General features: G+C 38.8%; 1 protein-coding gene across 2 annotated transcripts; it reads left to right on the forward strand.

Moving 5' to 3' along the window:
* Positions 1 to 18,532: 18,532 nt before the first annotated feature.
* On the forward strand, positions 18,533 to 55,459 carry LOC137298945 (guanine nucleotide-binding protein G(s) subunit alpha-like). Of its 2 annotated transcripts, none has more exons than XM_067831339.1 (12): positions 18,533 to 18,831; positions 45,642 to 46,029; positions 47,151 to 47,223; positions 47,894 to 47,948; positions 48,637 to 48,750; positions 48,927 to 49,024; positions 49,180 to 49,234; positions 49,484 to 49,569; positions 49,949 to 50,128; positions 50,519 to 50,661; positions 51,029 to 51,165; positions 52,758 to 55,459. In XM_067831339.1, the coding sequence occupies exons 2-12, from the start codon at positions 45,861 to 45,863 to the stop codon at positions 52,941 to 52,943; spliced, it is 1,296 nt and encodes a 431-aa protein (XP_067687440.1). In that variant the 5' UTR covers positions 18,533 to 18,831; positions 45,642 to 45,860; the 3' UTR covers positions 52,944 to 55,459. The 2 variants fall into 2 exon arrangements, with proteins under 2 accessions (XP_067687440.1, XP_067687439.1); XM_067831338.1 differs by lacking the exon at positions 18,533 to 18,831 and adding an exon at positions 42,554 to 42,691.
* Positions 55,460 to 72,089: the final 16,630 nt, after the last annotated feature.

The raw sequence follows: 72,089 nt of genomic DNA on the forward strand, positions 1-72,089 counted from the left end.
GTCTTTGTTTTATGTGTTGTGAAAGTGTACCTATACTTTCTTTTGCCCGCCAGTTTAGTTGTTTGAGTCCATTTAAATCATACATTGTAAATATATTAAACTGCAGAAGCGTTTACCATTTATCATACGACAACCAAATTACGTTACTGATATCTCCCACTGAAGTCAGTTAATTGCTCGTTTTACAATGTAGGGAATATCAATGTTCACAAGATTCCTTGTTTCAGTGTAATCTTATATTCTTCAAATGTAAAACAGCATTATTTCCTTCTTTAATTAATCATTTGATACAGACACAGGTCCGATATTTAAATCTACTTGCGTCATACAAAGTTCGGGGCTGCATGGAGGGTTATTTGCTCTCACAGAAATGTCATCCCATGATACAGTGTTTGGTATCTGTCATCATGTTACTTACGTTTGAGGTTTTTCTGCGAGCGTTGCTTCCATTTCAATGATTGCTATTCCGAATAATTACATATCTGCAAATAATCAGTTCCGTACTGAATTATGTCCCCTTTACCACTTTCAAGCGCTGAGTACCTTTCGATTTCATGTGACCTTTCGGATCAAGGATACATCAAGTAGACTATACTATACTGGCATAAATAATTTAAGGATATTGGTATTTTTATGATTGATATTTCATCAGACTGTCAGTGAATAAATAGACCATTATTCATTATTTCGAAAATTGCATATATCCTTAACTATTTTTACCCAGTATATAACAACAAAATATTATTAATACCCTTTTCAGGGGAGGTCAGGTAGCCTAATGGTTAGTGAGTTAGTAAGTGAGTTGGGTTTTACGCCGCTTTTAACAATATTCCCGTATGATCATGACGGGGAACACCAGAAATGGACTTCACACATTGTGCCAATGTGGAGAATTGAACCCAGGTCTTTGGCGTGACAAACAAACGCTTTAACTGCTATCGCATGAACTAAGGACGTCATGCTAGATCTTGAATGTTGTTTTATGTGTCAAATTAACTAAGGGAGATTTACGAATATCAACAAGGTATAACATCATATACATCACATCGCCACAAAGTTAGATCTTCACAATGTGACAAAGGCAGAACTTGCATACTCTGCCCGAGATTTGTGTTCCAGAATGAGACAAATGTGGCTTATGGTTGATGATGGTACCTCTTCTACAGGGCCTCCATTTAACAACAACATTAAGATTGCGATCTCGTGAACGAGTCAGCAATAATACTCTAAAACGATTTCTTTCCGCTCGCAATCTTTTATCATGGAAGCTCATCCATGACGTTCGAGGGTGAAGGAATGAAGATGTATACTTTAGCATTTTCTAACAATTTTCGGGAATGGGGAGATCACTTGTTTTTAGGTTGGTCTTCATCATCGATAGTCGTTTTTTAACCATTCCATGTACAGGATGAAGGGGTATACAAATCAAACGTCTTTGTTTTGGCTCTAGGGTAGGCTGGTGGCCAAGCTCATTGCCTGTCCCCCCAGTCGTCTTATAAAGGGAATATTGGTGAAAGAGCGTCCTAAAGATAATCAACTTCAAAGGGAGTCGGTTTGTGAAAACTGCACCACAAAAACAGAAAAAAAAAACCAGACACACATTGGTAGGACCACAGCTGATAAAACGTCCGTTGTATTAAACAAGTCAAACATGTTTGACTTTTTAACCTCTTTCAGGCACACACATCTCAGTTACATTGGTTGAATTGCAGCGGTTGCAACATCGGTATTGAAACTTTTAATGCGGAAAAGGGAGAGACCTTTTACATTTTTAAGAATTCTATATATTTTCTCGTTTGGGGAGGTTAAATTGTTTAAAAAACCTCAGCGAGCATACTTTGCAAATCCTTGAATGGAAACTTAAAAGCACACAAAGCGACTTTGTAAGCTCATTAAACGTCAGTAAATCGCTTATTTAACAGAGAAGAAGAGCATTCTTCCCAACCATTTTCCTTCCTTGAACATTCTTTGTAAATTCTGCGCTGATGTTTTTAGACTTCTTTTTTTCTTTTACTGAAATGGATAATGTACACGCTAGCTGGAGAGTGTTGATGGAGAGTTTTGTGTGAAATCCATAAGTACTGAAACAGTGAGAGGGTGAGGGAATGAGTGAGTGAGTTAGGCTTTAGGCCATGGTTGCAATATTTCAGCGATATCACACCAGAAATGAGCTGCACGCATTGTACCCATGTGGGGAATCGAACTCGGGTCATCGGCGTGACGAGCGAACGCGTTAACCACTCGGCTACCCCCACCACAACACGGGCAAAGTGCAAACAAACCTATACACATATAGACGCATCGATAGGGTGAAACATTTGGTGGGATTCGAACTCAGACATTTCTGGTATGCTTGAAGAAATTATACTCTATCGTTTTAAGACGATTGGCTGCAAAATTTTACATACGAAAGGTTTTATTCTCCTAGTTCGAGAGTTTACTTGAAATCTGTAGATGATCCTCTACTATAACCCAAGCCTCCCCAATCCCCAATCCCAACAGTATTACCATAGCAACTGATATTAAATCGTAGCTGAAGTTAAACCTATAAATACGTCGAGTTGAATTTTGACCTACGGTATTGGATCGTGTCTTGCATTTCATGCTTGCTGTGGTTGATACTGATATCCCGCCTATCTTATACATTATGCTTGGTGTAAGTGGCACCGGAGAAGGCTCCCATACATAGATGGACAATTTCAAAGAGCTGCGTAAATATAGGTCGCGTGAAGTAGTTTCCACATCCATAAGGAGAAGTAGTTTCCACATCCATAAGGAGAAGTAGTTTCCACATCCATAAGGAGAAGTAGTTTCCACATCCATAAGAAGTCTTTGTTAAAGATTGTACAATTCAGACTATGGTATGACCATGTGTGTATTTCTTTCTGTGTTTGTAAGCAAGAAGGTTGGGGGTGGGGGTCGGGGTGAGAGTGGGGTGGAGGGGTGTAAGAGAAGTGTTTGATACCTCCTGGCCCCTTTTGAAAATGACTGAAGCCCACACTGAATATTTAGTTTTGACGTTGGTTCCAAATTTCCAGGATCCGTATATGACTGTGGTTTGTAAATAATCACGTTTGGACCGGACACTCCAGTGTTCGTGAGCCATTGTCGACATAGTGATAATAACAAGTGTTTGCGGAAATATAAGCCTATCCTGCTCCACCGGTGGCACTGTCAAAAACATACGAAACGGCTAGTCTAGTCAAGTGTTCAAGTGAATAGCGAATGAGTATACGTTTATGCCGCTTTTAGCTATAGTCCCGTAATATCAAGGCGGGGGACACCAGAAGTACTCTTCACGTAATGTACCCATCAAGTAAACAGATTCGGGAACCTATGGTGTAAGTGGTAATAGGGAATTGCATCGGTTATCATATTCATCACAGGCCCAAATTTGCTCTGCGCATGTCTACAATACAAAGTTTAGAAAACCTCGAGAGGCCTTGAAAGATTTAACCTTGGCCTCACAACCTGACTTTCAAGATACGCACATCTTTTGAGCGAGAAACTTGACTCATCGCTGGTTGATAGTGATTCATAAGCATGCTCATGATATAGTCAGAATCATACCATCGACTTTTAATGGACGTTTCTTATGGAGTTGAAAAGGGCTTAATCGCTTCTATGTATTAGTTGTGTTGAAGAAATGCGACAGTGTATTTTCACGTCTCCCACTAAAGTTATCTGCATTAACTGTAATACTGACACTGTAATACTGACACTGTAATACTGACACTGTAACATTGACACTGTAATGCTGACGCTGTAATACTGACACTGTAATGTTGACACTGTAATACTGACACTGTAATATTGACACTGTAATACTGACACTGTAACATTGACACTGTAATGCTGACACTGTAATACTGACACCGTAATACTGACACCGTAGTACTGACACTGTAATACTGACACTGTAATACTGACACTGTAATGTTGACACTGTAATATTGACACTGTAATATTGACACTGTAATACTGACACTGTAATATTGACACTGTAATGCTGACACTGTAATACTGACACCGTAATACTGACACCGTAGTACTGACACTGTAATACTGACACTGTAATACTGACACTGTAATGCTGACACTGTAATACTGACACTGTAATGCTGACACTGTAATGCTGACACTGTAATACTGACACTGTAACATTGATACTATAATGCTGACACTGTAATAGTTTTCAAGCCACTTTTTGTGAAATCACGACTGGAGCATGGTGCATGTAAGTAGGAGGGGCGTGGGCATGTGATATATGCTTTAGGAGAATCACGTTACATTGACGCAGTGCTGACACGCCAAAGTCTGTGTCGTATATTAAAATACTCAAGGTCAGATGTCTTGAGTTCTTTTCTCAACTGACCTCTATTTTATTATTTTCTGAACTGAGAAGATATGGAATGTCAGCCATACCGCATGGCATTCCGAAATGGCGGGGGAGTAGGGGAAATTATGTAGTTTGGGGACTGTGAGATAGTTCTTGTGTGTAAGCTATAACAGACAACAAGATTTAGTTTACCAAGGTTTTATTGTGGATTGGTCTGTTTACAGCTAAACTTTTACAGCTAAAAAACAACAACAAATTACAGGATTTGGTGATATATATTCAACTAGACGCAACAGGCAATATATCATCTTTATGAATCATTGAGTCGTGCGACGTCATGAACGTCGACTTACATAACTGGATACGACGGTATTCGTCAACCAGTCAGCGAGCCCGACCAAGTGTTTATGTAGGCCAACTACAAGCATGTGTTAAAGTAGACCAGACACAAAAAGCATGTTTCTGTGTAGGCCAAATGCAACAAGTCTGTTTTGGTGTAGGATAGAAACAATAGGCACGAGTTTATGTAGGTCAAATGCAAGCATGTGTTAAAGTAGACCAGACACAAAAAGCATGTTTCTGTGTAGGCCAAATGCAACAAGTCTGTTTTGGTGTAGGATAGAAACAATAAGCACGAGTTTATGTAGGTCAAATGCAAGCATGTGTTTTAAGTAGACCAGACACAAAAAGCATGTTTCTGTGTAGGCCAAATGCAACAAGTCTGTTTTGGTGTAGGATAAAACAATAAGCACGAGTTTATGTAGGTCAAATACAAGTACGTTTTTAAGTAGGCCAGATACAACAAGCATGTTGTGGTGTTGGTTAAATACAACAATATTATTTGGGTGTAGGCCAGATACAACAAGTATGGGCTAACACTTCCTTATATATTTATTTTCATGGGTTCAATCTAACTTGACCAAATACAATTACTTGAGCAATTCGTTCATTCACTGATATTCATTCTATCATTCGGTATTGGAAAAATGCTCCAAATATTTGTTTCCCCGGTGGATGCTATTTATGATCACGGAAATGTCCTCATTGTCTCGTTTTACACTAAACATGTTTTGCGTTCATAAATAAATTGTTAAAACATTTATGAGGTTGCTAAATGTGTCTATGTGCCTTGTTACGATCAAGTTCAAAGGAATTATCCAGGTACACCATTCTAATGTACTTCCATGCCACAAATTAATTAAATACCTTACTGACAAAAATGTTTGTCTGTTATTTCATTGTAAAATATCAACATCAAAGAAGAGGTACATCCCCATGTAGACCCTCCCTGTCACTCACTTACAGGGGACAGTGCTCTTTCATCATTTCAAGTATCGCCCTGTTTATGTCAAACTAGTTTGTTTACACAATCTCCCATTTCAGCCGGGCCGGTGGTGGATATTACTTGCACTGACGATCACAAAAGAAGCAAGCCAAGATAACATTCAAGGTTAGATTTAATTGTAATTTCGACCGTTGATAATCTTACTTTTAGGCGTATCAGTGCACGCACGCACACACGCACGCATACATATATACATGCTTAACTGAAACGGAATGTGCAAATTATTTATTATTGATGAAAACAAATGTTTGTCAGCATAGGAATATGCAGAAAGACCTCCTGGTCTTAAGGTCTATCAAATAATACTATACTAAACACAGGTACAGACATCACCAGTGAGTTGCACTAACAGGTATCTTCTGTAAGGTGATGTATCTACTTCATCCAAAAGAGAGACGCTGGGGTAGCCTAGCTGTTAAGGCGTTCGCCCGACACGCCAAGGACACGGTTCGACTCTCCATATGGGTACAATATGTGAAAACCGCCGTGATATTGCTGGAATATTGCTAAAACTAAACTCAATCACTCACTCACTCCATCTAACAGAAGAAAAAGGTACTGATGTGGAGACTCTGAGCTATGATAAAGAATCAACTCTATTTTACCTCTTTCACCTGAGGTGTCTGTGCATGTAAACATGATCTGTAGGTATACATCGATGTTCGGGTAAGGCTAGGCCCCACAAAAGAGTTAATCAATGCGGCTTCGCGTGTTTGCCAAGTTAAGTGGGGACGGTTACTGTCTCACTGGACCGTGGCTGTTATAGCGTGACATTATCACTCAAGACGCATGTAATGAGTATGCCATATATCTTACATTGAGCAAGAGGCGGTGGGGATACTCTAGGTGTTAAAGCGCTCGATCATCGGTGTAAGGCCCGGGCTTGTTCCTCAGATTGGTCCAACTTGTGAAGCCCATTTCTGGTGTCCCCATCTATATTGCTGTTAAATGGCTAAAACGGAATTACTGGATATAAGTGGGAGTTTTTAAGAATTGATACGGTTTAGTCCCAGATGTAGTACAGACACATTGTAAAAGTCTGATCCTTGTGAGCGAGTGAGTGAGTGAGTGAGTGAATTTAGTTTTACGCTGCTTTTAGCAATATTCCGGCAATATCACGGCGGGGGACACCAGAAAATGGATTTCACACACTGTATCCATGTGGGGGATCGAGATCCTTTAGTGTAGTGTATATGGTTGGTAAAGGCTTGTAAGACATACCATTAACATATGTTTCAAATTTGAACGAAATCGATGAAGGAATAAAGATTTTAGAACATTTTACAGCTACAAGCATTACATAAAATACTGTCAAGATTTCTATTTTTTTTCAATTATCTTCCTAAAAGAGATTCGAACCGCTATGGCTACACCAACCGCGAAACAAAATCTTTCACATATTCCCTGTACGTGCATATGAGAGCGGATACAACATTGCTTATCATTTATGGAGCCCTATTCGTTTCGTTTGCATGTTTTGCATTTACACAGGTGCATGTAGGTAATGTATTTTAGAGAACGTACTTTGGTCAACATATGCAACCGTTGGTATCACACAGAATATCTCAGATTGTAGCGTACCGTAGCATGTGATGTTTAACTGATCAGTATGAACAATCGCCTCGCCTGATGTAGTCCCTCTGTTAATATTTGTTGTGATAATGTTAGAATGTTATTCACCAGGAGTTTCACCAGATCTCTTGGCAGTGCATTCGTAGTTGTGACTCATTCGTACTCGCAGATATATCCTTCACACGTTGTACTTGTGTTTGGAATCGAACCAGTCCCTTCGATGTGAGACGCGAATGCTTCAAAAACCGAATGTAATGTCACAATTTATGCATAGAAGACAAGGGGCCGGATTTGAGGACTGTAATGCAAATCGTCTTACCTTCCCGTCCTTGTTTCAGGTGGACATTGTCTAGCCTTTGCATTTGTCTGTGTCGTGTGTGGAAGGGGTTTGTCTGTTATTTACAAACTAGTGAGGCGTTGACAGCTGGGAAAAGTTCCTCATAAGGGACGATTTCGGTAATAATGAAATAGTGAGTGAGTGAGTGAGCTTGGTTGGGTTTTACGCCGCTTTCAGCAACATTCCAGCAATATCACGAACTCAATACAAGGCATCCTAATGTCGGTAACATGATAACGATATAATGTCCTATTAACGTCAAGTGAGACACGTGGCTCGGCGTGTCTGGAATACGATGGCGTGTCATGCAGTATTTGATTGAGGAGGCGCCAGACATGGCTACTTGATGAGGATGACAACACGCTACTACTCATCGCTTTACAGACGTTGTATTGTTTGTTTGACTGACTGGTTGTCTGTCTTTTTCTCTTGCACGTAAATGTAAAACGTCAGCAGAATAAGAGAATAAACTTGTAAACTTCTGGGTCATTGAACGACCATACTCGATTATCCGCCCAAACACAGAAGCCAGTGCAGCGGTGACAAGTATATGACGGATCATTGAAAATCAGCGTGTGCAAATACTGAAAAAGTAGCTGTGAGTACATACCGATCTGAGACGTCACGGTACGTCGTGGTATTTAGGAGTAGTTATTCGTCACGACTGCTGTATCAGTTTTAAAGCACACCACTATAATCGTATACAGACCAAAGACGCTGTCCTATCTATCCGCGAAGAATTCACGGCTAGAATTGATCTTCAGTTACCCACGCATGTCGTAAGAGGCGACTAACGGTATCGGGTGGTCAGGCTCGCTGACTAGGTTGTCATCGTAACCTAATTGCGTAGATCGATAGTCATGTTGTTGATATTTGGATCGTCTAGTCCAGACTAGGTCATTTACAGACCGCCGCCATATATTTGGAATACATCTGAGTGCGGCGTAAAACAAAACTCACACAGTCGCTTTTGTCCTATCTACAGCGCGATCACTCATACAATTAACGTAAACGAAGATACCCGTTTGTTCATTTACGTAGACAAACAACTGCTACACAAGGTGTGTTTCACTTGGGGCAATGGGGTAGCCTAGTGGATCAAGCGTTTGCTACTCACGTTAAAGACCTGGGTTCGATTCCCGCATGGATAGGATGTGTGAAGCCTACCTCTAGAGTAACCAGCTGGAATACAGTGGAAGCTGTGAAAACCGGCATCTGTCTAATCTGGCAAGTCGTCAACACTGGCATAAAATCTCAGTCCCACCCGTGACTTGTACATTTACCACCAGTTCATCAATCCGGCACATTGTCTAAACCGGATAATTTATTCAGTCCCGGTGAGTGCAGGTTTAGACAGCTTCCATCGTGTTGATAAAAGAAGCATAAAAATCATTCACTCTAACTAGGATCTGGTTACCCTTGTGTGTGGTCACGTGTTAAGTAATAATTAAACGACATATTGAACGACTGACTCATTCACTCTTTCAATGTTACAGGTACCTTCTGTTATGATAAATACCCTGAATTCATTCACTATCATATCTTTAATGGAACTCGCATTACACTGAGAGCGGTCGTCCAGTCAATGGCCACCTGCAGGTTCATGTATGTTCTTGATGAGACGTTGTGCGAGTTCTCCGTGTGTGTGACTGTAACGCGATACCAAGGACATGTAGCACTTGATAAGTGAGGATGAGGCACAACGACGAGCAGTAACTGACGACGAAGTGAAGATGGTTAATCACACGGATCACACTAGCTTTGATCAAAATAGATGTGATCAAGGAGGGTTTTAAGCCTACACACAAGAACACGCACATGTTGGGCGTACACACGAGTAACCGAAGCTGTCAGACTGTATTTTTAGATCGCAGTAACTTTGATGTTGTCTATTTATTGCGCAGCTAACCGCTGTGGGTCTTTCTCTAGTTTGTGGTCTGTTTGACAGCCACATGTTTGATTGTTTATGAAAAAATCAGAATCATCCAATCGAATCTGTTTGTAGTAGAGATGTCGTAGAGGCTTTAATTTTGATATGGACTTTGGCCATCGTCGAAGGAGAATGAGACAAGTTTGTTTAGAATTTGACATGCAAGAGGACGCATTACACAAGAAAAGAGTGATATATCGCATAATGAGTGGATGCATTTGCTGTAAGGGAGCGAGGTTTAACTAATATTCCAGCAGAAGCGAGGATCACCAGAAATAGCCAATGCCCTCGGTACCCTTTGAAATATGGGAGAGTCAGAGACGGGTACTAAAACGATGGGCATACAGCCTGTGTTAAGATTGTTAGTCACAAACACACGCGCGTGAGCACACACTCAGGCGCATGAGCTGCGTTAGGACTGGTGGATAATGTTCAGAGTCTCATTATAACGACACCTTTCATATATCATTAAATCTTATGCATTACTGATACATTCTATCCCATCACCGTAAAGGTCTAGTTGAAGAGTATTGTGTAAATACTTTGCGAGTCCATGTGGCAATCTTTGTTTCGTTTAGTCGTTATGACGTGAAAGGCTTCCTTCGTAGTGATTGTTGTTTGAAATTGGACTTTGTGAATCAGGATTTCAACTATGGTCCCAAATAACTGCAAGAACCCTCCTCGAGAGCTTCAAACAGAAGTAGATACTAACGAAACATGTGCTTGGTGACCTGACCTCATTGTTAAGTTCCAATAATTAGGACATGGACTTCGATTAAAAGTATGATAGAGTTAAACTGACTTTGAATTGGTAGGATTTACGTACCCCCTCAAGGGGACAATAATTTTACAATACTTCAACCCCCGTTGAGGGTACGGCGACTAACAATCTAGGCAACTAATCTAAACTAATATATCCATCTACTGAACATATTCTTAAATATTCATCCATGAAATCAATTTCTTTTGAAAAATCAAAAATCAAATGAGAGCTAACAGTGGTATAAAGATCCTTAACAGTTTTGACCTTGAAATATTTATCCCTTCTGATGGAGAACTGAAAATGGTCAAGCAGGATATGCTTGACCGTGACTCTCTCATCAAAAGGGATACAAAACGGAGGATACTAACTTGGATGTCCCACTTTTGCTGCATCAGATCACGGATCTAAGTTCCCGTGGTAGCTTTGTAATCAGAAATGAAATAAGAGGTGGTGTCACAGATTTGTTGAGCTCTGTCTTTGCTATTGTAGTCAGAAATGAACACCTGGCTGGGTTACCAACAAAAGATGATGTCGTATTGGCCAGTAGCAAGATCATTATACAATTCAATAAGTTTTAATAAAAGTGGATGTCAATGTTTACACGATAAGTTCTAATCGCCTGAATTCGCGAAAGAGAGTCTGAATAGATTATATACTGTTTATGCTTGGGGTGTCTTTGAATATATTTAAGAGGTGTTAATATGGCGTTTGCTTCAGCTGTGAAAATATAACTGCTATTCGGTAATCTAGAATATATTGTTCTGGATTCAGTGACAGTGACATAAGCCACAGCGCCACTGTCCTTGGACCAATCTGTAAGCAAGGATTTGTAACTGCTATATACATAATATAATTATATATTTTTAATTGATTATATTATTGTTTTTGCTATTTTAAATGTAGTTAATGTTAGGTCGACCTGTCGCCTAACCAGTTGCCAAGGAAAGAAGAGAAGAAAGAAGTCGGGAAGGAGCTATTTTTTCCACCTCAATGCCGGAGGCGGCAACAAATACAGAAGAGGGAACAAGGGAAGACGTTTTTATTCAAACCCCTATAAAGGGGGTTAAAGACAATAAAATGCAGGATTAGATTCCTTAGAATATAATTTTGCAATGTACTGTGAAGAAGTTTTATTCGGCGTTGGTTAAGATAAGGCTCATGGGCCTCGACGTAAAGACTGTCAACAGGACAAGTTCTGAAGGAACCAAGGCCCTGATTGTGAACCAAATCTAATAGATTTAGATTGCTTTTACAGGCTCCATCACATACAATGGGGCCATAATCAAGCTTCGAGCGGACAAGTGATCTGTATAGGTGTAGGGGAGCAGCTTGATCCCCTCCTCACTTTGAATTAGATACAACTTTCAACAAGCCATGTGCCTTCATACATTTAGTTTTAAGGGATTTAATATGCGCCAGAAACGTTAGATGGGAGTCGAAAATTAGTCCCAAGAACTTGGCCTCCTTGACAACTTTGATGGGAATGCCATTTATAGGTTGTTCCGGGTCTTTATGAGGTTTATATTTAAGGCAGAAATACATACAATTAGCTTTGGATTTAGAAAATTTAAAGCTGTTCTCAAGACACAGTTTACATATTTTTCCCACAACAAGAAATGTTAAAATCACCCACAAAAAGTGGTCTATTGATTGAATCGGTTAAAACCTAGGATAAACTGTTAATCTTAACTCTAAATAAGGTGAGAGACAAAATACTGCCCTGTGGAACAGCCTGATCCAGATTGTAATGATCAGACAGGGTAGAACCAAATCGGACTTGAAACTGCCACTTAAAATGTTGGCTATAAATTTAGGTAAACGACCTCGTAAACCAAAGTCATGTAAATCTTTTAAGATGCCATACTTCTAGGTTGTGTCATATGCTGTTCTAGATAAAAAAAGATAGACTCTCCATGTTGTTTATTAATTAGAGCGTTTTAACACATGATTCCAAAAGCACTAAGTGATCAACGGTACGTCTGGTTTTACGGAAACCACACAAATGTATGTAATTAGATTTTTGTTTTCTAAGTCAATTATTCATCATGCGCTCCATGATTTTGCAAACGCAGCCGGTAAGGGAAACAGGTAAGCGATAGTTTGAAGGATTGGTATGATCACGTCCACCCAGGTTTAGGGTTAAGGGCAACTATAGCATCACACCATGCAGACGGTCCAAGTTTCAAGAGGTCCAAATATCGTAAAAAATGTTTACGAGTGTCTTTAAACATGATTCCGGTAAATGTTTCAGGAGCTGATAACGTACATTGTAGCAGTATCGTGAGCCTGTTCAAGAGCAGTATGAAGCTCATGAATAGAAAATATTTCATTGTAGTCTTCCCCATAATACGATTTGAAATTAATAGTTTTCGTTTCATCTTGTTGTTTACATCTTTGGAATTGAGGCACATAATTCGATGAGGAAGAGTTTTTAGCTACAGTTTCTCCAAGGTTATTTGCAGTATCAGATTTACTAGTTAATAATTTGTCTCCGGCTTTGAGATGTTTAAAGCTATAGTGAGGGCCCTTACCTTTTATTTTCTGGATCATATTCCATACCTTTGATATTGGTGTTCGGGAATATATTTTTGACACATAACTGCCCTGTACTTGAAAGTATGCCGTGCTTCAGCGTTTATAGTTTTGAAATTAATCAAATTATGTACCATAGGATGGCGACGGAAATAAGGCTCAGCTTCCTTCTGTGCCTTCCTAACAGGTCTGCACTCATCGTTGAACCATGGTTTTCGTATGTGTGGAACTGCAGAAGATTTAGGGATACACTCGTCAGCTATATTATTGAGTTCATGAGAGAAATTCTTTATTTCATCAGGAACCTCTGTAAAAGGTTCAGGTTTAAGTCTGTTACAACACAGAGTTCGATATTAGTTCTAGTTAGCTTGTTTAAAGTTCCATCTCGAGGATAGTGGTAGTATCACATGGGTTCACAGGTTTTAAGACCGTTGGAAAATGGTCACTTCCCCAAAGCTCATCATGGACTGACCATTCAAATTCACCCAATAGGTCAGGGTCTGTAGCTGATAGATCAAGAACTGAACATGTTCCCGTGCCAGGATGTAAATATGTGTTTGAACCGTCATTATATATACATAAATCATTATCTGAACATAACTCTTCCAATGGGCTACCTTTAGTATTAGTAGTTGTACCACTCCAGAGTGGGTTGTGCCATTCCAGTCTTCCATAATAATACACGGTTTTGGGTGTTGATCATATAGAGTTTGAAGGTCACTCTTCTGAAGAGCTGTAGATGGTGAGACATACAAGTGTATAGGGCTATGGATAATATTCCTTTTGACTAGGATTGAAGATCCTCCAGTGGCCCTGTCACCAGGGGGTGAGAAATAATGATAAACATTGCGTACAATCCTGGACTAATAACTGTAACTCACTAAAATTATGTCTTAATCCTCTGCAGTTCCTTTGCAGAATATCATCGGAATACACTTTCTCTACCCCGAACTCTTTTGGAGGGCGACAAGCGTTGTGCCCTGTATTTCGGACTCGTCCATGTCCCCAAGCGATCCATACCTGTGGTAAAGATTACTTCTATTTTCCGACCCTTTTGGGGTTGTGATACTTTGGGTTTTTTGTAAGAATCAGGCGTAGGCCTTTAGTAATTTGATGTACATTAGGTAGTGACTGAGATGTTTTGGTTGACCGGGAGGATGCATCAGGAGCAGGAACTTGCTCTCATTGACTTTGAGACATGCCAGAAAGTGGCTCTGCTGTTTGAGTCGATATTGCAGTTGAGAAAACCTGCGGAAATTTGTTTGGAAGCTGGAAGTTGATTTAGGTACTTTAGGCGGTGCCTCAGATGGTGTCCTGGTTTTTGAAGCAAATGTCTCTATCTTGTACAAGCTCTTTCGCTTCAGCAAAACTAACATTTTCAGAATATTTGATCTTGTTGACTTCCATCTGGTGTTTCCAAATCAGGCACTCTTTAGAGAAAGAGGGATGGTCTCCTGAACAATTGGTGCATTTCTTGCAATTACTGTAACAACTGTCTGTTGTGTGTGTTTTCTCACCACAGTGAGCACACACAATAGACAATGTGCAGGTACTGACACAATGACAATACTTATGGCACATAAAAAATCTAAGTGGATTTGGCATGTATGTTTCCACTTTGATATGGCAGTAGCCAGTCGGGGTGGAGAAAGAGAACAGATAAGTATTGGTTTGGAGTTTCATTATTCTTCCGGGTTCGGAAACGTTTAACATATATATAACTTCTACCTGGACCAACAATTCGGTCCGAATTATATAGAAAACCGAGTTACTTCGGATCCGAGTAAGACAGCTTCCACTGTATAACACCTTGTTCTTTCATCTGGGAGGCAATACCTATTTCCAGCATGTCAGTAAAAAGTCTACCCCAGCCTCTTACTATGCCTTTGCTTGTGGCCAGAGACTGATACAGGAATGCCGATGGTTGCCTGTTGTTTGTTGAACTAGAAGTGCACCTGGCCGCGAATTCTGAGCGTTACCCAGCACCCACCACAAGGAGATGGCTCGCCACGGGCGCCTTTTCTGCACTGAAGGGGTCACGCTCCACCATGCCTGTTTATTCTAGGTCCAAATGCTTCGCGTTGTTGAACTGTCGTTTTTTGTGGAATACGAAATGTTGTCAAAAAGGCAAAAATGTCACCTTCTTCCATAGTTGCCCTCGTTAATGTTGACACTTTTGATTTCTGTTTGTAAGGATGACAACTGGGTAATGGGACAACGCAAACCAGTCTCACATAGTGCCGTTTGCCAACTTGGAATGGCAAGAAAAAAAGTTAATAGAAAAGTAACCAGCTATTCGATGGAAATGGAAAGGGGTTAAGTACGTGAATGAATGACAACATTTTTTATGATGTGATATTTTTAGTAAATATTAAGTACTAGTGGCTGTTCATATGAGGCTTTTTACCTTTACTTAGTTCAACGGTATTCGAAACTTAATTTAAAACTCTCGGAACGATGTTAGTTAAATAGCATAATCTACATATCAACATTTCACATATATGCATTATGGCTTCAGTGTTTATATGGCGATAATTGTTGAGTAAGAACATCCGTCTACCTATTCCGTATCTATAATTCAATTTATTTGTTGAAAAACTACATTTACATATATAAAGTATGCAATTCTACGTACATGTACATCGGTAGATATTGTTGAATAGCAACATGTTTTGCATCCAGAATGCAAGATTCCCAGGGTGATGTGTATTGAGTTGTGGTGTATATCTTGACATTCTGAAACTATAATTCAACGTATAAAGAGGGTTAATTTATTTTGATTACAGCATTCACACATTCAGAATAAACAATTCAATACTCACAGCATTCTCTTCCCACAGAGGTTACTTGTCATATCTTCCTAGGAACCTCTGTTCTAATACGGCCATATTTCGCGGTTCTCATAAAATCCCCTAGAAAAAATGGAGGCAGATTTATCTTCCTGTTTTCTGTCCAATCAGAACACGTGTTAGATCGACTTAGATTCAACTTGACAAATGCAAGCAATGTAGAGAAACAAATATGACATGACTGAGTTCTGTCTGGAAGAAACATTTGAGTATCGCGCTCGGGAAGAGGTTCTAGTTTTCACGATGCATCCGGAAATTACCGAGATCTTGCGAACGATCACTTTTGAAACAAGGTCGCTGTTTGCACTACTAAATCTGATCGCATCCAATCACGAGTCTTGAATACTCGCACCACGAAAGGGTTGTATTAGAACAGAGGTTACATAGGAAGATGTGACAAGTAACCACTGTCAGAAGAGAATGTATTCACAGCGAAATAAACAGATAACAGCATCTGGAAAATTCTGTGCACATTTTTTTATACAAAGCCATGAGTGCGTCTTGATGCGTATCAGCCATCGTAATTCCCATATCACAACAAAGACGGTCATGTGAATACCGCTTCTATCCATTCACACGCACATGAGAGATTGCATATTCCCACCAGTTAATTCCCTCAACCCCACCACGCTCTTGACGCCGAGAATGGTTTACAGCTGACAAATGCCAGTCAATGCTGTCAGTGAGTAAACAATGCAGTTTTAATGAGAAGCGATTATTCAAAAGAAACTTTATGTGTTGCAGTCAGTGAGAGCATCCAGGTGCGACATGCTGCCCTTGTTCGCAGCATCTGATCCACATCAGGAGGACAACTGTCTGGTTTTGAACCTATGGCTAATCAGACAAACACTCGATGTAGAACCAAATAGACATTCACTGTCATCTTCACTAACGTGAAATTAACTTGTCTGTCTTGAAGTAAAGGTGTGTTTTTTCTCCTGAAATCAGGTATCTCTTGGTTATGCCATTACACGATATACAGTTTGGCAATGATGCTCCTTGGATCGTAACTAACATCAAACTATAAAGTGTCATACATACCTGGTCTTCAACAGTCTCATGGGTGTATCGCAATTTAAATCTGAGCTATTATCCAGAACTGATCATATAAACAGGCAACTACTGAATTATACAGACAATGGATTTGTTTTGTGAAATTGTTTCTTACAGATTGTGTGGTACAGATATGAAACGGTTTGCATTGATATTGGTGGTTTCTTTATCAGCGCTTGTGTTTTTGGTCAGGTAATGTATTCACACATCTATGTTGCCCTGTACACCAAATGGAATCGGACTGATTACTGGATATTAATTTGCCCTGACGTCTATCTCGCAAATAACGAGGTGTTCTAAGACGTTTCTGGGACAATCCAATTGGCTTAAAGGACCATTTGCTGCTGATTGTATGTTAATTCCTCTGCTAAGTCTGATCATGTGTTGGTGCTAGACAAGAAGGAAATGCTCACATGTAACAGGACAGGTGACCTGACTCTACATACCATGTATTGACATTGCCGAGATCTGGTTATTAACCAGATTGTTAGCTCCTTATAGGGACTATAGGTATAACTATATATGGTCTAACTATATATAGTTACTTATACGATCTCTGTCATGTAAATATGTAACGATTTTTCCCTGGCATGGAAAGTCACCCTGATGTAGGTTTGTATTGCCATATCTTGATATTCAACTAACAAAAGAAAGGTCACAGTTGTAGAACCTTGTCTAACCCATGTGTTAGGTTTAGTAGACAGTGATGGCAGCATCAAAATTTTTTATATGTGATAGGTAAAGATGCTTGTTTTCTTATTAGGATCTCGTTGGGGGTTCTTTATACACTATACGTTGCCTTCATATTTATGCCACTGTATGAAAAGGCAGTTGTTGGTGCCTTACCATATGATATGCAACGCCAGGTTGAAGCTTGTAATTCCATGTTGTTCCAGTATGTCATTTTCAGTGAGTAAATATGGTTTTTCGCTGCTTTTTGCAATATTCCAGCAATATCACGACAGAGGGCACTGAAATGGGCTTTATATGTTGTACTCATCTGGGGAATGAGAACCCGGGTCTTCGGAGCGACCCCTTTAATCACTAGGCTATCCCATCACCCAGTATGCCATTTTCTCTAGGTAACAACACTGGCATTTAGAAGAATAAGAACCTTCAATATCACTATCATAAATGAGTAAGAAAGCCTCGAGCGAGCGAGTGAGTGAGTGAGTGAGTGGGTGGGTATGTGGGTGGGTATGTGGGTGGGTGGGTGAGTGAGCGAGTGAGTGAGTGAGTGAGTGGGTGGGTATGTGGGTGGGTGGGTGGGTGGGTGAGTGAGTGAGTGAGTGAGTGGCGATCAAAGCCACTATTAACACGGTCATATTTCGGGACATATTGTGGGACAACAGAAATCGGCTTCGCATAGTGCACCTATCTGGGATTAAAACATGATGTGGCGATTCAACATTTTCCCACTAAGTAAGGCCACCCAAACACAGAATTTGTCACAGGACGGCCATGTTTGATTTTAAAGGTATAAACTGTGGCGCGAGGAGAGGTCATCTGATATCAGCAGTAGTGAGTTATGGCTGTTTTCAAATTTCCTTGGGCGTTTGTTAAAATACCTGCGTATACAAAACACCCGAGGTAGATAAGATCTGGTGTCGACATACGGGTACCGGAATGTCGGAGGTCGCATCATACACATAATGCTGGTGCAGTGCCGATAGCCGAGTCCATTCTGTAGAAGGGGGTATCGGGAAAACATCCCATAGTAACAACGTTGAACTGTAGTAGTGTGGGTGAAGGGTACGCCAGTGTCCGTGTCATGATGACAGACACATAGATAACAATTGATAACCAACACAGGGCGCTAATACCTTTCCCATTTATGTGACCATGATACGATACCTGCCCCAAAGGTCCCAGCAATCGGTACAGCGTAACCGCGTCTCAACACATCTGATTACCCAGATCGATAGTCAGAAATAACAAGTGATCTGAGACGCGCCCAGAACGCTACGTATATGCCACCTGTGTAATTGTCTCATCCGGCGGCATCACTTTCATGCTGCAGGTGTAACATGATCTTGTAACGACGATGTTGGAAATGATTCTGACACTGCATATAAAGAATGGTTGACATAATGGACTTCGTCACTTAAACGGTAAGTGTCTTCATGTGAGTTAGTATGGGGTAATGTTATCAGCACGTCGTAAGTCGTACACAGGTGTAATCTATAACGGGTAAGTCGTTGACTCACATGGTAGTTTCGTGTGAGCCATGTTGGCTTGGGAAGTGTAACATGATAAATCCGTGACATAATGCTCCATAATTTCTTTGTTTACAAGGATCGTCTTTCACAGTCTCAGTTTCAGAACGTCACTTTAAGTACAAAACAGTTCCTTTAATAATGTCATTTACTTGGTTATGTCTCTGAAGGTGAAAGATAAATAGCAAACGTATTTTTAGACGTTCGGCGTAAAATAAATAGAATGACATTACATATTGTTAATGACAAAAAGTCGATATACAGATAAACTGTAAAATATGGTTTAGATTACAAATAGTAATCCTACCAAAAGAAACATGCATTTAATGATTTCTCGTACAGTCCTGAAATCCTGCAGTATATATCAATGCCGAAATACTTTACTCGCAAAGTGATTACTTATGTCTACAATAGTAGCCGGCGGAACTATTTGACTATACATGTATATTACACTAGCGTCCTGAGTATGCTTGCATTCTACACTGGCGTCCTGAGTATGCTTGCATTCTACACTAGCGTCCTGAGTATGCTAGCATTCTACACTGGCGTCCTGAGTATGCTTGCATTCTACACTGGCGTCCTGAGTATGCATGTTTTGGACATTCTTTAATGCTGCAGTACTATCCTGAACGTGATGAATAATTGTTTCTAACACCTTCATAAACACTGGGAACATCATTGGGAATTACCAGAGAGGTAAATCATAAACTTTGAATATTAAAGTACGATATTATCGTGTAATAACGTACCACAAATCATGTTCAGAAAAGTCTTTAAACACTTAGCATTACCTTGATCAAGATTTACCTTGGGTCGATTACAATGTCATATTTTATCTTATGATATCCGTTTTGATTTGTGGACTTAATCATGAGGTACTTAAACTGCACTTCATGACTAGACCATCCTATAGCATTTGATGCTTGTTCAGTGAGCTGTCGGACAGTGCCTGACAAGTTCGTTCGTGCATGTTCTGCACGTGTTGTTTTGTACATTAAATTGTGTACAGAGCATTACGAAAAATACATGATCAACACAGACGCGGTCAGAAAGTGAGAATGCTTTACGTCAGGTTCTGATCGGGTGGGTTGGGGGTTGGGGGTTGGGGGTTGGGGGTTGGGGTTGGGGGTGCGAGGTGCCCGCCCCTCCATGTCTTTGTTCCATCAGCGTGAAGTTGCCCGGAAGTGAACACCAACGTTTGTGTTTTGTGTCAATCTCTGTCAATCTCTGCCCTGGTGAAGCACATAAGTATTAAAGGTGCAACGTTACAAACGCCCACCGCTCGAGGATGTCCCATTACACGCAGTTGTATTTTTACCCACTGCCTGTCGATGTTTAGTACGTGGCAACAACAGCGGCATATGTATGTTTTCAGCGATATTTAAATGTTTAAATCATTTAACAGTGAAAGTTTATACGTAACACGTTTGTTGATGGTGAATTAATCATTGGCTTGATATAGATATATAATGTAACGGATGTTAGAACATACGAGAACATGTAATAAACATAGACTTAATCCGATCGTGATTCATAAACAGGTGCCTGTGATAATTCGCAGTCGTACCACTGGGTACCTGATAAATGTATGATTGGGAAGGGTGTTTTGTCGGTTTTATTAATAATACAGTAGAACATGTTATCTCGAATGTGACGATATCTCGGTCATATTCTCCGTTTCCGACACTACTTAAATCGATACCTATTTGCCTGCATTTCTCGTATGTGACACACAAAATACAATCTTGGTCTTTATTTGAACTTAAAAAGATATTTTTACCTCTCTTTCGAAGTTGGCATTTGTCACATTTACAGTTTAACCATAGTCGAACCCTAAAGGTTGAGACGAATGATCGCTTATGTCGAACTCATCTCTCGGTCCCTGCCAATTTCCTTATCTATATCATTATTCTATGCTGACGGATGTGTGAAACACTCGGATAAGTCGAACTGTTCCCTTGGTCCTGACGAGTGGCAGTCCTGTGAAATTTTGCTAAAAAAGAACAACATTACCTGCAGATATATATCGTTATAACATGTGACCTAGTTAAGTACTGGCTCTACATCTGTCTGCTTGATTCAAACTACGTTTTCCGAAGGACCACAAAAAGGAAAGGTACACTACTTATTTTTTCTGTACCACTGATTTTTTTTAACAATTGCAGACATGTAACAAATCTGCATTACCTTTACAGTTCCTTAACCCAAATGTCTGACAAGTGGATGGTTACAAAAATGTGGCACGACGATAGTTCTTAATGTTGATAACATTTATCCCACACAAGTCTGCTAGGGTATGGTAACCTCTTTAATGACAGGGCCTGGATTTAGGTGTTGCTTAATGATCTTCCTTTGTAAAATAATGTGTATTTGGAATGTTCTTGGAATGTATAGTGAAAGTCTGAATCTTAGGCAATGAACAGAAAGAACGGGAAGATCATTGCTCATTTGTGTCAATTTCTAATGTGAGTGAGTAGTAACAATATTTCAGCCATGTGCTTCGGTCTATAAATGACCAGATCTGGCCCAAACAAACCTAGGGTCAACAGCATGAACATCAATCTACGCAATGGCACATGTCAACTCAGTCAGCCAGTCGCCTCTAATGGACATGAGTTACTGAAGATCAGTTCCAACCGGACCTTCACCGGTAGTCAGTTCCTAAAGAAGTCATTTTGCTCGACATTGTAATTAGAGCATGACACAGAATATTTTGGTACCTACTCGCAGTGTAGACAACGACGGGCGTTTGCCTAAATATCCAATCGCGTTGTGTTCTTTTTAGCTTCATTCCTCATACCTCCGATCGATAAATTCATTTCATCCATAACTGTAAACCGAAACGTGGAAGTTTTGGAAGGTCGAATGACTTAAGATAGCAGCAACGTTTCTCAGTTAATCATATAATGCTCTAGGTAATGTGACAGAATACACTGACATTCTCAAGAGCACCTGATATTATCACTCTCTGAAAGTAATTCATAATCAAATGCTTATGTAGCCAAAATAGCCATAGGCGATTCATTTGTTATCAATTTAAAATTGATTCCAAGGCCTAGATTTTCGAAGCTCTCTTAGCGCAAGTGCATGCATCAACGCCGAATTACGAAGATCTTGCTGCTAAGAAAGCTTCGTAAACTAGGCCCAGGATATCTAAAATTAATTATAACTCAATATTAGAGTTTTAGTTACTAAACCATACTCTGTCTACTTGAAATATTTCAATATTTTTTTAACATTTCGAAATAAAGACAATCACAGTCTTTGATCAATTTATTTGAAGACCACTTAAGATCTCACCGGGAACGGGGAATGACAACCCAGGAACGTATGCACACATGAGCAATGTCAAAGAGTGTTTGGCGTTATGTCGCTTGCAGAACATCACGGCTGGGTGCGGCCTTTTGCAACAACAAACACTTACCGTTTATTGGAAATTTTGTGAGTGGCGGATACTACCTTTAAACAGGAGATGTTGGTCTTTTTTACCAACACCCCGGGCCATCACAGATTTTCAGTGATACTTTCAAATATCTTATTGCTATTTTGCCTTTTACTCTACTCTTCAGGCAGAAAAAGGAGATGTATTGCTATCTAACACTGACATTTTGAATTTCTGTCATAAATCTAAATCTGCCAGATGCAAGCTATTATAATGTTAACTTTGTTTCATACAACTGGAAACTAATTAAACTACATAGTCCCACGTAGCAATAAAATTGTTTCCTCTTTTGAAATTGAAACTTGCTTTTGTTTAGAAACAATGACATTTTTAAATACAGAAACATATTTACATCATGGAATGATATATATTTATAATATGACACGGAAATAGTTACATGAGTACCTTTTCAGTTTCTTCATTTGTCATTAATCTGATATGGCTCAGCCGTTCCGGCTATTAGGAGAGCATACAGTGCTCAGTTTTACCCTGTTCATCATCATTGGTGATATCTTTTACATGCAGCTGGATTAGATCGATACCATAGGTTGATATCCTCTACGATGCAAGTACATCTAGTACGGGGGTCTCTAATTCGACGTATATTTATCTTTAATTGCTATTTTATATCTGTTTGTAAGTTCAGATTGGTTTTTCGTTCTTTGTGCTTGCCTTAAGATTCTATGAAGCTTTTTGAATACTTCTCTGGTCCGTCATTTGACTGTTATGACATATGACGTTTTTGTGTGTATGGGACCAGATGATGTTCTGGAATCCAAGATCTAACTATAAGGTTAGCATATTCAAATACAAAAAGTGTTCAGCTTTAACTCTTTTGAGAACATATTGTGACATCTTCAAGGTTGTTTGCAAGGCAGATGTATTAATACGATATGACATGTAACGGTTTGTGTGAATGGAACCAGATGATTTCACAATTTTCTGAAATTAAAGATCTAACGTTAAAGTGAATATCATAAAACACAAAGGACCTTCACCTTCTTCTCTTTTCAGAGAATATTGTGAATATTTTCAGTGTTCAGTGTAAGGCAGATTTCTAATGCCTCCCATCTAGTTATCTGAGTACATTGTTAAGTTCTTTCAACAAGAGTGATATCACGAGTAAATAGATATCCCACAGTTCCGAAAGAAAACATTTATATCTATTTTACGTAAGATAGATTTGAAAGCTTGTCTGAACAGTCTAATGTCCATAATATAGAATGTGCTGTACATGTGTTTCAAACAGTAATCGTAGAAAATGAAGAGTCCATGAATATACAGGCGGAGCAGGATCTGTATTTGCGGCATACCTAATGGAGCACACATCAGTATATACACATAACTACTGGAACACACGCCAGTATATACACACCTACTGGAACACACACCAGTATATACACACACCTACTGAAACAGACATCAGTATATACACATACCTACTGGAAACCACATCAGTATACACATACCTACTGGAACACACATCAGTATGTACACATACCTACTGGTACACATATAAGTATACACACACACCTACTGGAACTCACATCAGTATGTACACACACCTACTGGAAACCACATCAGTATGTACACACACCTACTGGAACTCACATCAGTATATACACACACCTACTGGAACACATATCAGTATATATACATAAGTACTGGTACACACATCAGTATATACACACACCTACTGGAATAGACATCAGTATGTACACATACCTACTGGAAACCACATCAGTATACACATACCTACTGGAACACACATCAGTATGTACACATACCTACTGGTACACATATAAGTATACACACATAACTACTGGAACTCACATCAGTATGTACACACACCTACTGGAACACACATCAGTATACACATACCTACTGGAACACACATCAGTATACACATACCTACTGGAACACACATCAGTATATACACATACCTACTGGTACACATATAAGTATACACACATAACTACTGGAACTCACATCAGTATGTACACACACCTACTGGAACACACATCAGTATACACACATAACTACTGGTACACATATAAGCATACACACATAACTACTGGAACTCACATCGGTATGTACACACACCTAATGGAACAGACATCAGTATATACACATACCTACTGTTACACACATCAGTATATACACACATCCACTGGTACACAAAACAGTATACACACGCATACATTTACTGGTACACACAACACAATATGGACTCCAACACACCTCTTCAACTGGACTCCTGGCTAGAAAACTTTCTACTGATTGTAAGAGACGACATATGATAAACTCTGTGAAGATTTAGAATTGCTGCATGTCATCGTATCTCAATTGCATATGTCGATGCTCAAAATTGTGATCACTGGATTGTCTCGTCGAGATTTGGTTATTTACAGGTCGCCATCATGTATCTGGAATATTGATGATTGTGGCGTTAGACAACAAAGAAACAACAGTACCCCTTGTGGATATAAAAAATCACTGTATCATCTGATAAAGATTCGTATAGCTTCTTTATTGTTTAACGCGTCAAACGAAAAGCTGGCAAAACTAACTCCATATATATAGTCTCACTCAGTTTAGTTTTACGCCGCACTCAGCAATATTCCAGCTGTATGGCGGCGGCCTGTTAATAATCGACTCTGGACCAGACAATCCAGTGTTTCAACAGCATGGGCATCGATCTTCGCAACTGGGATACAATGATGTGTCAACCAAGTCAGCACGCCTGACCACCTGATCCTGTTAGTCGCCTCTTTCGACATGAAGGAACTACTGAAGATCATTTCTGACCCGGATCGTCACGTGTGTGGTACACAAGGCCCTAAACCTTAAGCTATCTATTTTCGCCTTTGACCCAAATAACACAGACAACGTGGGACTTTTCTTTAGAGTCATGCCATTCCAAATCTAATATGAGCTTCACACATTTCATCTTTAACGTGGAAACTGATAGCAGTTGCCTTGATTAAATATATATATGTGTAATGCTTGACAGTTCCTTGTCAGCTTGACGACCAACTCTCGTGAGACCCAATCTAAACATGCTGACCTATCGTGGTTGCTTTGTAAAGATTGTTTACGCTGTTTACTATTCTGTACCTTGTATATAATGTTATTGCTATCATTTAATACAACCTGAGCAATCCATCCCAAACATCAACACATGTAACTGACTCTTGTTCTAAAATAAGCATTACTATTTCAACTAAAATTAAATCAACGGAAACAAAACTGTTTGAACCTTAACTTTTCTCTCTGTGTTTTTTTAAATATGGTTGTTTGTACCTTAACTTGCTCTCTTTTCATTACTTATCATCCAAACGAAAAGACCACTAAACACAGATCCAAATACTTGTCTGAATTCTGTCAACATGATTGACACGTATATTCGCTGTCTTTGAAAAAGAAGGTGAACATTCCTTACTCCTTTGCATAAATCCTTTACAAGCCTATTGCTGTGACGCACGATTCATTATGTGCGCAATGTGTTTACGTATTCCGCGACAGTACAAAGACACATATTTTAAGTTCCAAGCATATCATGCGTTGTCTCCCACGGGAATAAGCTGGAAGACATTTCTTTGCGAAATAATATCTTTTGAAATCATTTGGACAATATGACACGTTAGATATATTGATAATTTCGGTTTGTGTTTGATTTAGATTTGGGTCGGTGGGTTGACCCAGCTGTTAAAACAATGGTTTTCCTGACTTCATGTAGTTTGATTCTCAACATTATTACAAAATATGACGACCATTTCTGGCATCCTTCTGGCGTGATAATTGTAAAACATTTCTAATCCTCTTAGTTAAGCTTAAATAATCATAGTATGTTTGAAATACTGCCGACGCTTCTGGTCACGGACGCATGTTGTCATCATGATTTTGAGAGTGGCTCACGAACACACGGGACTGTCAGTTGGTATGGTACAATGGTTTCTCGTTTCAATAGAGTCACTTTATAGATATCGCTTTGTGGGCTTGATCGAAAGTTTCCCATATTCACTCTTACTCAACTGCATGTATAGCGACATCTCAGATAAAGCTATCCTTATGTTGAGGTTCTTGAGAGGCATATATAAGTTGGTATTCAAGTAAAAGACGAAATATTATGGATGTCAACTTCTTTATTGTATACACAACGTTTCTGGGCTATTCTCTGTCCTTGTCATTCATCAGACGATCAGATAATTAATTCACAATGATGTTTTTCTTAGATAAATATCACACATTATGAAATGAATAAAATTCATATTTGAGATGTAAACATTCCATTTCATAATTGCGTTTTATCATCTTCGACATTGATTTGCCGTAGTTCATCATGATTAAACAAGCTAAATTATACATTTGAAAACTCAACTAAGAACCATTTCAAAATTCAAAACAGAAACGCTATGCCTTCTTATCAGTAAACTCAGTATCCGTGGACCATCGAAGCCTATGTCCCAGAGGTATACACCGTGTGAACGGCTGGATACCTGATCACGTGTAGCCGATACACGTGACCCAGTCCAATCACTGGCCTAATCAACTAAGGACAGTCGGTGATCTGGGTGGCAGAAAAACATGTCATACGTACATTTAAGGCCAGATACCGTATCAGTTCATCACAAAAACAACGGATGCAGTTTCTTCAACGGACATCCGAAAACCCAAGTTACAACAAAGCGTCTATACAACGACGTGCATATATAATGCTACAAATGAGAATTCTTTGGACAATGGAAGAATGATGCTATATCCCATTAGCACAGAGGCATCAAACTAAAATTATTTTGTACGTATGCAGGAATAAGCAATGATGAAGACACATCAAAACGGCTTTGCTGTACGTGGACAACCATTAGCTTCTGTAGAAGACGCACACACAGACGCACACATATATCTATCTATCTATCTATCTATCTATCTATCTATCTATCTATCTATCTATCTATCTATCTATCTATCTGATCGCTATTCTGGTTTTGTATAGCCCGAGGATCTATACGAAACAAAAATAGTGATCATACACATATACTTGATCCTTATTCTTGTTTTATAAATATACAGGATTAGAGTTTATAATGTCACCTCAAACTAGCTTCACTGTACAATGAACAACCAACAGCTTCTACAGCCGTGTGAATGTTTATGACGTGCTTATAGGTTTATGCTTTTACACATCGCGACTGGCTATAAAACATATGTCTATATATCATGTAAACGTGACATGATCTCTTGGTGTGCATTCCTTCAACGTATTATTCTTAAACCATCAGTTTAAGTTACCTATAAGTAGGTGTGATAGGTGAAATATCGATTATGGATAAGTCAAAGTACTACCACTGTCAAGTAATTTCTGCCATTTAGGAAAAATCATAAACATTTGATTAAATAAATCCAAGCCGTCGCCTGTAAACTGACGACATGGAATGAGATGCAGAATCGTTTTCCAGAAGATCTAGTCATGAAGTAACAATATATTATCATGTTAATAACTAAGTTCCGAGGACTATTGATTATACCATTGTCATGCCCCTACGGGTGATACTACAGTAATGTTCATAAATAAGTTACATTGCTATGTTGCATGTATTGAAACAGTATATATCACGTTTTGGCAAACACATCTTGTGTTTATTATTTGTTGACGAAATCTTGCATTCATTTGAACATAAACAATCAAAATGTCATTCTTGCTTAATAGCCTTATTCAACTTGAGTGGAATATGTACTATGTTCAGTCTGCCTTTGTGACTCTTCAGTGCGTAGAAAATGTGTTCTCACTCACTCGCTCACTCGACAAGAATGGGCTGGGGATTTGGCTTCGTGGTATAGCGGTGCTTTAGCTTACGTCGCTTATTGCAATATTTCAACAATGTCAATGTAGGGGACAGCAGAAAAGGATTTCACACATTGTGTCCATGTGGGGAATCGAACCCGGATCTATGGCGTGACCAACGAACGCTTGAACCAGACTACCCCACCGACCTGGTGGTATAGTGCAGCAGGCTTAATGTACAGGGGATTATGTGATAAATTAGGAACATGCTGGCTGCACCGTCATGAGTCAGTAGTCGACACTGCAACAGTCCTACGACCCAGCGATAAGACGGCGAGATAGCACGGCGGTGATAAATACCCTTATCGTTGGGAGAGGCGTACAAGCACATACAACAGTACATTGTTTCTGGGATGTGTATACACCTAGTTAGGTTTGTCACAGGAATGTGTTTACGCCTAATTAGATTTGTTGCGGGGATGTGCACACACCCATGTTGGTTTGTAACAGGGTTTTGCATATACCCACTCTGTTTTGCTAAAGGAATGTGTATACACACACTTAGGTTTGTTACAGAGATGTGCATACACCTCGATTAGTTTGTAACAAGGTTGTGTATAAGCCAAGATTGGTTTGTAACAGGGCTCTGCATACAACCAGATTTTTTGTAACAAGGTTATGTATACACCAAGATTAGTTTATAACAGAATTCTGCATACACCCACACTGGTGTGAAAAAGAGGTTTGTGCATACATCCAGATTGATTTGATACAGGTCTCTGCATACGCCCATATTGGTTTGTAACAAGGCTGTGTATACACCAAGATTGGTTTATAACAGGTCTCTGCATACGCCCATATTGGTTTGTAACAAGGCTGTGTATACACCAAGATTGGTTTATAACAGGGCTTTGCATACTCCCAGATTGGTTTGTAACAGGGTTGTGTACACACCCATATTGGTTTGTAACAAGGCTGTGTATACACCAAGATTGGTTTATAACAGGGCTCTGCATACTCCCAGATTGGTTTGTAACAGGGTTGTGTACACACCCATATTGGTTGGTAACAAGGCTGTGTATACACCAAGATTGGTTTATAACAGGGCTCTGAATACTCCCAGATTGGTTTGTAACAGGGTTGTGTACACACCCATATTGGTTGGTAACAAGGCTGTGTATACACCAAGATTGGTTTATAACAGGGCTCTGCATACTCCCAGATTGGTTTGTAACAGGGTTGTGTACACACCCATATTGGTTGGTAACAAGGCTGTGTATACACCAAGATTGGTTTATAACAGGGCTTTGCATACTCCCAGATTGGTTTGTGACAGGGTTGTGTATACACCCAGAATGGTTTGTAACATGGATGTGTATACACCCAGATTGTTTTTTTAAAGGGATGTGTATACACCCAGATTGCCTTGTAATAGGTTTTGTATACACCCAGCTTGGTTTGTAACATGGAAGTGTATACACCCAGATTGCTTTGTAATAGGTTTTGTATACACACAGATTGGTTTGTAACATGGAAGTGTATACACCCAGATTGCTTTGTAACATGGAAGTGTATACACCCAGATTGCTTTGTAACATGGAAGTGTATACACCCACATTGGTTTGTAACATGGAAGTGTGTACACTCAGATTGCTTTGTAATAGGTTTTGTATACACCCAGCTTGGTTTGTAACATGGAAGTGTATACACCCAGCTTGGTTTGTAACATGGAAGTGTATACACCCAGATTGGTTTGCAACATGGAAGTGTATACACCCAGATTGGTTTGTAATAGGTCTTGTATACACCCAGCTTGGTTTGTAACATGGAAGTGTATACACCCAGCTTGGTTTGTAACATGGAAGTGTATACACCCAGCTTGGTTTGTAACATGGAAGTGTATACACCCAGCTTGGTTTGTAACATGGAAGTGTATACACCCAGCTTGGTCTGTAACATGGAAGTGTATACACCCAGATTGGTTTGTAACATGGAAGTGTATACACCCAGATTGCTTTGTAATAGGTTTTGTATACACCCAGCTTGGTTTGTAACATGGAAGTGTATACACCCAGCTTGGTTTGTAACATGGAAGTGTATACACCCAGATTGGTTTGTAACATGGAAGTGTATACACCCAGATTGCTTTGTAATAGTTTTTGTATACACCCAGATTGGTTTGTAACATGGAAGTGTATACACCCAGCTTGGTTTGTAACATGGAAGTGTATACACCCAGCTTGGTTTGTAAAATGGAAGTGTATACACCCAGATTGGTTTGTAACATGGAAGTGTATACACCCAGATTGGTTTGTAACATGGAAGTGTATACACCCAGATTGGTTTGTAATAGGTTTTGTATACACCCAGATTGGTTTGTAACATGAAAGTGTATACACACAGATTGGTTTGTAACATGGTTGTGTATACACCTAGATTGGTTTGCAACATGGAAGTGTATACACCCAGCTTGGTTTGTAACATGGAAGTGTATACACCCAGATTGGTTTGTAACATGGAAGTGTATACACCCAGATTGGTTTGTAACATGGAAGTGTATACACCCAGCTTGGTTTGTAACATGGAAGTGTATACACCCAGCTTGGTTTGTAACATGGAAGTGTATACACCCAGATTGCTTTGTAATAGGTTTTGTATACACCCAGATTGGTTTGTAACATGAAAGTGTATACACACAGATTGGTTTGTAACATGGTTGTGTATACACCTAGATTGGTTTGCAACATGGAAGTGTATACACCCAGATTGGTTTGTAACATGGAAGTGTATACACCCAGATTGGTTTGTAACATGGAAGTGTATACACCCAGATTGGTTTGTAACATGGAAGTGTATACACCCAGATTGGTTTGTAACATGGAAGTGTATACACCCAGATTGGTTTGTAACATGGAAGTGTATACACCCAGCTTGGTTTGTAACATGGAAGTGTATACACCCAGCTTGGTTTGTAACATGGAAGTGTGTACACCCAGATTGCTTTGTAATAGGTTTTGTATACACCCAGCTTGGTTTGTAACATGGAAGTGTATACACCCAGATTGGTTTGTAACATGAAAGTGTATACACCCAGATTGGTTTGTAACATGGAAGTGTATACACCCAGCTTGGTTTGTAACATGGAAGTGTATACACCCAGATTGCTTTGTAATAGGTTTTGTATACACCCAGCTTGGTTTGTAACATGGAAGTGTGTACACCCAGATTGGTTTGTAACATGGAAGTGTATACACCCAGCTTGGTTTGTAACATGGAAGTGTGTACACCCAGATTGGTTTGTAACATGAAAGTGTATACACCCAGCTTGGTTTGTAACATGGAAGTGTGTACACCCAGATTGGTTTGTAACATGGAAGTGTATACACCCAGCTTGGTTTGTAACATGGAAGTGTATACACCCAGATTGGTTTGTAACATGAAAGTGTATACACCCAGCTTGGTTTGTAACATGGAAGTGTATACACCAAGATTGCTTTGTAATAGGTTTTGTACACACCCAGCTTGGTTTGTAACATGGAAGTGTATACACCCAGATTGGTTTGTAACATGAAAGTGTATACACCCAGATTGGTTTGTAACATGGAAGTGTATACACCCAGCTTGGTTTGCAACATGGAAGTGTATACACCCAGATTGGTTTGCAACATGGAAGTGTATACACCCAGATTGGTTTGTAACATGAAAGTGTATACACCCAGATTGGTTTGTAACATGGAAGTGTATACACCCAGATTGGTTTGCAACATGGAAGTGTATACACCCAAATTGCTTTGTAATAGGTTTTGTATACACCCAGCTTGGTTTGTAACATGGAAGTGTATACACCCAGATTGGTTTGTAACATGAAAGTGTATACACCCAGATTGGTTTGTAACATGGAAGTGTATACACCCAGCTTGGTTTGTAACATGGAAGTGTATACACCCAGCTTGGTTTGCAACATGGAAGTGTATACACCCAGATTGGTTTGTAACATGGAAGTGTATACACCCAGCTTGGTTTGTAACATGTAAGTGTATACACCCAGATTGGTTTGTAACATGGAAGTGTATACACCCAGATTGGTTTGTAATAGGTTTTGTATACACCCAGCTTGGTTTGTAACATGGATGTGTATACACCCAGATTGCTTTGTAACATGGAAGTGTATACACCCAGATTGGTTTGTAACATGGAAGTGTATACACCCAGATTGGTTTGTAACAGGTTTTGTATACACCCAGCTTGGTTTGTAACATGGATGTGTATACACCCAGATTGCTTTGTAATAGGTTTTGTATACACCCAGCTTGGTTTGTAACATGGAAGTGTATACACCCAGCTTGGTTTGTAACATGGAAGTGTATACACCCAGATTGGTTTGTAACATGGAAGTGTATGCACCCAGATTGGTTTGTAACATGGAAGTGTATACACCCAGCTTGGTTTGTAACATGGAAGTGTGTACACCCAGATTGGTTTGTGACATGGAAGTGTATACACCCAGATTGGTTTGTAACATGGAAGTATATACACCCAGATTGGTTTGTAACATGAAAGTGTATACACCCAGATTGGTTTGTAACATGGTTGTGTATACACCCAGCTTGGTTTGTAACATGGAAGTGTATACACCCAGATTGGTTTGTAAGATGGAAGTGTATACACCCAGCTTGGTTTGTAACATGGAAGTGTATACACCCAGATTGCTTTGTAATAGGTTTTGTATACACCCAGCTTGGTTTGTAACATGGAAGTGTATACACCCAGATTGGTTTGTAACATGGAAGTGTATACACCCAGATTGGTTTGTAACATGGAAGTGTATACACCCAGCTTGGTTTGTAACATGTAAGTGTGTACACCCAGATTGCTTTGTAATAGGTTTTGTATACACCCAGCTTGGTTTGTAACATGGAAGTGTATACACCCAGCTTGGTTTGTAACAATGAAGTGTATACACCCAGATTGGTTTGTAATAGGTCTTGTATACACCCAGATTGGTTTGTAACATGGAAGTGTATACACCCAGATTGCTTTGTAATAGTTTTTGTATACACCCAGCTTGGTTTGTAACATGGAAGTGTATACACCCAGATTGGTTTGTAACATGGAAGTGTATACATCCAGATTGGTTTGCAACATGAAAGTGTATACACCCAGCTTGGTTTGTAACAGGTTGTGTATGCATCCAATGGTTATTACAGGGATGTGCATACAACCCGTGTTATCACTCAGTGTTATCTGTGGGTTAGAGGAAGATACACAGTAATGCAGGGCGTTCGTATTTTCCCTGTTTGTGAATACAAACCAAGAGCAGTAAACAGGAGGAACTACAGATTGTGAGTCAGTGATTGTGTGGGTGGATGGGAGACAAAGAGAGCGAGTAGGCATTACAACATTTCCTTTGACGACCGGGGAATTAGGTAGGTTTACAGACATGGTTGAAGCTTGGTCATAATGCCTAAATTGTTAGTGAAATCAACAGGGAATGGAAAGACACCAGACCATTTGATGAGCTAGCCAGCAACATACAAGTGGGCGACAGCGTTCAACGAGAGGACAAGTTTCTCCTGGAAATATCACTTTGTGACAGACCCTGTACTTGGTCTTGTTGGGCCTCTCTGAGTGGCGTGTATTGGCACCCTCTGACGCGACATCACTTTCAGGCACTTTTTTTGAAGGGACTGAAGATCACGTCATTTGGACAGACCAGGTATCTCGTACCTTCCAGCGAATGACACATTCCTGACGTCAGATCCGAGGAGTAGACAAGGATGTCAGTATTCCATAGTAGAACATGACCGCTTTTCGAGGAGGCTTCATCATTATTCCGACAGCAAACAAAAGAACTGGAAATGATTACAGTGTCCTTTTGCGGCAGACGATGACAGATGCTCTGCAGGGGTGACAATTCCTCTCTACGGCGTCAAATCGGGTTAAATGCGCATCATGACTAACACAAAACACCCTGTTCTTCCCTCAACTTGACAGGAACAGGAACTTGGCAAAGCTCCTAACGAAGAGTTTAACAATGCTCCCTTACCAGCCAGACACTTACTCTGGTCATTATACTACGGTTCACGGTGTACGGGTGTTGTGGATATGTGTACGTTTCAGCCACAGTCAAATACTCATATATTGAGGGGTGATCTGACAAGGGATCTCACTAAGTGTTGGTTGCCATTGTGTAACATGTAATGTGTTACTCGATGTGGTTAAATGAACTGGTAGTTTGAAACTTCTATTGGAAGGAATAAGCTATCGTCATACTCCCTCGATTTCTAAAATTCAGAGTGTAGGAACAATTTCCCAGATAATCATTTTTAAATTACGTAATGCTCAATCAAGCCATTAGAGATATACACGAATATATCTAAAATGTAAATGTATGTGATGCCTAAATGTCTTCTTGGAGTTATCTCCCTTCGATACTATGTGATCCGTGATCAAGCAGAAAAATACATATTTTGTGTCGCATATCTGATAGCCGAACAAACCAATCAAATACGTTTTGTTGATGTTATTTCAGGACTGAATACTGTTTAATGTTTTACATGATCAAACTGGGAGTATTAAAGAAACAGTTGAATCAAATTATTTCCACACGTTTACTTCATATTTGCCGGAGTTTAATCTATGTTCTGATCGAGTGTTCTCAGTAAAACATGATCAAGACTATTTAATTGATAGATCGGTTTTGTGAGGCAATCTGGGAATAGGAGTTTATGTGAAATACGGGAAACGAATTAGACCAAAGCCTAAAGTTCTGATAATTGCAATACAACTCCTAGAGTTGCTCTGAGGATGATTGTGCCCAGATGTATATCCGTGGAGGGTTCAAACATTCTGCTCAAAGCTGCGTAAAACTCATCTCACCTTATTAGTGTCATATTAGGCCTCCAGCGACTGAAAAAACAAACAAAACTGCAAGATACTGGTATCGACAACATTTTGTAAGATACCAAACATATCAGCATTTACTTTCAGATTGGGAGGAGACATGGAATAAAGACATTCTTTCTTTTTTAACGAATTGGGGAACGTCTTGTCTTTCGTTTTAGGGACAGAATTTTATTCGTCGGTGTCTCTAAAAATTCCTTTAAACTGTTTGAAACATTAAATATAATATTTCTAAAAGGTTTTGTATTGTATTTCAATTAATTTCAACGTTTCATATTACAAGGTTGGAATCAGGGCGAGGAAATGAAAGTATGAAAGGTTAGGGGCCATGAAATACTTTTAATGAAATTCTGTACGTTGCCATTCAGTACAAAAAAATATCCCATAATGTTCATAATCACGAACGTTTTTGTTCTACATATCTTGAACAGCTGATTCATTGCTGCTACATGGTTCAAGTTCAGTAGGGAAACCAGTCTAATCACGTCTGTGTGTTTCTTACCGTATCAGATAGCAGTACAGTCGCTGATAGGCGGACATGTCGACCAAGTTCACATGTAGTAATCTGAACTCTGGGGTACACATTGGATGATATGTCACCATGAATATTTTCCATGACTTTCATGCTTGTTACGTACGTCGCTATCGCATATACGTCGCTTGCAGTTCGTCTTATATGTTATCAGCCTCATAAGTATTTGCTCATATTAGTGAAGGGGTACATTTTGATCCAGCGGACGTCTTGTACCGTAGTCTATTCTAAATATGTCAAGATAACAAATCTTGGGTTGACAGCCATATGTCTAGATCTACTGGTTTTGCAAGAGGGGCGCCTTGTAGAATGACTATACGGAAACTTCAGAAAAAGTACTGAACCACTCATAAACTGAACTCAAACATTTAACTAGAGAGATGACGAGGCATTCACAGAAATTACCTGGACATGAACACACAATGTGTAAATGGCAAAGAATAAAGTATGTAACTATAATTTGCCTAAACAGATTCATTCAACAACAAAATAGTGGTCAAATGCTCTTGAAAGGATCAATGACGAGAGTGAAATGAAATTTGTTTGAAAACGTGATAGTAAGAACAGGAATTTGTTTGTAAAGGAGATACGAGGATCGATCAAAGGTAGTTCGCCAAACTATATTCTCGATGTCCAACGTTTGAAAAGTTTCCAGTTTATTTTGAATACAAACGTGAATCATTAACAAAGCCGTATCCAGCATTTCACATGTGTGGATAATGTGGTTAACGAGATTTTAGTAATCACGCCACATTTGGGTATAATATTCTAAATAAAATAATGAAATAATGAAAAACGATCTGTCATTTGGTACCTCTTGGATAATGGTATGCTCTCAGATAATATCATGTAAAACGTGTTCCGTACAGTACTGGATGACCTCCCGTCACAATCAACAGTCACAAATCTGGATGGCTTCATTTATATTTTAGAACGGGGATGCTTTTAAGGACATCCCCGACGCTTTCAAAAAATGTGTCTAGATATTCAGGTCGTCACTGTTTATAATATGTTGTAAGCTGACACTTATGTCACCATTCAGTATTTAGTTTGAACCCATTGGCATTATTTTATGATTAAGTGAAAACATTAGGATAAGTTGTTTCCTTAAGATTACGCCATCTTAAACGGGTGTGTAGCGTCTCCAAAAACGAGCTCTTTCAGCAAACATGAAGGTTAGAGCTACTTTAACTATCGATTGTTTTCTATTCCTATTTACGCACTTTAACACGTAAGTTTGATTCCAGAGGACTTCTACCCATCAAAACCAAACTAAATGCTTCTTGCATATTTTATTATGCAGGAAATTTCTGATGCATTTATTGCAGATTTTGCGTTTATAAGGGGTACCAAGGTAAAAAGTCAAACATAATGAAGATAGTGAGACTGGAACAAAACCAATTTGCTCGAGGTTAACAGATAATATGCAGAAAAAAACCATAAAACAGCTGCATTTGTATCATTTCCGAGGTGAGGTCGACTACTTTTTATCCGACCCTCGTTGCGAAAGCAAAATATGAAATATGACCTCTGGCAATCTTGATACGAGATGTTGCGTCAAATGGCTTACGTATATCACTAGCCACTTGCCTTTTATTGCCTGACATCACACATCAGTACTCCTGCAATGCAACAATCATAATTAAAAACCCAGCAATTATTTGATGGAGATGAAATCAAAAGCGATAAGTTAATCCCGAATGTTAATTACGCCTCCTGTGTTCAAGGGCAGACATCCTGCTGTTAGAAAGTATAGACAGACCTTGATTCCCACTTGATATCTTTTACCGCCATGGGAACTCAGTCAAACGTGTACCTCCCTCCGAAACGCAATCCCACGCTTTCCCATCTATGTCTTTTAAACTCAAACAATAACTTCATCACGCCTAGAATTCACGCAATCTTAACAAAAATTGATTCACTGAATCACAAAACTCCTTAGTGACTGGCTCCTTCTGTGTCGTCCAGTTCTAAATGGATCTGGGCGACATGGGTCGGTTGGTGAAGTGCTTGTAGAACATCGAGCAGTGTAAGCTATGTCGACAGTTAGTTTCCGGCTCTGTTGCGTGCTCTCGTCAAGTAAAGGCTCATGGTATCCGATTTGATGGTGAAATCCGACATGAATCAATACAGGCAGTCGACAGAAGACACAAACTGCAGACACCGTGAGGAAAATGCAGTTCTCAAAGCATGAGAGTACTTAGAACTTGGAAGGACAATTACAATTAGAAAAAGTTCGAAGGCGGGATTTTAGTTCTCAGCGTCATGTCGCCAATTTGAAAAATCACCTCCTGAATCCACATCTTAAGTCGGTCTATTTGGGTCGTATTAAAATCGAGATCCATCGAGATGGAGTTTGAGATGTCACATGTCAAAGATATCGAATAATCAAGCTTTATAGTACCAGTTCCTAATAGTTATAAGTGACAAAATCGCACTGAACATGGCGTGAATCGATCACATACAATAAGTGATGACACCTGGTGTTTGTGGAGGCAGTAAGCTTCAGGTAGAACAAACAATGCTTGCATAAAAATGTTTCTGTGTTGCTTGATGCCACGTAACAGCACAGTCCCCACACAACAGTATTGTTCACACGAAACAGCATTGCTACCACACAACAGCATTGTTCCCACGTAACAGTATTGTTCCCACACAACACCGTTGCTACCACACAACAGCATTGTTCCCGCGTAACAGTATTGTTCCCACACAACACCGTTGCTACCACACAACAGCATTGTTCCCGCGTAACAGTATTGTTCCCACACAACACCGTTGCTACCACACAACAGCATTGTTGCCACACAACAGCGTTGTTCCAACACAACGGTGAGCTGTAAAAAAACCCGAGAATTGACAAGACAATCCAGTCATAGCAAAAAACATCACTGATCATAAATAACGTCTTTGTTTTCCTAGATACGTCAACAGACAGTATGGTTGACGTGTGAATTGGGCATTGTCAAATATATCTCGCACTAACAATACAGGGTTAAATCAATGATTAACTAACGAATTTAATAACACGATATAACTCGATACTGCCCTTCATCATGTAGCTTGTCCTGTCATCCGTGTTTTTGGCCAATCCAATAGTTTCAATATGTAAACCCAATATATATATGGTTAATTGAACAACGTTTTGAATTCCTTAGCTGTGAGGAATGTCCGAATACTCTCTAATTTACACTTTTTTCTAAAACCTATTTTATAAAAACCCTATATATATTTTATAAAACGTATATATATATATATATATATATATATATATATATATATATATATATATATATATATATATATAGAGAGAGAGAGAGAGAGAGAGAGAGAGAGAGAGAGAGAGAGAGAGAGGAAGAGGGAGACACACACACACATAGACACACACACACACACACACACACACACACACACACACACACTTCTATTGGTTTTAGATAATGAAATTATGGGATTATTGGATTGGCAAAAAATACGGATGATACAACCAGCTACATGATGAAGGGCACTATCGGGTTATATCGTGTTATCAGTTGTAAAGCTACTGAATGCTGTAGGGTGTGTCCAACTAAATACAATTATCTGGTGTTTGTAATGTTGGATTCACCATCCATCACGTCCAGATGTCATCATTATACACAGTTAGAAATCGCCATTGGTCATGTTTTTGTGAATTTTTCCTGCATTGTCATTGAGTATAGCCAAACATTAACCCTAATACACCGAACATAGGCGCCTCTATACACAGGTGTATATACGTGTATTTGCATAACCGTGTATATATACACATACGAATCAACATGCACTGCAAAAGCGTTCTCTAGTTTACACCTGTGAGTATGCTTACGCCAGGAGCAATTTGCAAATTAAATTATGCTCAACTGCAAGATGTATATGTCGTAATATTTATTTTTTAATACTTGTGTTTAACCTTAGAGAATGACGTAATCAATTCCTCATCTATTGATTTGTTAAGAAAGTGCCAATAGTTCTATTTGCTGGAGTTGACATAATTCAATATACCACATTAGCGATTTTACTCGGACCTTCGAAGCTGGAGGCACAGCGTTTTAAAAGTTGCGTAAAAACGAAGTGAAAACATTTTACTTCATGTGAAGATTTCTGTAAATTTACTAATTTCTTTTACGACTTTGATTCGAAATTGACAAATTAATGTTGAAACCACGAACAGACTGAATGTGTATGCTGTGCATTCTTCACATACCTTGTTTAAGTCACATTTGTGCAAAATATTTTACGTGAGTAAATGTTGGGACATTAGTAAACACAGGGTATTAGGTTTTTCGATAAGAATAGCAGTGTCATGAAATAAAGTACAACAGTCACCTGACGTTAGTGGTAGCAAAAGTTTAATTGAACAACGTTTTGAATCCCTTAGCTGTGAGAAATGTCCGAATACTCTCTAATTTACACTTTTTTCTAAAACCTATTTTAATTTTACAACTTGGAATTGTTTCCAAATTTATGTCTTTTCCCAACTTGTGATTTTTTTATATTTCAAAAATCTACATAGAAATAAATTCGTCTTCAGTGTATAAAGCTATGCACAGAAGGTCCATGAAACATTTCCTATATTTATTACATGTATTAATGTTTTTTTCAGGGAACAAAGAAATCTATTCAAAACGGCATATTTACATCTTTAATGATAACTATTGTGAGTTTATCAGGAACTAGACCTGACAAATGGATTTTCAGTTATAGAAATCTGTAAACGAAAAGCGTGATCTGTATAAACCTAAGTGTATCCAAATTAAGTATATCAAGGTATTTTAATACATTAGATGTTTCTGTCTGTTCAGTTAATGTTAAAGAGCTCACATTAGATCGCCACATGATCTGGCCTCTGATGACAAATGTGGATTGCGCAATATTTTTGATCCCCAAGCCGTAAAACGAGTCCCCGTATTCACGACACTGAATACGCACTGGCAGCGCATGGATATGTGATTCAGTGGAAAACCCTCATCTCAACATCAAAGTAAGTTAAACATGATCCAGCAATGAACATAACCGGTGCATGAATCAAGACGAAGCAAATACTTTAATAGGGATCCACACAAACACGATTCCTCGTTTCGATGATATACATTTTGTCTTATTTGTCTGTTTAAGTGAAGTAAATGAATGACTATTTAAGAGAGAAATTGCAGGTGTTGGCTCAACGGTGAACCCATCGTGTTCGTCAAAATCCCATGGAAAGACATGCGAATGGATAATTCGCATAAGATGATCTCCATTTGACGTGCACTGAAGACACCAGATTATTGAAAACAGTTTAGGTTTTTCCAAATGTCACCCAGAGTTACGTAATGTATACATACTGTTCGATGTCTATACGCACCACAGCAATGTCTCGTTGCCACGAAGTTAGACATGTCTGAGGGTGACATGAAGCGAAGCTGGTCCTTCGATGGCGTGAATCATTGACCGGTTGCCCACATATCTGTTTGGGTGTTGTTTATTGATTCCAGGAATTGTTCGAGCTGTTAAAATGGCAGTTTGATACCAAAACGTTGGTGCACCAACTGAATATGGTTGTCTTTGTATACGTGGACAGCCTTTGACAAGTCATGAGTGGTACCCTGCTTTTGACAACCACTCCAACAGAAATCTTGTCTTTCGGTGAACATTAAATGTATGGCAGCTTCCTTTTTGACCTCTAACTGTTTACAGCATACCCAGGTCACGTAGGCGTTGATTTGGATAACAGGCTGATGAATGGCAAAACAATCACTGTGTGATGATCACGCTGACAAAAATACTATAGTGAGTTTCATTCGCCCATGAATCATGCGTGAAACATGCAATAATTCTAAATTCATAATTCAGAATAAATCTAATTTTATTGAACTTTATATCAAGCGTAGCTATACTTCCTGGTACCGGTAGCACCCCCATGAACACAATTTTCATAAACAATGGTATTACTTGCGCCACAGTTCAGTCTTGTAAAATATCTTGTCTAGTCACTGAAATGGCATTCACTAGAACCATCGCTATTCCTACAAGCAACGAAAACGGCCGGACATGCTGCCACATACACATGAAAGAGTTGTTATTTCGTTTCGAATTACACAATACATTGCACTGTGTCGGACTAGGCACACGTGTAAACGTGAATGATGTAGTTACGAAAGCATGGACCCTCTTGAATTACAACGTTAAATACTTAAGTTGCTTGAGCCGTTCATTGTTAATAAACATGTCTCGCGATATCTGATGACGTTAGTTCCCTATGAAACAACAATAGAGCTGTTTTATTGATATTGCCATGCAATTTATATTCATGACTTCCCTACAGATAACGATAGGGTAGGTTGGTGTTTACGTAAGAAAGATGTTGATAAATAAGAAAAAGGGGAGCGTCATATATCCCTTTCCACAATCACGAGGCCTGCATTGACTCCTGGGTCTATACACTCCCTGCGACAACCTATTAATTTGAAATTGGCTTGCCTGTATGCATGACTCACCCGCTCTAAACTATATACAGACAGTCTGACAGCAGACACACAGGCAGACAACAGACACGCACACGCACACGCACACGCACACGCACACGCATACGCACACGCACACGCACACAATGCCCTGTTAAAATACGAAAACAACAGTCGAGAAATGAACATCGATCCACAACAAATAGTAATGACAAGAAACATTTTTATTTCTGACAAGAAACAGATTTATTTGACAATGCTATATTTCTGGCAAATAAAACAATTTTTTTAGCCTCACACTCGACACTAAGGAGGACAAGTTCAAGGCAATGGAATGACTAATTAACTGAATCACATGAATACCAGTGACTATTATACAGACATTGATATGTTATCTTTGTTTATGAGAAGCCCTTTATACCCTAAGTGTTCCATATATAGTTTTGTTATCACTTATCACGCAGTAAGGAGATAACAAGGAGATTAAAGTCTAAAATTACACAAAGGATAGGGGAAGGAAGAGACCTCCTTGATGTCGTCCTCCAGTGTATCTGCTGTAAGCTACTGTACACGTACACTGCATTGTTCATCTCACTCAAAACACATTCTATCGCGGTCGTGTGTGCAAGGTAAGTTGTGTCTCTAGTTTTCACACAGAAAAACGTCTTTGAGGGACATTTTTTGAAAGCCGGAGAGTCCAATAGGAACAAACGTTATGCATGAACAATTTCTTTATTGAAGTGATTTGACGTTTCGATACAGATTGTTGACATGGATCCAATGATCTGAATGGACACGTCGCATCATCTGCATAAAGATGTTGTTGCTCCATAAAGTTTATCCTTATCTTTTTCCAACATCTCTGATTTATACTACACACACGTTCGTTTGCTGATAGCCGCTTCTTTCATCAAAACATTCATAATTTATTAATTAGCCAAACCCCTTTTTGTTTTCATTATGATTTCACTTTAGAGTTCATGCATTAATTGAGTACAGACCTTCGGTGCATTTCGTAAGGAAAGATAAGACCGCTGTAACGCACATCGTTCTTCACAGTTACAGCTCCCAATGTATGTATGTATGTATGTATGTATGTATGTATGTATGTATGTATGTATGTATGTATGTATGTATGTATGTATGTATGTATGTGTGTATGTGTGTATGTGTGTATGTGTGTGTCTTTATGTATGTATACCGATAAATATCTATACTATCCAACAAACGTAGGACTCACCTAAAGCTTAAAGCATTATGCGAGTATATTATGTATATGTATGAGGGTACATTAATAATAGATTAATATTCGGAAATCAATTGGCCCCGATGGAATTCTTGGCATTGCGCTACCAGAATGTTGTAAATAGCTGTGCGGGATATACATAGTGATATTTCAGTAGGCTATCGACGCCCATCATATACCAAAAATTTGGAAAACATCGCCTATAATCCCTGTGTCATGTCACACTTTATATATTTGACGGTATGTCTGATTTATAAACCTGTTGAAAGTCTGATGAAGCGGCTTTGATTGGGTTTATTCGTCATTCAGAGTACAGGAAAATGATGAGTTTACTTCATGATGCAAAGAGAATTGTCTCTGCCTGAACATAACAGACGAATTGACTTCCGAACCAGATAAACCAAATAGGAACCTGTTTGTATTGAGGGTAGTAGAAACAGTAGAAGAGTATACATATGCTGTTAATAAAAGTAGGGGATAATGAACTTTCAGTTTGCTTAGGAAGTGTAAAAGTTAACAAGCGTTTCAAGGACAGACGTCTTATGAACACAATACCATTTCTCTCTATTACCATCCCTAAACACAACGCATGATATGTACGTGCACAACGCAGAAATCCCATACACGTGCATGGGGTCCCATTCTTGATTTTGACGTCGAGAAATCACTTAGAACATTCATTTTGACACTCATCTTGCATCACACATTTGTTAGTGTTTGTTTCTAGTCGGTTTTAAAATGAAAATCGTATACATACAAATTACATGTCATACACCAATTATCTTTTAAAAAACCCATTCCAAATAACTATGGTTGTAAGGAGGTGCAAATGGTGATGTACTCTCAAAACATTCAATCATATCAACATTGATTATATTGATTGTGTAAGAGTTTATCTTAGTGCAATTAATGATGATAAACTTTCATTGAAATTAACTTCATATCGAGTACATGAGAAAGAATAACAGAGGCTTTTCATTCTGCGGAAATTGCGAAACTTTTGTGTAAACATTAATATCTTAAAACTATTCTACCAAACATTAAGAACAAAGAACCGACCACTTTAGAACAATCACCCTTTTATAAGAATGTTATGAAATTCTACCTTCCTACCGCCGTTTCAAAATCATGAATTACAAAAATAATATAACTTATCATTTATTTTATACAGCATAAAACGTCAAAATCTTCCTCCAAATAGTGAGATAGTGAAGTCCATGATGAGTCACGAGTGATTAGAGTATCATGTACTTTGATTAGGTTATGATTCATCATTATATTCTGAATAATTTGACACTGTGAATATATATATTATGTGTTGTTATTTACTTGTATTGACTCTTTGAATGCAAGACAAATTTCCTTACAATAAAGTTGATCTTACCTTACCTTACCTTGGGGGAACCAAGTACAAACCTTATGGATTCCACGAGGTTCATGCATCAAATTGTCGAAAAAACTGTTTTAGAGGTTAGGCATTTTAGAAGTTGTTGAGCTGAAGGTGACGGAACAAATTTTATGGATGATCAACTTCTTTATTTTCACAATAGCGACGTTTCGGTATGCATTCTTAAACCGGTATGGATTCTTAAACCGTTTTCAGGCATCAAATGCTTGAAAACGGTATAAGAATCCATACCGAATCCATAAGAATCCATATTGTGAAAATAAAGAAGTTGATCATCCATAAAATTTGTTCCGTCACCTTCAAATTGCCGAAAAGCATTTGTAAATATCATGCATGTGAACAGCTGCGCTTTGGTGTAACGTTTTGTAAAGAAATTGCTAGTTTTTAGTTAGTGAACTCTTAACAACAATCTTTTCAACATACTGTGCAAACAGTACCTTTGAACAATATGGACTATTTTGCAAAATGTAGTTTAGAACCGCTGACTGAAGCAAGTGGCAACATTTACACAGTGACTAGTGAAAATGTGATGGGTCGTATATGTATATACAATGAGAGAAACTAAAAATGTTCCATCTATCCTATTGTCAACAAGCTTTACAAGGGTCATCTCACCAGGGATACTATTTTTGTCCCGTTTTATTCATAACAACGCCTATCTTTCCTCTGCTGATTACAGGGGTTCACTGATGCCTTAGTGCAAATAGGTCGTTTGACTTAGATGGGATCGAGGTAAAATTACACTTCATCTGGACATGTTTTTTCCTTGAAATACATTAGATATCTCGCTCATTATAACTAAGAGCAATTTATCAGCAGTGATTTCAGAGCTTTTATTCAACAAAATTAATATTGGAATATTTCTTTTTAAAAAGAATATTCTAGTTTTTTCTGTCAGTAAGACACTTTTATATTTATGTTTCAGACGTTGCCAGTTTTGCGTGAGGGTACTTGTCATCAGAGAAGACTACAACCAGGGTAGCAACTGTGTTCACGGTCCAGTGTAAAGGATTTACATACTTAATTGGCATATTCGTACAACCGAAGACTGACTGTTGTTTGATAAGCCACTGCACAAACTGACCCCTGACCAATCCACTCTCAACGTTTTTTTCTTCATCTAATCAGCTGCTACAGCACAGATATGCGCGATCAAGTCATGGCGTGTTTTGGAGGTTGTGTAGAAGAGACAAGTCCTTTCTATTCCACTGCCGAGGAACACAAAGAGGCGCGTCTACGTGACAAGCAGCTGACCAAGATGTTGTCAAAGTATCACAAAGATGAACTGAAACGATTAAAACTTCTCATGCTGGGTAAGTTTCATCTCACACCCTTCAAAAACACCTAACACACACGAATTATAAGCTGTAAAGAAGCACTGCTGTGAAGCTTAAGGCAGCAGGCTCCTCTTTCAGGTTTCCGTTCAAACTATTTTTTAAAAATCACAGTATTCATTCTGCGTTTTATACCAATTACTGTGGAACTGTTTGAAGGATCTGCTAATGCTCCTTATCAGGTAGTGTATAAATGGCTTCACCTCAAAATTGCATTCTATAAATATGGCAATTACATTGCAGTTGAATGCACAAATTAATAACCTTGACAGTGTTTAGACCCTATTTATCCGGACTGGAAGTTTCTATCGACATCGTCCGGCTTAAAAAGATCTGTATAAACGAGTCCTTGGTAAGAATATTGATCCGTCCGAAGATCACCTAGAAGCTGGGTTCCGAGTAAACGGGGTCAGACTGACGGGGATTCATTGTATCAAAGCTTCCTTATACAATGCTTTGTAAACAGACTCTCCTGCACTCAAACTGAATGATCCCAACAAATGTTCTGTGATAATAAATCACTGAACTGCATTAAACTGGCTCCACAGACGTTAGTCTTGTGCAAACACTTCATGTTGCCCGTCATCCACAGGGTATAAAGTCAAGAAACGTTGCCCATTAATTGACTCTGGATTAATAAATAACTCGCCCACCTTACATGATCACAGCAACGGCCATTTAACTGCGTCTTGATAGATTTATGATGCTCTTTAGAAACCGCAGACACATGTCCTCATACAACCATGAGTCACAAACTCGCTTTGTTCATCATTCACGACGGAATATTTGTAGTTCAGATATATTCATGTGATTCCTTTCAAAGCATCTGTCATTCATCCATAAGATATTGAAGAAGCAAATATCTGTGTGAAACTGTTTCATATCTATTGCCGTGCCATCAATTTAACGCTACGGTAAACTCGAGTCTGTTTACAAGGACACATAGAGTTCTTTTAAGTTCGATCATGCTTTTTGACTTTGCATGCGTAAAATGGCTGGGATATTTTACAACGTCAAAGATTCGTATTTATAGTTCGTGTATATCATTGATTGTATGAAATATCCTTGGGTTTTTTTACCACTTACATTAATATTTCTAGGTACTGGCGAATCCGGCAAAAGCACAATTACGAAACAAATGAGAATAATACACATTAATGGGTTTGACAACAGGTGAGTCATATCACGAAGAGACCTCTGCCAAGAACACAGAGGATTGTACGTTACTGAATATATCATTGAGGAAGTTTTTCTTTTTAACGAATTACATTAAGAAATGATCTAATACAAATTAACACTTGTCACTTGTGTCTTCGGAGCATAACTAGTTGACTCTCAGTTTGACACAAAAACGTTAACCGTTAGAGAAGCAGGTGTGAAACCAACCAACAACAAAGCAACGTGGTGTTATTCTCAGTTGGTGCATGGTACAGCATGCCATGTTATGCAAGTGTTCGTCGTATGTGAATAAGGGGTTAGAGGAATTGTGTTATTAACAACTGTCTGTCTGAATCTAGCACAAGTCTAAATTTAGCGCACCATTGCCCCTTACTGAATGGATAGTGGATAGTGGATAGTGAGTGAGGTAGTGTACTTTTACTCAGCGTTTAGTAATATTCCTGCAAAATCATGGCGGATGCACCGGAAACGAGCTTCACGCATGGTACAATTTATAACAATGGAAATATTGTTGCACAACATTGCCTCGCACTTGGAAATGCTTACTCAAAATATGTCCCATATTACCAAGGATATTGTCATATGTTTACTGTCTTTTGTGGTTCCCGCATTAATAGGTTTTGTTTTCAATTTATTATGGCAATAATGATATACTTTCTTCTAGGGAGAGAATGTCCAAAATTGTTGACATAAAGAGGAACGTCAGGGATTCTATTCTGGTATGTAAAAACCCTAATATTTTTATCCCATCATTGATAGGAAGCATGTCTTATTCACGAATTAAAGTGACACAGTCAGCTCTTGCTCATTACGTGTTCAGTTGTGAATGAATTTAGTTTTACGCCGCACTCAGCAAAATACCGCCTATATGGCGGCTGTGTGTAAATAATCGAGTCTGGACCAGAAAAATCAGTGGTGAACAGCATGAAGATCGATCTATGCTATTGGGATACGATGACATGTGTTAGCCAAGTCAGCGAGCCTGACCACCTGAAGACCAATCAAATCCTGATCTTCACGGGTCAGTTGTATTAGGATGTGAATTGGGACTCAGTCACAAACGTGCTGAGGATGTCATTTTGATATTTTTGTGAAAATAAATAATTGGTAGCCTAGCAATTTGTGCAAATTACCGCTTCGGTAATAGGAAACAGTAAGAGGTTGATAATGAATGAAAAAGATGAGGTAGTAATGGTTTAGGCCAACTTCAACGGAGTCTATTTTAACTTTAACATGGTCTAGACGTTTACAAAGATCAATTGTTTTTCCATCCACAGTTTTTGCAAAGTTAAAGTTGTCTTGCACGGGTTGTGGAATGCATTCAGTATTGAAATTTCCATTGTATGAAATACATCAATCAACCTCACTTTCCAGATGAAACATTATTTTAAAAAAAAAATGTTGCAGGCAATATTGATGGCAATGCCGCAGTTGGGTATATCTCTGTCTGATGATGAAAACCAGAAGAGTGTGGATCTCCTGTTGGAGGAGGCACAGGATGCAGACCGACCGGTTTCAAATGTGAGTGGATTGTTTGTATAACGATATTTTAATGAGCATCGGCCAAGTTACAATCCTGACTACTCTATCGTTATTGATCACCAGTGCGTTGGTTGCCAGGGTCTATAACTGTATCAGGAAACCCTACAGGTGGTATCAAACGAATTGATGACCTAAGATGTTTTACTATTTTCCAGGATTTCCTGACACATACAGAAATTCTGTGGAAAGACAGGGGCATCCAGGAAAGTTACAGTCGTTGTAACGAATATCAGCTATTGGACTGTGCAAAATAGTGAGTGAAGTGAGATGACTTTCTAATTTATTATTTAAAATGTATCAGTTGACTTAATATTTCTTTTTCGCCGTATAATTATATACTTGCATTTTATACGTATTTTGAGCATGCATATGCAGGTTCGTTCAACATTTATCCATATATAATTACAGCTTTTTGGACAAAGTCAACGAAATCCGAAGCCCCGATTACCTCCCTTCCGATCAGGTGAGCTAACGACGTATATGGTGTATCAGTTGCTAACTGGGAAAGGACCTGGGAAAGGACCTGGGAAAGGAGTAGCCCTTTGGGTTGCGCCCCTTTACCCATAGTATTTCCGTTGTTGTTTGACAGGCCGTTACCCGTGCATGTCGGCTTCATTATGTAGGGTAAAATCAAACCGTTTTGAGTGAGTGAGTGAATAGGTTCGGTTTAAAGTCTTCTTTAACATTGCATAACACCTATTGTCTCTTCCAGGATATCCTCCGTTGTCGAGTCATCACAACATGCGTGCAGCATATAGATTTTTCAGTCAACGATTCCGGTCAACAAGTTCAGTTCAGGTATGATCTTTGCACTGCTGATATATCCTTCCACTGCTGATATATCCTTACACTGCTGATATTAATCAATTAATCAGAGGCGTAAAATGCATTTGGAAAGTGTCCATAGTATATGTATGAATCCCCTTGCCACAGATATTTTCTGCTAAAAGCAGAGTCAAGTGTACGGTTCCGATTATATCATGAGCATGTCTCTGACTGTTTATCGCCATCAAGTAGTGTCCATATTCGAAAAGGTGAGCGCATTCTGACCGATCCATGTCACTCGTCTGTACGGCTCACTGAAATGTAGAAAAGTGAACTTGAAGCATTATTTAAACGTTTTGGGTTTTTTTTGTTGAATGTGGAACGTAGCAATACCGTGTCCTACATGTTACAGTGTTTACGATGTTGGGGGACAGCGCGGGGAGAGGAAGAAATGGATTCAGATGTTCGACAGTGTCGTTGCCAACGTCTTTGTTGCTGACGTCAGCAGTTTTGACCTCACGTTGAGGGAAGACCCCGCGAAGAATAGGTTGCTCGAGGCGTTGGAGATCTTTGAACAGGTCTGGAACAACAGGTCAGTAAGAACTGGAACAATGGGGTCCATTTATTGTCTGACACCGATCCCATCAGTTTCCATACTACGTATTGGTTGCCTTTAACTAATCGAGTCTGGGCGAGGGAATCTTATGATTAACACAAAAATCAAAGTTCCAAACGATACAATTTTTGTACACAATTTACTGCTTGAAAATGTAATTATCAAAAATAATAGAAACTTATTCAAAATTCATTTCTGCTTTACAAATTCTCAGTCCCATCGGTGGCTTGTACATTTATCACCAGCTCTACAGTCCATCACATTGTCCTAACCGGATAATTTTTTAGTCCCAGTGAGTGCCGGTTTTGGCAGCTTCCACTGTAGTTGGACAGTTTCCCGATTTTCACTGATAAATCTATGTTTCAGGTTTCTGAGGCACGTTTCTTGCCTCCTATTTTTGAACAAAATCGATATTTTGGCGGAAAAAGTATCCCGTAATCACACGCCCCTGGAACTCACAAGAAAGTATCCACATGTCTTTCCTGACTATGAAAAATTCGAACCAACACGTAAGTTGAAATGTTAGACCCTGTTTGTTGATGCAGTTTTAGAATTTCATCTGTGAAAATAAAAATAGCTTTTCAGCGATGAAAAACAGAAAGGAAATTATTGGAGGCATTGCATTTATTTACGTGGTGCCTATGTCTGACAATACCCGAATACTTTAAATGCGGCGTAAAACCTCTCATTATTAAATCACAATCGAAACATAACAGCCACATAGATGTATTCCAGTTTTACGTTCTGTCCGTTAATGCCATTCCTGTTTCGAAATACTGAATACTATTTTTGTCAAACTGATCCGTTGGCGCTAACGCAGTGACAAATCAAGCTATGACGTCTCTCCATACTTAAAATATATATTATATTTTTCAGCCAATGAGAGACTGGACTTCATTAACTCATTCCCAGGCAATGACGAGGTACCGAAAAAACGGAACAAGAAAACGTCTCGAACTGATGTCGATCCTGGCACCATAAAAGCAGCTGTGTACATCCGCAACATTTTCATGGTAAGTTAATGTCTGTTATAAAGCTATACACCATCAGTACCGACAAAAGATAAAGGATTTCATGAAGTGGCAAAACCTTGGGAAATAAACTTTCGCCTTGAAACATCGTAAAGCCATATGCGTAGAGCCCGTCCCAGGTACTGCCAAGTCCACGCCTCCTGAGAATACTGACATAGTTATCTCCCTTGATGGGACTGTATTTAGTATCATCAAACCGTCAGGCAATACATGAGCAGAGGCAGATCTAGAGGATGGAGAGCAACCCACCCTACCTCACACCCCGCCCCACAACCCCCACGCTCAACCCCCCTCGAAACTATCCCTGTGGAACATCCTTCCCTCCCTCCCTCACACACGCGCACACACATACACCTCCAAAATGGATGCCCTTGATGAGTGAGTTCAAATTAAAAGTCACGTGACCAATATATCAGTCATATTGTGTCTGGAGCATGTTCTTTGTGAAACTATTGCCGAAGGACAGTATAATAACTAGCAATTCAAAAAGAGTAGGAAAATATATTAATGGAAACGGAAATATTCGGGAAACTATACAAAGAGTGGGACGAGAGATCACGGGTAATGTAAGGTCTCCTTATCTAGGACCATAATCACTTATGGCACCTCTGTGTTGGTATGGTACCTGTGTGTCAGCAGGATTTTACCTTGCCCTAATTACTGTTGATTGCCAGAATTCATTCGATAAATGGATCAGAATGATAAGTTAATCACGTGGCCCAGCATATGCCTAATGGCGTCGCGTGTTGGTAATGCACGTGGACACTGATCAAACTAATCTTCTTATGCTTGCCAATCTTCTGACGCTTATGCACAGCTCTGATCTTGTTGGTCATGCGAGGACAAGGAGGTATACTTTGAAGACAGAGTATACTGTGAAGGTGAAGATATACCAACACATACACCAAACCCGTTATAACGGTTGCTTTACCTGCCTGCGTGCACACAGAATACGTGTGACAGACATTAGAAAAGGAAATCGATATGTCTTACATATCGTGAACAAATGAAATCAATCTAGGCTAGGTATCACCATCAGCTTAATCACGAAGGAAACGTTTAGGACTGAGAATAATAAAATGATAGGTTTATTCTCACAATACTGAATGGTGCAGTCGTCTGGAAGGATATGTCCATCAGTTATCGCAAATATATGTCAGCACAAATTTATATCAAGATTTTGTCGCTTGTGCTATACATTTTGAAGAAATGATCTGCTTCTAAAAGTACCGACAATGTTCCAGTTGGAGATGCAGAAACAAACAAAAAATGGATGCAATATTCTTTGTTATTTAACTTTTGAAGTTGACCCACATGAATTGCTGATTTATTATCTTATCTTTAGGATGCATTCTGATGTGTTTTCGTCATTTTCTGGTGCCAGAAAAACATTTTTAGCTTGTCCATAAGTCGAGAAAAAACGAATCATTTGTAGCAAGAAATATATTTCCAATAAGATTCTGATGAAAGAACATTCACTCTAAGTGAGTAGAATTATGTCTGGTAATAGTTCATGATGGATGTTTAGTTATTTTTTATATTCGCATTCTCTGAATTTATTATTTTTATTTTAGAGAATCGTGACAGGGGACCTGAGGTTGCGTCAGTGTCTTCAAGATCAAGATCCTGACTGGCACCAGTTCCATACGTGCCAGTATTACTACACATGTGCCGTCGACACACAGAATATCACAAAGGTTCTTGAAGGCTGTCGGTCGTTGATAATAAGGAAACACCTGGAGCGATTTGGTATCATATAAACCCCTCACACAGGTGATCCACCGTCATCTACACTGAAAGCTTTTTAACTCATGGACATCACTGACATCGATCGAGTTATCCTGTGTTCGGGACAAGCGGATTGCAAAGATCATGATAGGCCATAAGATAATCGTCTTATAACGAATTCTCAAAGTTCGAAATACCCAGGTGATGTACAGCGGACTGCAATAATTCAAGTAAACATGTCTGCATTTGTCTTAGGCTTTCGCCATACAACCAACACACAGGCGGATATATGTCTGAAACGACTGACTGTGTGATGTGCCAGGTAATCTGCCGAAAGGTGAACACCTCGAGAGACTATTCGAATCCTGAATGACCAGTGTATGTGTGAGATATTCAGATCTAAGTGTGCTTAGAACCAGAAGGCCTTGTCACAGATATCATTATTGGCATAGTGCCATCAATGACGTCACAATGTGCTCTATGGACTTCACGAACTACGTCATCATGACGTCATCAACCTTGTGTAGATCTGACAATACTGCCGCTACTGTTGAAGCGAGGCAGTTGACTTGTCTTTCAAAAAAGCGAATAATATCGTTTGTTATCTTGACTGAACATTGTGACCATGACTATTGTATATAACCCAAGGCTGTGAAATTATGTACATAAGAAACTTTCCTTATCTATATAGATGTTTTTACTTTAATCACCCTGATTTGCTTTATTTGGATACATATTACCTTCCCTGAATTTCGTCATGCATAGATGATTAAAACATTAATGAGTTAAAATGACAATGCACACAATAATCTACAGCATTATGTATTAATTGTGAGCAGCTATTGATTTTCATGAACGTGTCAAGGAAAACGAAAGTCATATCAGTGACACAAACATTTCAAGGTTAAAGAAGCAAGGTTAAAGACCACAAACTAGATCTGGGACGAGTATGAAAAAGGGGAATCGAGTACCCCCGTGTACTATCTGTTAACTGTCTGCATATTCACTAGTTCACTTGTTGACAGAGATGATTATAGAAATCTTGATAATAATAATAATAATAATAATAATAATAGACTGAATCTGATCTTTGAATATTTAATTTACGTCTGTTTAACAAAAATAAAGAGTAACACTATTACTGAAATTCCTCCTTAAAACATTTTGTTCTTGCTGTTGCTGTGAACTGATTACTCACTACTCAAGCGCAGATAAATTACAGTCGTTTATAATAGTCCCCATTAATCGGACGATACCATTTGTGTAAATGTGTGTCACGTCAATGATGAGGAAACCAGGTTATTATCTGATCTTGTCATTGCAGAGTTCTCTCCCTTTCTGGGTACTCGATTCCAAGAAATGGGACTTGACTCCAGCTGAACTCGAGTACACGTCCCAGTCCTACAACAAAACGTTGTCTGTTGAGATTTGGGTATACAGACATTCTGTTTAAACTGTTACTAAACAATGGCCATCTACCATAACCACCAAAGGGATTGCCCATTTTGTTTACAGGGCTAGGAGAAAAAATAAATATACACCTTCAAATACAAGTATTGTTTTAAACTGATACTACATACCTAATAAATAAAATCAAGACATCTCGTAAATATTGATTGTTTTCAACACACTGACGCATAATGTTTTCAAACATCTTGTAAGACAATTAGTATCATTTTTGCCTTGATTAAAAGTCCGAACCCAAGGAAACCAAATGGTCAGGTCCTTTTATGGAAAGGAGCATGCTAAAACCAGAATACATATATACTGAGGGAAACAAGTAAGGGATCACATGAAAGCGCAAATGTTCCTATTTTCTGCGAAAAATACGGAACACTTGTCCTTTCATGTGATCCCTTATTGTTTCAATAAGTATCTATGTACCATACTGATCGTTCTGTCTTCACAGACCGTACCTGGTAGATAGTATCTCTAATTTTATTGAAATGACTTGACACAGGTGTTAAAGTATCAACTCCTCCTTAAATCGTATCCAGTTGTTCTCTCGCGGTCATGTGACCATAATACAACTTGTGCAAAAGTAGATGCAAAATATATTCGATACAATACCACATCTTTAGCCATTATCATAGTATTATAGTATGTTATTTGTTCATGCAGTTATCGTTGTTAATAAAGCTTTTCAGAGCTTAGAGCCTTCAGACGTTTCGGGGACCTGTGTTATGGAGACGGCCATTGTTTGGACTGAATATGAGACAAACACAATGACACCTTACTTCGCGTACACAGTCTGCACTTTTAATTTACATAGCACGTGGTGTGTAATAACCACGAATACATGTGTCTGTTTTCAATAAGTTATGCTATAATATTTTCAAAATCAATTCACTGATTATTACATTAATTTTCAGTTCAGTAAATCAAGGCACTGGGAGTATTTTCTCTTTTTCTTGACATTTCTGGATAAGGTTGTGTTGTTATTCCTCACATTCCATTTTCAATGTTTTTTTACTGTTTTATCATAATGCTAAATATGCTTGGCATTTCTATTTCATTCTGTTTCTGTAATAAAATCAATTGATGCATACAATGTATGTGTGTGTGGAGGGATTGGAAAAATGTAATTACAAGATGTGAATTATCCTAATGGTTTGTCCAGATTGCTCGCGATAATGGAAAATAGACAAGGAATTGGATTAAAAGAAGACGAAGCTCGAGGGTCTGGTATCTATTTTCAAATGAATTTCTAGACGTCATAATTATGAATGAAATTGAAGGATAACTTCTATGTCATTTATTCCTTGTGTGTACCAGATCATAAAACGTAATTCGATAATGCCAAACGTTCTTCTTGACTGAACTGATTCAAACGTATTATGTCAGTATATGCACCCAAACACATGTCAGCTTCTATAAAGGAAAGATGTGCCGCTTTATATGCTGGGTGAAATTAGTCTTTGTGCAGTGGACTAAATCGTCTTCTACGAAGCAATGGTTTGGTTTGATCTGGACCCGACAATCCACTGATCAATAACACGAGCAGCGTCTTACTTGGGATACGATATGTGTCAACCAGGTCAGCGAGTCTGATCACCCGAACCCGTTAGTCTCCATTTACGACAAGAATGCTTTGCTGAAGATCAATTCGAACCAGGATCTTCATGAGTTCTATGACGGAATGAAGTACAGTGGGCGGATGCCACGTTGTACACCAAATATGCTCTCTGTATCTTAATCAAAAGCAATGTGAATGACGTATCGCTGATAATTGGTTTGCTTGTTATCTCAAACCTAAATCAGCCTCAGTGAATTAATATTGTACAGCTGATATGCATTCACACGTGAATTAGAACATCGCTTCAGTCTTCAGGTTTAAACGACTGAAATATCAATGTGTGACTTGGTGGGTATCAGCCTCTGATGTTATGATGAAATCACAATATATAAGATATATGATAAAAGCGTTACTTGTCACTGCTTGTCATTTGTGTACAATTCCAGTGTTGATGTAGACACAGACCATAGAACGATAATTAAGATAATACAATATCTTAACTGCCTTCTTGAATGGAAAAATTCGGCTTGGTCAGTCGGCAGATATGATACTCTCAGCAGTGACAGGCACCTTGTAATGAAGGTCTTACATGAACTATACTGAGCAGCAAAAGAAACGCAATGAAATCTCATAAAAATAAGCGTTCTTCTTTATCTGCTTTACTTAAAAACTTGAGAAAAACCTTATACTGTGCAGCATGTATAATCAAGAGAAAAGTATAGAAGAGCATGAGGAAGGCATATACATGAATGATAATAAGTAAGGCGCTATTTGTCAATATTGCGTTTAGAGTTTAATATCAATTTAATTGCACGCGATGTAAGCACGGAAAGGCCTTTCGTGTGTCGTTTGGAGAGCCGGTTAATGCCATGTATATTTTATGTACAGACATACCCCATAAAACCTTCAAAAGATTTGGAAAATATCACATGCTGTCTTCCGGATAAATAGTTTGTCGAGGTAAAAAGATTCGAGCTAAGAATATATTGACATGTTAACAACATCTTTGGCCATTTATTGTTATCGCCGTCTTTCAGGACATCCGGAAAACCTTACTTAAAACCATTCTCGGGCGCTTCACCATGATTAAGAAGTTCGGGTCTTCTGATGACAGAAAACGCTGGCGACGAAACGAAGAAAGATACACTGAGACAATCGTGAGACACTGAAACAATCGTGAGACACTGAGACAATCGTTTAACCATCGGGGAAGTATGACGGGCAAACAATCTGGTTTATCGCGAATGAACCGGTTAACACTATGGCGATGGAATTTCGCATCCTGTGGCCGTTTCATTTAGCAGAAACTTTGAATTGCAATAACGCCCCCGTCACCGAATATGTCGGTGTGAAGGCATTCGAACATACATCTTTTTGAGTGAGTGAGTGTGTGAGTGTGTGAGTATGTTTTTACGACGCTTACAGCAATAATCCAGAATGTACATCACAGGGGGGACACCAGAAATGGGCTTCACGCATTGTACCCATGTAGGATTCGAACCCAGATCTTTGGCGTGGCGAGCGAACAATTTAACCGCCAAGCTACCCCACCTCGCCCATCTTCTTGACAATCTATCGAATGTTCTGTGGCAGAAAGTTTACGCCAGATAAACAACATGGTCCAGTTTGGAATAGTTCAACTGGTGGGACTGCAGACTCCTGACCTCCTTACCCACCTTGATTATTGGTATGTCGCAAGATGCCGTATATAGTGGACAACATGATCGACAACCCAAATATTTATGACCGCTCGGAATGAATTCTAGGGATACACATTGTCACAACATCTGCTACCATTTCACCAGTTGAAAGTTTATATCTTTATGAGAATGTCTATACATCTAGAAATGAAGGAGAAATACCAATATAAATTTACAACAATTGACAGCCCACGTCGTTTCATGTTCTTGTAGGACGGGAGCATGTGTTGTTGATCAGGGCGATTATATGGACTGCGCGTCTTCATGATGTATCTTGATACGGAGTCATATCTTGTACAGTAATGTCAGGCAGATGCAATGAGTCACTGAACCCACTCTTATACCAGTTTGTGATTCTCATGAGGTAATTGTGTAGCTTGCCTTGGCAAAGCTAAGATATCAAAGCATACTTTTCTGTCTTTCTGTATTTCACATGATTTCATTTTGAAATGATTCCCATTATCTTCAAAATAATGACGAGCAATATATGTGATATGGCCACAATAAAGTAGTGCAATTGTTATAGTGCAAGAGTGAGTGAATGAGTTTAGTTTTACACCGCACTGAGCAATATTTCAGCTGTATGGCGTCGGTCTGTAAATAATCGAGTCTGGACCAGACAATCCAGTGAGCATCAGCATGAGCATCGTTCTTCGTATTTGGGATATTGACATGTGTCACATCAGCAGGTTTGACATCCCGATCCGTTAATCCCTTCTTCAAAACATCGGTTGCCAAAGACCAATTCTAACCCGGATATTCACGGGTTTTTCATATAACCTCGGGAGCATGCTAAATATATATGACCTCAGAATCAGGGTAAATATGTGACCTCAACAGCATGATAAATGTCTGGTCTTATCATCTTGGTAAATCTCTGACCTCAGCATCTTGGTAAATATATGACCTCAGCATCTTGGTAAATATATGACCTCAGCATCATGGTAAATATATGACCTCACCATAATAGTAAATATATGTCCTCAGCATCATGGTAAATTTGTGACCTCAACATCATGGCAAATTTGTGACCTCAACATCATGGTAAATGTATGACCTCAATATGAACTGTGGACTATACCCCTGAAATAATTTTTACACTGAAATAATTTTTAGTAACCACGAAAATAATTACATGGATGTTTGGCCAACCATTGCTATCAAAAGAACATGTTGCTTTTGTTCCGTATTCCGTATTACACTCATTAAGAATGAGGAATATGCCTTTGAAAATATATTTCTATTTAAAACAGATTTAGAAACATCCGTAATAAATTAAACCCATAAACGACAATGTCATCAAATGACCTGAGAAACAGAATTAGATACGTCTGAAGTGAGCGACATTATTTTATGGGTAAGTATCTTCTGTGAATGTGATACATATCCCTAAGGAGACTGACAAAATGACGACCAGGAATCAAATAAGGTAATACTCATAACACTATCGTATTTCATCTATATGCTCATTAAAAGTATTGTTGTTTACCTTTTGCAACACTCCAAGGTGAAACCCATGGCCCGTGGCACATATCCTTGACATCATTTGACAGCAATCCATAAAGACCGCACAGTGCTTATAGCAGACATTTGGCACCAAAACGTACACTTTCATTCACATTGTTGACGGTGCTAAACGGAAATTAGACAGGGCACCCTTTTCAAGAATACCTGGTATCATCGAAGGTATTTTCTTTTCTTTCTCTGGTCGTGTCGTCCTTGGCATCCTTTCACAAAGCACTGAGGTGATCGTAAGTCGCTAAGGTAACCTGTGCAATGTTAAAGAATGGGAGTGTAGATTAACCTTACTAATGGTTGCTTCGTGAAAGGAACCCCTAGGACTCACAAAGCACTGAGGTGATCGTAAGTCGCTAAAGTAACCTGTGCAATGTTAAAGAATGGGAGTGTAGATTAACCTTACTAATGGTTGCTTCGTGAAAGGAACCCCTAGGACTCACAAAGCACTGAGGTGATCGTAAGTCGCTAAGGTAACCTGTGCAATGTTAAAGAATGGGAGTGTAGATTAACCTTACTAATGGTTGCTTCGTGAAAGGAACCCCTAGGACTCACAAAGCACTGAGGTGATCGTAAGTCGCTAAGGTAACCTGTGCAATGTTAAAGAATGGGAGTGTAGATTAACCTTACTAATGGTTGCTTCGTGAAAGGAACCCCTAGGACTCACAAAGCACTGAGGTGATCGTAAGTCGCTAAGGTAACCTGTGCAATGTTAAAGAATGGGAGTGTAGATTAACCTTACTAATGGTTGCTTCGTGAAAGGAACCCCTAGGACTCACAAAGCACTGAGGTGATCGTAAGTAATTAGGTAACTTTAGTGCAATGTTAGAAATGGGGGTTAATTTTAACCTCAGTAAAGGCCGCTTTACGAAAGAACCAATGTCCAACGGAAGGGATTGTCGCTTTAAGGCACATATATGTTCCTACCAGTGATGATATTAACTATCAGCTCACAAGGTTTTAACTGTTTGCCCTTTTAATTAAAAAAGTATTTTTTCTTAAGGCTTTGAATGATATATACAACGACAAACATTAAAAAGCACCAGAGGTTGAAACCTTGTATCAAACAAATAGACTGAAGGATCACATGACTCTCCCTAGGTTGGTTTGTTATTAGAGACATTATGGCTTTACGATTGTTGTATCTGATTTACTATTGTGAAAGTGATTCGGTTTTATTATAGTGACTGTATGTTAAGATGTTACATATCAGGTCCTGATGAAGGTTGTGAATATTTATTTGGTTATTGCCTAAAGTAACACCACTAGGGAAAGTTATGCATTGCTTTTTGGGAGTGTTTTATTAGCATAACTGATTAACATATGACCTAGGGCAGATATTTCTGTTTAAGAGCAATGGAATTGTACTTATTTTGATAATCTCCATCAAGCCTAAAACATTTCAGGCGCATTGAATAAGCATGATAGAGTGATGTAGGACATTACTACGGTAGTAGCCCTCGCAGAGTCTATTTGAGTAACTACCTTGTACGGGTGATTAATCTATACACAACTGGCAGGCCGTCGGGATATATATGTACATCATATTGTTCCTATACTAAGAACCTTGTGACTAGCAACGTTCTAGATTCACGTCGGTCTTTTGTCCGAAACTAACTGATTCACACCGGGACCAACAAAGTGTTTGAAGGTCCTTATGATCGACAGCTTATTCATTCCCCAATAACTATGAGTATTATTTCCATGTTAAATTATAGGCCCTACACATTCTGTTCAGGACCCACTTTAGTATGGTTCTGGGTGCTTAAGGACAAATGCTTACTATTACTACTACCTCTGCTGCTACTACTTCTGCTACCACTACTGCTGCTGCTACTGTTGCTTCTGCTACTACTGCTTCTACTACTGCTGCTGCTACTACTACTGTTGCTACTACTTCTGCTGCTACTACTGTTGCTACTACTACTGATGCTACTATTACTTCTGCTACTACCACTGGCTATGGTATATGAAAATATACAATGAATAATACGTAAAATGTTTAAGATATTCAGGTCTTTTCGTTTTCAAATGATGCCTTATTTCTACATAATCTAATAAATACCATTGGTCTTTCATCTTTGATCACGGACTGACAGGATATCTCTAAACAAACAATGGCGCATGTTGTCATGTGACAGTCTATGTTAGCGGTCATGTGATTTCCTTGAAAATACAAAATGAGAAGTGAGGAAAACGGAGTTGGGTTATCTAAATTGATGTTTTGTTTTTGGTTTAGTATTTAAGGTGTAGGATCAATTTTTTTAACCAGTACGGTTAGTAACATGGCAGAGCAATTCAGCGAAGGACCCGATCAGCCCGGGGGGATAACTGGATCGCACGTTACACCTGAAAAGCGAAAATTATCTGTGAAGACAATCGAGACAAACTACGAGGCTGTCATAGCTGTGGAGTCGGGTGGAAAATCCAATGCAGAAATTGCAACTGAATTTGGCATACCCAGAAATACACTTTCTACATGGATTAAAAATGCTGATAAAATTAAAGAGGCATTTGTTCAGTCAAGCTTTTCACCTTCTCGTAAGAGAATGCATACTGCTAAATTTGATGACGTTGAGGAAGCACTTTTGAAATGGTTCAAAATGGTTAGGGATAGCAGTGCTAATGTAAGCACTTTTTCCAACCAGCTTGGTACATTAAGAAACTTTTTTAGCAATTCTGCTGTGATGCCATGCCCGAACGCCAAACAGACTGTAATTTCGGATTTTTTAAAGACATAAATTCCCCACATGTACACGTATGTACATTCCGATTCTGAAAATGAATTAATGCTGTCAACTAAATGGGATCGTTTGTGAGTTTGTTAAATTATTCTTGTTCTTATCTTTTTGTATGCATATTTATTTGTCATGACGAATAATTGATTGAATTGATTTACATTTGTATATGTTGTAATTTAAAGATCAATACTGCCGTAAACGTTTATTGCAAAGATATATTGTTCGTATGTGTATCCTACTGCAAAATAACGATGTGTTAACCAACGTGGTCGTGTTGGTTCTTGGTCTTTTCAATGCTGACGGATGTGTCGAACACTCGGATAAGTCGAACTTTCCCCTTGGACCCGACGAGTTCGACACAACGGGGTTTGACTGTAGTAAATTTGGAAACCTCTTCAGTTACGTAACAGGGAAGACAATATACTCGTAATCTACAACAATTTCAGACAGTTTGTTATGGCATTCATTCCAGTCAAATACATAAATTCCTAGAATTTCTACAGGACTCAACCTCTGGAACAGAACTGAGAACAGTCACAGACTTCGTCTATCAAAATTCCCATGAATCAAGTGGAGCACCTACTTCCACAATAAGACACTATATCTCGCGCTGCTATAACTACAGAATGAAACTGCAACAGGCTGTTGAGGTGAAGGTGATTCTGTGTGCTGGCGATTAGGTGCCTGACTCTGAATGTATGGGTTCGAATCCCGGATGGGACTAAAAAAGCACTAGAATCTGTACTTTACTAAGAAAGTGTAATTCCACATTTATATATGTTGTAATACAGATCGGTTTCTCAAACACTGAGCATCTGAAACGAGTCTAAATATAACTGTAAATATATCTGAGGCATAATGCTCTCAGGTCATGTGGGTCTAAAACCTAAGTCTTCATATAAAGGGTTAGACTGTATCTTATCTTCTTCCTTGAGGTTTTATCACTCATTCATCTATCTCACAAAAAATTGATAATATTACAATTTGTTACGTAACTGGTCAGAGTAATGATTTGCAGGAATTACTATTTCTATATTTTGCTAGGAAGGGAGAGAAGTTGTGATTAGACAGTCTGTGTTTTGTTTTCAAAATGAAATATTTTCAGTGTAAAAACATTGTTCCTTAATAAACAAGTGTGTTCATGTCATTATCATGATTTTTGGATGATGATAAATGACGATAAGTTATTTGTTGTCTCTTGACGATGTGACACTAAGAAAGGTGTATCCAATAAATGAACTGGAACATTTTTAAAGGAAAACTATAATTTCGCAGGTGCTGTTAAATGCACGTTCCAGCAAACCCACAAAACACGAGATTGGATGGTTTAAGTGTGTTTTTAAGTTTATTATGTTTTTCACATTTAGATATAAATTATTATTTTGTCCCATTGTTTAAAGGACCTGAAAATAAGGAAAAGAATATTCCGTTTACAGAAAGAAACATTGTGCTGTGGTCCTTATACATTGCACTAATTTAGCGAAATTGACATATCAACAACAATAATTGTATCTTTAACAACCATGCTGCCCCTACCGAATATATTATCCAAGTTTTGAACAATGAAAGCATTCTTGTACCCACGGGCATGTAGTGACTTGTGTCCCTACCCACATTACTGACAGTCACATTCGAACTAGTAATTAAGCAGCCCTGTGATAGCTAACTTGTGCAGCAGCATGTCCATCCAGACTGAAGATTGCTCGCTTCCGGTATGGTCTGCGCACAGACGACTTCCGTTGGCAGGTGCCGGAAAGGTTTGTTTTCAAAACGTGTTATTGAAAGTCTTGTGTAAGGAGTAATTGCCTATCGCTAACATCAGGAGAGACACGAACTTGTTTCGTTTAAACAGGCAACCAATGCAGTATAAAGGATTAATGTTGTTTTGTATAGTTTTTCTCCTTGTAATTACCTTGGTGTTTTGCTTTTAAGTGTAAGGATTGAATCGTTGTCTTATATTTTGGGGCAATAAATTTGTCAGATGTATTCATTTCACTGACAATTCACGGATGCACTTGGGAACATATGTAGTTGATTCTTCGTTGCTTAACTATAACTAATGACTACGTTTTTCCACTGAATGTTATCATGTAACGTAACCACTGACGGATGGTCAAAAAGCAGCGACAGTGACATATGGTGGGTGAAGAAAGTGACAGTGGCGTTTCTGGACTCTATTCGTGATCTATCTTATCAAATACAGCGTATCTAAACGTTAATATATCCAATTAATGTTATCATGCTTTATCCTGCACATTCTACTGGAACATTACGTCATTGACAGTGGAAAACGGTTTAATAGACATTAGAAATACATTTTAATTTGGAGTAGATGTGACAAAACCCTCTCTTCCAATACCCGAATTCTTCTTATTATTCCTAACATATCATGAGCATGTATATATGAAATTATTAAATACCTTGTCGCAGGTTTTCACGTAGACGTAATCATGTCCTGGAACACATCTGCCAATTAAACGGGACAGTTTCTTTCAGTGCTGACATTATGACAGCAACCTTTTCAGATCTCCCTGTGTCCTTTACGAGTGATTGGAATGAGAGGAGTTCCATATGGACTCCACAATGAGCTAATACTGGGTAAGACGAGCTACTGGACTGAAGGGTCTGTATAAGTTATATGGCGTGCTGGATTGAAAACAGCCATCAGGGTTGATGCTGACACACATGGTTGCCAGTTCATCTCGTTTAGAGGTCTATATGAGGAATACAATGTCCAAACACGATCAATATCGAAAGGTTTGTCTCTACAGAAAGTGAATTTGAGAAATTGGGATATGTGAGCCGTGTTAAGTGACGATACAATAGAGTGCGTCCCCGTAGCTCAGTTCTGACTGAATGCGTTTTGTGCAGAATATCTGTAATTCCACACGTAACAGAGTTAGACCAACGAGTGTAGTGACTCAGGACTTTGGCATTAGTCACTTTGGCGAACCCGGACAAGGCGGTGTTCGTAGTCAGGGAATCATATACTCTTTTAGAGGAGATCAGCGGATCCTGGTACGAATATGGGCTGCGACTCACGAATACGAATTAAGGTTCGACAATCGATATTTCCCGACGATCGTGATATCTTGTTAATTCCACTTTAATATTCCATGGCGACGGCGAACAACCGGACCAACTCAGTGGTACACAGTTTAGAAAATGCATATTAAAGCCTGAACATATTGATGAAGTTGGCTGCTACTCTTTGGCCATGAGTCAGTCATGATATCTGTTGTTTGTTTAACGGGAGTCATGATCTTTGCTGTTTGTTTGTTTGTTTCACGCGAGTCATGATCTCTTTTCTTCCTTCGTTTGTTCCAAGGGAGTCATGATCTCTGCCGTTCGTTCGCTCGAGCCAATTCAGTGACTACCCTGACTATTTTTAGTTGAAAAGTAGTAAGACATTGTCTCATTTAAAAGTTATGACAAATACTTTACTTTGCACTTGTCGCAAAAGCCAGTAAATCAGTCAGAATTGTATGAGAGACTCTTACATGTAATTATAGAAGCTGGATTCATTTACAATGATTTTATAGTCATGAAATTTGCGATGAGCAATAATAAATACTTAAAAATGGAACGCATAGGTGAAGATGAGATCTTTGATTTAATATTCGATAGAAGATGAAGTATTTTTGACCGACATTAATCACTTATAATATTAAAAAATATGAACTTGGGGTTCTGGAGAAAATGTCGAGTGAAAATGACTATAAAACGCACATAGTCAGTCTGGATATCTTTGGGAAATGTAGGGTAGCCAAATGGTTAGAGACCGAAGACAATCCCTAGGACGCATTACAGCTTTGTAACGCAGACTGCAACTTCATATCTCGTTTGTTGCCTCGATTCAACTGAAGATCGTCTGAGGACACAGTGTCATACTAATACGTAGCCCGGTTCGTTCATATACGCCGACAGGACATTCCGGGATCTACAAGTGATTGCCAAAGGACCCAAAAGATTGTCTTTGTATTGAGACGTTTGCATCGACAACGTCGTATGCGATGATGCAGCGCTCGACATGAATGGAGTTCGAGAAATTGGGGGCGAGGCTATGCCAGTAAAGTATCAAAATCAACACCGAGATATAAGAAACCACGTCAACGACATCTAAATGAACCGAACTGTGTTCGACAGGTCGAAAGATTCTGCGGCTGAAGTGTGATGCTGTGAGGTGCAATATCCTACATTGATGTGATATTTCAGATACCACTGTTGACGTTCTGCATAAGGCAGACATGAATGATTTCCAAACGTCAATAATTCTTTTCAGTATTTATTTGCATCTTGTACTGATCGTGTCTTTTCTGTAGCTGTAACTGAACAGTAAAGAAGGAATTTCAAAGTGAAAAGTTAAATTTACACAATCTCTATCGTGACAAGTTATGTGAAAGCAAAGCATAACGTTTCCTCAACGTAAATTTGCAACGTTTTTATTGTGAACGACGTTATAAAATGCCATTACCAAACCACAACCTTCTTTGTTTTATGCTCTGGAATGCGTTTCTTTTGTGGAAAATGTACTACCTGACCAGGTTTTGTTTAAGATGAAATCTAGACCGTTATACGGATTAAACCAACAGATTAATACATACGCGATTTTCTTCAGTCCAGTAAATTCTTTGTAGGTTATCAGTTTCTCACTAAATACATCCATGATTTTACTAAAATGACAAAACCTACAAATGTCTAAGGCCGTCATGTGTATTGCTTCATGAATACATTTAAGGAAGGACAATAAAACGTTCCTGAAGACGAGAACAGCTTCAAAGAGTTTAACAGCAGACAAATCACGTTTATGCTTTGAATTAGATTAGACAGAGGTTCTACACACGGCGATTGGTTTGAAGATAATCGTGACGATTCAATAAACCCATTACAGGAGCTTCCCACGTTGATATTTCTGTCTCCTATCATAATGAACGAATGCATAGCATAATTAATAGCTCTGAAAAGGAGGGTTTAAATAATTCTTTCGAGTTTTTCAATTGGAATGTGAATTTCTCTGTAGGTTTAGTCAGGATGGATATTTTGGTGAACGCTGATGGTTGATGAAAAATATTTACTTCGTATTAACTCCTACGGTAACTAAAACTGGCTAAGAAAACGGGCGTATTTCATGGGGTGTATCAGTTCCAATCACTACCAGCATGTCACTCACGAAACGTACCATTCATAGGAAGTACCACATTGGCACGTTCCAAATATGGGCATCATCAATGACGTCACACTTGAAAATAACCCCAGCACACATATATCCCCCTCCCCTAACAAAATCCCGTGGACAGTCTCGTCATCCCCATCAAGTCAGTGAAAAGCACTATTACCTTCTCCACATCTAACCGCCATGCTCAGAATTCCAACACATCTTTAATCGGCTTCATAATGACCTAGCGCCTGTGTTAAGAACCCATCAAAACTAGCCTCTGAGTCGACCGCCTTTCATAGTAGCGTTCCCTCCCACCTAAAGCCTTTCACCTGCAACAACCAGACCAGGAAGATGCGCCCGCCAGTTCTCCTGCTGACATACACAGGTTTAGGTAAGTAAAGACTTTGAATAACATTGAATGCACACTTTATTTCATCTGAATCTTTTCGACAGCATGTAACAGAAAAAGTGACATGATTTTTAAGTAAACTTTAACACGTTTAACTGTAACTTAAAATGTTCGCAGTTGGTATTGATTATTTGTGGACAAGCTGTCTTGCACGTCTTCAATCTTTCAGTGTTATATCTGAAACATTGTTACATGCATTAGTGCCGGTAAGCCTTTCATCTGGACTGCTTGATGTTAGCAAAATTTCATTGAGACTGACAGTAGTAAAGTAAGGCACTAAAATTGAGTCATTTTTAAACTTTCGGATCAAGTGATATAGTTAATGTGTATAGTACCTTATGCTTTCATTTAGTATCCTTGACTGATATTTCTTTATAGAATTATAAAACTTATCTTAACTACATGTTGTTTAATTTAGCGAAATAAATGTATATGATATTAAAATGCTAAACGTGGAATGCTATAAAATATCAGTCGCGCAGTAAATACGATTGTGTTTGGATGAACTGTTTAAATATCACCCTGACTGGGGAAATACATAGTTTGTTTTAGATAGCTAATATACAAATATTACATCTTTAAACCGACTTTACGAGCAGCTCTATCGGTAACTGTCACTCTTTCAGTTAGACCTTTTACTTTTGAAACCGTTGAAACTGCTCGAAGGGTTGTGAAGCTTAATGCATTGTCATCGTTACGGTATAATTAAATGGGTTTCATTTAATTCTTTAGGTACAGATAATGGTATCTTTCTTATCTTTTTAACAAGGTGGATCTAATACCAAAACTATAAAAATATATTTCGAGAACTATGTAGTCTTAGAGTAACTCTGTGACACTATCTGTATCGATTCATTGTAATGAAATAATGCGTAAACACACGACACGAATTATGGATAACGATTTTCTTAATTCATAAAACGTGTTATGTAGTCATGTTCGTCAAACTTCTAAATGCCTAACAAGAACTTCGTTTGAAAGAATACGTGTCTCACAGGTACATGTTAAATGTGAAGATCAACACCAGAGAATAACCCATCTGACACACAACGTTTTGGCAACGTTGTGCGAAGATTGAAGATTGCTAACGTCATGACACAACGGTATAATTACGTCATTTCGTAACGTCATGTCATAACAAAATAACAATGTTGCAAATTTACGTTGAGGAGACGTTATGCTTTGGCCTCCTCACAACGTTACAACAACGTTTCTTATAACATGGTGTCACAATAGCATTTTCTGTAAAAAGTTTGACTTTGAGGTTCCTACTATTATATTCTCACTATTCAACTACAGCATCAGAAAACACACGACCAAAACAACATACAATTGACGAATAGAACTTGAAGTGAATTTCTGCCCTGTTTCTTATGTTCTACAAGGTAAACTATTCAACTGTTAATATGTTATGAGAACGTACATTACGTTAGGATCAAATAACTTCGTTTGGCGACATATATTTGAAGTATTACAACATCAGGCAACAAAGCATAACGCTGTGACAACGATGTGACATTGTGAAACTGTTAGCTTAGAACCACTCTTAATTATCTGTCACAATGTGATTGCATTCTATACAAAAGGTGAATCGTGGTATAACGAGATCACTCAAAAGCAGCGATGACATCACATGTCTGAGAAAAGGAAAAGTATTCCCTGTCTTACCAGTATCACTAAATTGTAAAGTCACTGGACATGTTGTATGATTGCTGTGTACGCAAAATGAGATGATTGTACACATCTCCACTGGGTAAAAATTCAGCTTCACGATTTATGACTTGGCTATAGGTATATAACATAAAATCGCTTGTTAAGATGGTATCTAATAGTATGGTCTATCCTGCAGAATGAACGAGAAGATAACAATATCTGAATTTTGTGTCATCGAATTTAGTCCATTAGAATGGTAGATAAACCTTCCACTTTTTTATTAGAGATTTCCAACGTAGATTTGATAATGTCACTTTTATTTGACACTGTTGGAGGACCAGTCGGAATGCTGTATCAATAATGTCTGGAGAAAAAAACTGGAGAATGATCAGTGAGGTACAGAGAATACTGGACATCGGTGAAATAATTTAGGCATGTATACGAGCACAATTCACGCAAGGGACCAAACTCCCATAATCAGAATATATGCCTATTAAATGCAGGGACTGTCCAATTTTATTGTTGGAATGTTTTACATCTTTAACGTATAGGGACAATAGTAAGTGTGAGCCTATTCCGTCCGATCGGTAATTCATGCAAAGGCAAGGCAAGTAACCGTCTGAACAATATACAATTAGGATAGACAAATGTAGAAATGTCCCCAAGCCTGCGAGGAAACCTTTTGAATTCATACTCATTCTTTTTAAAGAAATTCGCAGAATGAAATCTTAGTAGAAATCATGCTTGAATGTTCCTTAAAGGCTGGACAATCTCCATAACGTACGCGTGAAGAATCGGGTTATATTTGGTTTTCAAGAACCCATGCTTGTCGCAAGAGGCAACATACGGTATCGGGTGGTCAGGCTTGCTGACTTGACACATGTCGTCGGTTCCCAGTTCTGCAGATCGATGTTCACGATGTTCATCACTGCGTGACCTGGTCCAGACACAATTTTTACAGACCACCGCCATGTAACTGGAATATATCTGAGTGCGGCGTAAAACTAAACTCACTCCTATGCACACAAACATTGACAGGTAGGACGAAACAGGAAGGCAGCCTTAAGATGAATAATCAAAGGTGGAATGCTGCTGAGTGCGGCGTTAAGCAACAACAACAATTAAGAAAACAAACAAACAAACAACCGTAGTGTATTGGATAGAACATCTGCCACGGGAGTAAGAAGTCGATGGTTCTACCTCCGGGCTATGTCATGCCAAAGGTTAAATCATTGTTACACTGACCTTGGCATGAAGGGATTAGATAATTACTCGTCAATTCGGTGTAAGGACATGTATGTTGGTGATGACTATACTCGTCTCAACAAATATCACCTCATCTCAAGTCACCCGGGTTCACCCAGCCCACCCATATCACCTCACCTCACCCTATCTCATCTCATCTCTGCTCACCCAAGTCAACCCACCTTACATCACCTCATCCCAACTCACTTCAGCAAACATCACCTCACCTCACCTCAGCCCGCCCACATCGCATCACCCTATCTCATCTCACCTCATATTTCATCCACAGATGAAGTCACCAGTAGATTTCATCTACTGAAAGGACGTGGACAACTGGAAAATTGAAGTACCTGGCATCGTTCCTGTCCAGTTTTTGTATATTCTTTTATGATGTTATTTGTTAAGTTTCCGTTACTATAAAATTGGTGACAGCTGAAAACAGATGACGCGATTTCATCGTCTCATTTATTGCCACTCAAGTTGAATAGAAGGAAATTGGTTATTTGACCATTATGAATGGGCATCAGTTCATCAGCATACCTGAAGCGAAGGTTAACCTTTTCGGCCCTAATTTCATCTCTGACTTTGTAAGTCCTGAGTGGAACCATTATAGAAACATCGCTTTGAAGAAAGTACCAAGCAACCATTCAGAAAGAAAACTAATATATAATCTATCTCTATGTAATCATAGGTTAGGAATGAGATCTACTTATAGAAATTATCTTCTGAATTTACATGAGCTTTTTTCAGTTGGCTTCTTCGTAAAACCAGAATATATGCACATTACTGTATTGTTATATTCTACATGCCTTTATGTCCCCCTATTTGCTCTTTGCTGTAGTTAAATATTACGGATGATACTTTAAACAAGTTTATAATTAAGATATTTACCGAAACTAATAGGTACAGTCAGCTCACTTTCTTTATAATATATTTATCGCTTATGCCTCATTCAAAATGGTGTTCTCATTCAGTTAGTATTCTAGTTGGAGGCGGCATTAAATATTTACTCACTTTTATCGAAATGCAATGCCATGAATTATTGACAATACGCGCGCGAAAGCGAGTCTTAGAGTATTTGGTTCAACACCTGTTTAAACAGTATTCACGTCAGACAAAGGAACATAACGCGATGGAATGCTTGTGTGTTACAAGGAAGCTTTGTCAGATTTTACAACCATTGTACTGTGTTGCTATTAAGCGTCCAACTTAACCTTAAGCGTTCACTGACAGAGCCGGAGCTAAAATGTATGAGCATTCGAAGATGTCCATCACACAGACAAGGCCGACGTCGGTGTCGTTGTCGAGAGACTGGTACACGTCAAATGAAAACAAGATTAAAATCAAACCTGTAGAATAAAAACATTTCTGATTGATTTTTTCTCCCGCTTGGACAGAAAGAACTGTAGTAAGTATTGATCACATAGTCATTTTTGGTTTCACAACATAAATCTTGATTGCATAGCCGAAGACCTACCCACGGATTTAATTAGTTTCACGAGCATATTGCTGGCGATTCTGACATCAGTTGGTTTCCACCAGGGTTTAATTGGTGGAACAGTTATTACGCGGCCACCAGAATAGATTGCGGGGTGAATGACAAGAGCTAACGTTCATCTTTTCAAGAAGAGGTGCCAATATCCATACCAGGGTTTCACCATTTCGAAACGAACATTTATTTTTCATGAATTGTAGAATTTTGACCGGTGCCATAACACTGGAACATACAGATTTCGTCAAT

The sequence above is a fragment of the Haliotis asinina genome, chromosome 10 (assembly GCF_037392515.1).
Source record: "Haliotis asinina isolate JCU_RB_2024 chromosome 10, JCU_Hal_asi_v2, whole genome shotgun sequence".
Lineage (NCBI taxonomy): Eukaryota > Metazoa > Mollusca > Gastropoda > Lepetellida > Haliotidae > Haliotis > Haliotis asinina.

Coding starts and splice junctions, on each gene's coding strand:
- LOC137298945 (XM_067831339.1), top strand. CDS start 45,861: ATGCGCGATCAAGTCATGGCGTGTTTTGGAGGTTGTGTAGAAGAGACA. Junction 49,235..49,483: donor ATTACCTCCCTTCCGATCAG/GTGAGCTAACGA, acceptor TGTCTCTTCCAG/GATATCCTCCGTTGTCGAGT. Junction 50,662..51,028: donor TGAAAAATTCGAACCAACAC/GTAAGTTGAAAT, acceptor TATATTTTTCAG/CCAATGAGAGACTGGACTTC.